The sequence below is a fragment of the Camelus bactrianus genome, chromosome 3, assembly GCF_048773025.1.
Source record: "Camelus bactrianus isolate YW-2024 breed Bactrian camel chromosome 3, ASM4877302v1, whole genome shotgun sequence".
In the NCBI taxonomy this organism is placed as follows: Eukaryota; Metazoa; Chordata; class Mammalia; order Artiodactyla; family Camelidae; genus Camelus; species Camelus bactrianus.
The window spans coordinates 22,588,801-22,660,889 of NC_133541.1; the positions used below are offsets into that span (position 1 = coordinate 22,588,801).

General features: G+C 33.9%; 1 pseudogene; it reads right to left on the reverse strand.

Moving 5' to 3' along the window:
* Positions 1–20,843: 20,843 nt before the first annotated feature.
* LOC105069460 (large ribosomal subunit protein eL8 pseudogene) lies at positions 20,844–48,014 on the reverse strand (annotated as a pseudogene).
* Positions 48,015–72,089: the final 24,075 nt, after the last annotated feature.

Genomic DNA, 72,089 nt, shown 5'->3' on the forward strand with positions numbered 1-72,089 from the left:
TATTACCTGTTAACTCTCTGTTACACAAAACATGGATTTATTTTAGTACCCCTCTTCTCACCCCTACCTATCACCCCCTCCCCAGCCCTCAACCTCTGTCCCCATTTTTTCTAGGTTGTCTAATTTGTTAGCATGTACTTTTTCAAATATTCTCTATGATCCTTTATATATATTTCTGCAGTTCAGTTGTAATTTCTCCTCCTTCATTTCTAATTCATTTATTTGGGCTTTTCTCTTTTCTTCTTGATGAGTCTGGCTGAAGAAAGGTTTGTCAATTTTGTTTATCTTTTCAAAGAACCAACTTAGTTTCATTGATATTTTCTTTTGTTTTAATTTTGCTTTTTTATTCTCTATTTCACTTATTTCTGCTCTTTATCTTTATATTTCCTTCCTTTTCCTAATTTTGGGTTTTGATTGTTCTTCCTTTTTCAGCTCCTTTAAATGTGTACTTATTTTTTGAGATTTTTCCTGTTTCTTGAAGTGGGCCTGTATCACTGTGAACTTCCCTCTTAGAACTGCCTTTGTTGCATTCCAGAGATTTCAGACAGTTGTGTTTCTATTTTCATTTGTCTCCAGGTATTTTTTTTTTATTTCCTCTTCTTTACTGACTTGTTGATTGTTCAGTACTATGTTGTATAGTTTCCACACATTTGTATTATTTCCAGTTTTCTTCTTGAAGTTGATTTCTACTTTCATATTGCTGTGGTCAAAAAAGTAGCCTGATATGATTTCAATCTTAAATTTATTGAAACTTGTTTTGTGGTCTAATGTGATCTATCCTGGAGAAAAGGTCCATGTGCACTTGAAAACAATGTGTTTTCTGCTACTTTTGAATAGAATGTTCTGTATATATCTATTAAGTTCATTTGATGTAATGTATCATTTTAGACCAGTGTGTCCTTATTGAATTTCTGTCTGAATTATGTAAACATTGATGTAAGTGAGTATTAAAGTCCCCTATTATTAATGTATTGTTGTCTATTTCTGCCTTTGTTTCTGTTAATGCTTGCTTTATGTATCTAGATTGGGTGTATAAGTGTTTACAAATTTTATATCCTTTTGAAGGATTGAGTCCTTTATCACTATGTAATTCCCTTCTTTGTTGTTTATTACAGTCTTTGTTTTAAAGTCTATTTTATCTGATATGAGTATTTATAACCCAGTTTTCCTTTCTTTTCCATTTTCAAGGAATATCTTTTTCCATCCTTTCACTTTTCACTTTATGTGTGTCTTTATATCTGAGGAGAGTCTCTTGCAGGCAATATATTGATAGGTATTGTATTTTTATACATTCTGCTACCCTATGTCTCTTGACTGAACCACTTTTCCCATTTACATTTACAATAGTTATTGATAGGTATGTATTTATTACCATTTTGTTTATTGTCTTCTTGTTATTAGTTCTTTTTTAAAGTAACAGTTTACAGATTCATTCACTCTCCAAATTGACATATATCATCATATAAGTTAATATTCAAACATGAAACTATTTCAATTGTAGGAGTTATTCACAAATTTTTTGAAGTTTATTAAAATGTTTTATGTTGTCAGAGTATGGAAAAGTTCTTAAAAAAATTCAAGAAAAATAACAGAGTATTGCCAATGACAAAAAATGTAATTAAAATTTGGAGACCCCCATATTTTATTCCTCATGTATAAGACCATACTTGTTTAATATCCTTTCATAAATTTTAATGTTTTAGGAAAATAAATAGAAAAGTATAATTTAGCTCTTTTATAAATATATGTATTAATTATATGTCTTGGTATAAAATAAATATCTTCCAAACTCCTTATTAATGGACTTCTTTTACTAAATCTTAGTAAGTTATTCCAAACTCAGTTTCTTCTAAGATTTTCATCATTCTTAAAATTGATACTTCTGAATTAATCTAATTTTGCTTCAGATCATATGTGCTATAAATGAAGTGTCTGATGTTCAGCAATATCACTTTTATTAGTGCATAAAGTTAATGTTACATCACTAAAAATATAGAATGCCATTTCATTATAGAGTATTTTGAGAATACAGGAAAAATACTCACCCATGGGCCTACAATCTAAAAACAAATACCATTAACATTTTGATATATTGCTTTTCAGACAATTTCCTAAAGATAGCTTTGCAATTATTGTTTGTTGTATAGACAATATTGCACAGGAATTAACAATGTGAGTTCAGAGTAAGCCATAACAAGTTTAAACACATGTTCAACTACTCATTCATTTTAGTCCTCAATTTTTTCATTTCTAAAATTGGTGTCAAAAATGTAGGAAATTTTTAACTCAGAGGACAGTAGTAAAAGTTAAATGTGATAATGCATATAAGTAAAAGTTTTGGCATAGGAACTCTTCTAAATTATTGGGTAACTGTGTATATGTAATATATTTGTGGATTTAATTCTGTAATCTTCTCTTTATACTTATATTGTAAGAATAAGACTTTTCCAAGTGTTACAGAAGTTCTCAGTCAATGTCAATATTATGATACTCTTTGAAGTTGATATAACCATTAAAATATTTCCAATGTTTAAATTTTTAAAAATATGTATTAGTAAAAGCAACTGTGATAAAAGATCCAAATAATAAAAAAAAACTTTTGTGAACTGTGCACCCCAAGTCAGCATTTTAATAATTTTTCATAATTATTTAGATATTTGTTTAAAATAAATAAAAAATTATAGAAACATTAAAGTTTCTTATTTTGTTCTTTTTCTTCTCTCACTAGAGGTGATCATCATAAATTTTATGTGCATATTTTACACATTTATATATGTATACACACTACACATATATGTACTTATAAATATTATAGTATTATTTTTCAAATTTATACAAATATTATCATACCTTGACTAGCGTTATTGGTTCATTTGTACAAAAATTATATGTCTCCAGCTGATAAGATTCGTGTATTTTTTGGTCTGTGTTAATCTGAATAATAGCCCTCCAATATTGCCTAATCCCTAATCCCTAGAACCACTAAATACTATCATAAATAGCCAAAGAGACTTTGCAGATGTGGTTGTCTGTTCTTGATCAGGAGATTATCCTGAATTATGCAAGCATAAGAATCCTTGTAAGAGAAATGCAGGAGTCAGATTAGAGGAAAAGGCCAAGTGATGATGCAAGCAGAGATTGGAGTGATGTGCTTTGAAGATGGTGAAAGGGCCACAAGCCAAGGAATACAGGTGGCCATTAGAAGCTGAAAAGGGTAAGGAAACAGATTCTTCCTTCAGAGTCTCCAGAAAGAACCAGCCTCTCCTGAGTTATTTTAGATTTCTGTCCTCCAGAACTGTATATTGATATGTTTGTGTTGTTTTATGACACTAAATGTATTGTAATTTGTTACAACAGCATACTTTTGGAAACTAATATACCATCCTATAGTAATATTCTTATTTTTTAAGTTAATATTTTGTTTGACTTAGCTGTTCATAGTTTTAGGTACAATATTTAGTATTGATTTATTTTACAGGTAAATTCAGTAAACAGCATAAATTGGGTTTAAAAATACCAATCTGAGATGAATGCAATCTTTTTAATATACCATAATTACTGATATAATTTATTTCTTTGATCTTTGTTCCTTAGCTTGATGTAGAATTCCACCTTGACAGTCATCTCACTATTATTGTTGCCGAAATGAAGACAATTCACTGATGAATGTTATTCTTTGATATGTAATTGGCATCTTTTCTATAGGGTTTCTTTTTTTTTTTTTTTTTTTAGATTTTATTTTCTTATTTAATATTCAGCTTTTTCCTTAGAAAATGACTATTTATTTTCATTTATCTTAATAGGCCCTCATTGAATTTTCAGCTGATTTTTCTTCAATTCTAGAAAAAAACTCATTATTATGCCTTCAAATATTGTAATTCTAATATGCCATCTCATCTTGACTTTTAGAATTATTTTTGGATGCTTTAAACATACCATTTATTAACTCTTTAGCTCTCTGTGTAGATTTCTAGGTAAACTAACCAACACTATCTTTCATATTTCTAATGCTTTCCTTAAGTGAGTAATTTCTAGAATTCATCCCAATTACTGTGATACTATTTTTTAATATTAAGTGATTATTTTTAATTATTTCTTTTTGTGAATATCTGTTTTTGATTGGTATCTGCTATTTCCTTCACAGTTTATCATTTTTGTGCGTACTATATTTTCCATTACCACTCTGAGGAAATTAAACTTATTTTAAATTACTTTTAGAGAAAATAAGTACTTATGCTTATTTTGAAAACTGGTAACAATCGAATCTTAGTGGGTAGTTTTCTTCAAGCTCTTTGAAGAGCTTCTTTGCTGTATAATCACCTAGACTGTGAGTTCTCCCTCTCTCTTTCTTTGTGTGTGTGTGTGTGTGTGTGTGTGTGTGTATCTGGTTATGTCTCCACTGTGGCTCAACTGCTATTTCACCCCTAGTCCCATGCCTTCCCTAATTAGAGTGAGGTTTTCTGCTCTCAGATCACATAATTAATGTCATAGATCTTTTCACCGAACCAGTGAACACCTTGGCATAAGTCCCATTTTTTGGCTTCCTCCTCTTTCTTTCTTAATTATTATTGAAATAGTTTTATAAAAGTGGCAATGCCAGAGAGTTGCCAGAGTTTGTCCCCACATTTTAAAGGAGTACAGGAAACTACTCCATATCTTGATATAAAATGATGGGCCTCACTGAGTCTTCAGCGACATACTGGGAAATGTAGTTCTAATCACCATTCTGGAATTAAACTTCAAGGCTCTTGCTAAAAATTGTGAGCCTCATGGGATTAACTTCCATGTAACAGAATAACAGTTTTCTACCTTTAGAATGAATTTTATTATACTTTACTATTTGCTCATTATTGCTATAGGTTATCTGGAGCACCAAAGAATTCAAGTATGTGCTAAACATATTATCACTTTTGGAATGCCATAGATATCTCTGTATGTACATAATCTCCACGTACATATCACCAAAAGAGATAATATATATATATATATATATATATATATATATTCATTTTGTGCTATTTTAGGCCACATTTCCAGAAATGGAATTGTTATTTAATTATGAGAGTATATACTTTCTTAATTCTCTTGATATTATTGCCAAATTTCTATTGTAAATGATAAAGTTTTCATTTTGTATTGTTGTTTTCAAAGGCACATTTTATTTTAAACTAAAAGTGCTGTAAGAAGCTGGCAAATATTTTAAAACCATTTTCACCTGACACAGTCATAAAACCTGCTCTAATTCCTGAGGATTTAAAACATCTCGAGTGTAATATATTTACGTGTTTTATCCCAGTTTCCACAACTGTTATGCTTATGAAACTCAAGAAATAATTTGTTTTCCTCTGTCAGATCAACAGTGTAAACTGAATTATCTTTTAGTCAGAAAGTCTGCAATATAAAGAATAATTCCCAAAGATCAGAGCTGGGTGAGTCATAGATAAATTGTAAAGACATACATAGATATAGGTAAATTGAACCTCCTTGAAGGTTTTTGTAGAAACACACTGATGAATGGAGAAATACATAATTCTCACAGTGTTGTCAGTACAGGAATTGGGACACAAACACAATTAAATATATGCTCTTAGTAAAATGGACAGAAAATTAAGGGAAACTGTAAAAAGCAATACACATTTTTCATACTATAAAAGTAGCTGACTCAAAATATATGAAAAATTATCAGTTTATAGCAAAGTGAGAGGGCCAAACACATAGTATTAGAAACTGGTTTGCTTTTGGACAAGAGTTACTTCTCATCCGATTACTTATTCTGTTAAGAAATAAAAATAAATTGTGTTAGCCAGTTTTACTCGATAAATATCACAATCTGACTGGCTTTTATCCACTATATTTACTAAATTCTTTTGGCAACATGCTAACATAGCAGAAGCCTTCCTAAAAGTTTTCCAAGATGTGTAGTGATAAGTAGCATGGGTGAAATAGAATCAAATAAATTCCACACTCTCTTAGCATGTATTGCAGGATAGTTCCTGAAAATGTGAATGAAATAATTAGACTGACCTTGTAGAAGCGTGAAAGTGTTAATATGTTCTTATTTCAAAGTAAAGGAGTCTGCTAGGAATATGAGAGGAGGAGAGGAACAAAAGGCAAGAGTCTCCTAGTTGACCTTGGATAGGCTGGTTCCACTGGTTTAGGAAATTTGGAAGCTGAGATACTACTTAGCAGCAAGAACATCATTATAAGGGCATGCATGCATTTGGGTCTTAGGACACAGATATTCCTTGACTAAATCCACTTAGAATTACAGAGTCCAAACAACCAATTTTGGTGGCTTTATATTTTTCCTTCTCTATCATTGAAGATGTTGGTTTTGCAGGAACAATCATGATAATGCAATTGACAGAAAGATACCAGCAGACAATAGATCAAGGTATGAGTTCCTTTAATGCAGTTAAAAGCAAAGTAATTTTTGTATTTATGTAAAAGAAAAACAGAGTTGACCCTTGAACAACACAGGGTTTAGGGGTGCCAACACTTGCACAGTGGGAAATCCAACTACTGCTATTTCTGCCTCAAAAGCAAAGGAACTGATAAATGACTTATCCAAGAGTAGGAAGCTGAAACATTTTGGATACAATCAGGACTTAAACCACAGTTCTTTTGATTCCACATATTTTGATCTCTAATTGGACACACATTTTCCTCACATTTAGTTAAACATCTGTAAAATGAAAATCAAAGTACTATATTTATGGGAAAAACATCACATATAAGTGGATCCATGCAATTCAACACCATGTTGTTCAAGGGTCACCTATATTTTCTGAAGACAGAGAGATCCTACTATCTGGGGACTAGCTTTAATAGTACTGGAATCCCAAGAAGGCACCATTTATGAAGGATAATTCAAGGGATAAACTTTGCCACTTTCACTTTATGGCAGGGTGTTTAAGCCAGTTTGCTTTAACACCTCTGGGGACCCTCTCTGGCTACCTGCTTGCTTGTCTACCGTTTGCAAATCATTTCAAAACATCTTGAAGGATTACTATAAATTTGAGTGAATGGTTTGCCAATTTTTCAGGTACACAAGTCCTTTTAAAGGCTTTGGATTCTAAACAGCCTGAATTCTATTTCTGCAGGCAGTTTTTCCATCAGTGAGAAGCTACTGGGTTTTTCAAATCAGATAGGTCCAATTTTATACCAAAGAGTACACAAAAAGGTCATCAGTCTTGGCAGCTAATCTTCTGAGAAAGAAGAAAAAAATTAAATATCACTAAGCAGAGATAGGTTATTTTTTCTGTTTTTGGAGCTCTTGGATCTCTTTTCTTTTTCCAAATTTGTGGTGTGTGTGTGTGTGTGTTTTAAGATAAATTGAGAAGGTAGGTTCCTTTACTTCTGGAATTGGCCTTACCATTTGAGGTACTCTGTGGAAGGAAAACGTGAAAGAGTCTGATCAGGCTCTCTTCTTATTTAAGTTATATGGTAAAGGCCCAAAACGGTCTCCAAGCTTTGTAGGAGAGCAGATAAGAGTTTGGGAAAATTGCCTAGATATCAATAGATGATACACATTTAATGCTATTAATTCCACAACATGTATGATAATAAGTGGCTGGTTTAAGATTCAGAGTCAAGACCTCCTTTTTTTACCCCCCCCATTCCCAAATTTCCATGCAATGAAGAGTACTATAAGAACTTGAAAGAGTCCGTGTACTTTGCAAGTGCATATCTTAATCTTGCCTATATACTTTCACACAGATATCTTCTGGGTTTTAATATTAATATAACCAAGAGACGTGTACATAAATAAACAGCATTAAAGTCTTTGGAATATAGTTAGGATAATAACTTTGCTTCTTTTATATTATCAATTCAGTTTATTAAATAAATATTTACAGAGTTGTCTATTACATGCATGCCAATAGATATTTCACTTGTAAGGCTTACTCTGTGTCAGATAGTCATCTGTGAAACCTAAAAGTTAATGTTATAACAAATCATAAGACAGATAAGACAGATTCTATTACTCCCATTTTACAGATGTTAAAAGTGAGATATGGAAATATTCATGTTTGACTCTCCCAAGGTAACAGAATTAATAAAATGAGAAATTGGGATCTGAACTCTGGAAATCTGGTTCTAGAATACTTGTTTTGACCACTATATAATATTACATAGTTCTGTTTTGTTCCACCCCCCAGGAAAATGACAATCTATTGATGGCAAAATTTAGGTACGAGATGGTCTTTCTAATGACAGATGTCTTGGTTTATCACTATACTTGCTGCATCACTATTCATCATCTGTCTGTCCATCCAAGAATCACAGACTATTCTGGACTAGATGTTATCCCAGACAGATATGACCAATCCTCGTTTTTCAACAGAAGAGTTTGGGAAGTGAATTTTCTTACTATTCCATATTTCTTCTCACTCGTCTTACTAAGTAATCCCATGTTTATTATTTGCATTCTTTTTTATGAACATACATTCCTCAGGATGCAGATCAGTCTCCCATTTGCTCCCAAGTGTTCTAGTGTATAAGCATTACAATAAATATTATTAAACATTGCTACTCATTTTGGTTTTCTTTCAAATGTATTTCCACATTTCTTATTGGGTAACTACATATTTATTCAATTCTATGTATCTCATGAATCTTTTCTTAAATGAACTGTGGAGTTCAGAATTGGACATGATTCTTTAGTCCAGTTTTACTTGGTCCATGGTAAAAGCGAGAGATTTCCTCTGGTTTTCCAAATGCCATGTACATATTTATTGATCCCAATATTTGATTACTTTCCTAGGAGGAAAACTGTTTGCCAAAATTGTTTTTACTGTGGTAACTAGGTATGTTTGCTTAATCTTATGATTAACAGAAATTATTCTTGATTTCATGTTTATACAATTTCAGAGGTTGTTCCTCCAAAGTTATACATTTATCTCTAGGTCTGCTCAATTGCATCTTTTAAGATTTTTAACAAGTTGAATTCTTTACCAATGGCATTTTTAATAAGTTATATTCCAAACAATGAACAGTGAAAGTTTCTACAAATGCATTATCATAGCCTGAAAAACTGCTTTATTGGCAACCTAAGTCAGTATACTGTAGTACAAAGATTTACTAATATTTTGGAAATCATGATGGGATTAGCTGTGTAGCTTTATAAAACTTGTCTTACCATGTTGAGTAAATTAAGATACTGGACTAGATAACTCTAAGATAATTTTATGAACTCTGTCTAGCCACATAAGGTCTATGTACGTGTATAAAACGCCATTTCCTAAAACTTTATTCTATTTAAACTCTTCTTAATAATGCCAGCCTGTACATAAACTACGTAGTTTATGTGAATTATAAATCATCTTAAGTTTTGTGCAGTAATTCAAGCCACCATGGAACCACTCAGAAATTTCACAGTATTACCTCACCACATCTGATGCCAGAAAATAGAAATGGACTAAACCAAAATAATGGTATTAAGCACTGTCTCTGAATTTACCTTACTTCAATATCTGTCATTTGACACTTGGTATTTTTCATTAGCCTTCTTCTGATTGTGATAAAATCTTCTAGACAAGATGCCCTCCTGCCATTGATTCACACACTCTTGTTTCCTATCCTTGATACTGCATTTGAAACGAAATATATGATTTGTGAAAAATTTCCCACTTTCTCTTGTTTCAGCACTTCTATTGCACTGTGTCTTGGCACATTCTGTTTTCTTTAAGTAAAAGACTTCCATCCCCTCACCCTGGAATTGTGTCTTCCCATACTGAGAAGCACTATATTTACAGTTGTCATGATTATTATATGAGTTTACGTATATATGTGTGTGTGTGTGTTTATATGTGTGTATATATATATATACATGTAAAGTAATCGGAACAGTGCCTGACATATATGTGATATGTAACTGTTAAGAGAAAAAGGGGGAAAAAGCTGTTTAAATAATGTGGCATACCCCTTTCTTAGATGGAGTTTGGTGAACACTATTAGAGATCTTGTCATCATACAATACTTGATGGGTTTCTTTTCTATCTTCTCTGCTGGGCAGTGAGCTGGTCAAGAGCTGGCACTATGCCTCATTCATTTTCATGTCATTAATGCTTAACATCATGGACTAATGGTGTTCAGTGGTTTCAGTAACAGATAAAACCCAGTTGATACATCTTAAATTTTATTCAGCCAAATTGCTCACCAATAATTTTTTGTGAAAAAACCACTTTGGCTGAGAGAAGAATGACTACTGCTTCCAAAAAGTTTTTTAGAGCTTAATTCAATTTCATAACAAATTGGTTTTTTTCTCTAAGTAATATACACTGGGATACTTGAGATATACTGACTTATATTTAACTTATACAATATTTCTGAATGAACTAAATCAGAGGTCAACAAACAGCTTTTCTGTAAAAAGCCCAACAGTAAATATTAGAGTCTTTATGGGCCACATGATCTCTTGTCACAACTACTCAGCTCTGTTGTTGCAGTGAGAAATGAGCCACAGACAATATGTAAATGAATGACTGCAACTGTTCAATCACACTTTATTTATAAATATGAGCAGTGGGCCAGAATTAGCCCATGAATCATAATTTGCTGAGCCCTGGGTTAAATCAAAATTGTCCATACTAGAAGTTGAGAATTCACTCCATGGAGTATAAGGTTAATTGACTTATCTGGCTCTCATTAAGGTATATAAATGCTTGTTCCTCATTTGTTATAATTACTTATAAAATCAGGAGTTTTACTTTAAAATTAAGTCAATTTCCTCAAAAGGCTATTTCAAGATACACTGATAAGGGCTATGTGATTAATGTGTTTGGAATGAAGGCATTTAAATAGTTTTCTTTACTACATGTTACAGTATCTATTAATATGCTAATTTATAATTGTCTAAGTGGAGATACAGTAGTCAATGTCTCCCAAACCTATCTGACCAGAAAACAAACTGTCCAATAACCATCTCATTGGACTACTATCCAAGGGAACATATCTTGGAGAACACTGGAAAATATGAACATTACTATCCCTTTAAGTTTTGACTATCTACTTAATATGAAATTCAAATAGTTCTTTTTTTTTCAGAATATATTTCCTCAATTATAAGAAATAATGATGGGAAGTTGGGACCTTTTAACATTCCTAGAATCTTTCCATAGGGAGCTTCCTGCAATCAATAGGGGTTGTCTCATTTTCTTTCTTCAGAATCTGACCTTATTTCAACCCTTTCTTGGGGAAAAAAATTTCCTGGCTATTCATTAAAATTTATTGTAATCTGTTCTCCTTGTTATCTCTTCTGGAAAAGACTGTAATTATCTTCAAATATTCATTTTTCTCTTCCTTTTTAAAGTCTTTGAACTCCTAAATTTTAGTGGAGGAAATGAGCCCCTAGTTGGAGATTATGTTCACAGACTCCATTACAGCCAGCCTGGAACATGTGCTTATGTTCTCGGAAATACAATACTGGCTTCTTCCAGGTCACCCTCGTTGACTGAAAACTGCTTGTCCTCCATTGTGTCCTCTCCCTTTTGTGGGCTGACATGGTTGTGGTGAACTATCTCTGGTCATGTTATGAGGTGACAGGCAGTATGTACTGGAACAACAAAATACACGAAGACCAGATGTCTACCAGACCTTAAGGAACAAAGAAACCTTTCCATGTTATGCTTAAAGCAAAAGAGAAATACACTTCATCTTATTTACACCACTGACCATTGATAGAAGTTTGTGTGTGTGTGTGTGTGTGTGTAGTTAAACAAATATCCTTAATAATGTACTTTATTTGAAAAATGTCAGAATTTGAGTTATTTCTGTTTCTGCTTTATATATAGTCCACCATGTTGACTCTTGTCTACTAGTCAGACCTAGCAGTCAAACTGGTATATAACCTTAACCCACACTTTTTCCTGTAGACTGGTAGCAACCTGGTATTACAACTGGACCACCTCAGACAGAATCAACCTAGAGGAATGTTTTAATTACCCACATGGAAACATAAATTCATAGATTAGGTTCTAGAGGTAGAAACAGAGACACTCTTTTCTTGCTGTGTTTAGTCAGATGGTGGCACATATATTTTATTATCTGCATGTACTTTGGCAAAAATCACTTCTCTTTCATCAACCATTTTGGATCATTTGCTTACATGACTGACGAAGGGGGGATATATTTAAAAAAACATGTGTAAACATGTCTCTGTGTACATACATTTGACTGCACAGCAATTTTCTGAATTACTCACTATTTTCAATTATCCATGCTTCTATAGTCTTCCATCAGCATGGATAATCAAGTGTGGTGTTCAGTTAACAAACATGAATGTCTGGAAGGCATTAATGAAGCTTGCAAAATGCCTTACTAAGTATTATTCTTATGTTGAATGGAATAAAATAGAAGGATTAGTGTACATGTTAAAGAAATATGGAGACATTTCATTACGGCTCCCTGTGGATATAACTTTTTATATGAACAATAACAAATAAAATCTTAGGTGAAACATGATTATAATTTTTTATTGCAGCAAATAGTCTAACTGAACGCTGTTACTTGAATTAATAAAATTCAAAAGCTATATTTTATTATAATGAAGATTCATTCATATAATTACTTACCTGCATAAACTTTAGATTCAGCATAGGAAACAGGCAATTCAAGTGCTATCACAAATAAGAATAAAAGTTTTAAAAATTAAAACTCTGATTCTAGCTTGATTTTATCCCTTTGCATCCAATTTTATAAACTAATATGCACATTTTGGAAATTTTATAGCTTTTTATTTTTAAAAATAACCTAAATGACACATTAACAATTAAAAAAAACTAACTCAATTATAGATGCATAAGTTCATTTTGGGATACACACACACACACACACACACACACACACACACACATATATATATATATATATATATATATATATATATATATATATATATTATGGGTTGGGAAATGTCATCACATCCTTCATCTTCACATTTTTTATGGCTTACTGTGGTGAACACCTGTGGCTTGCTGGCAATAAGTTTGCTTCTCAGGACTATTAAGTACTCTGTATTTTTAGAGTGGATCAACTGAGAGTTATCTAACACAGGTGTTTCTATAATTATGATACATTGGGAAATATATAGTGCTCAATAGCTTTCAGGTTCCCACTTCTACCTGGGTGATAAAATCATCCATCCCTTATGCAACACAGTTTTATTGAAGTATTAATAGCATGGTTAAACATAAGTTTGCTTAATTGACTTTTAATAAACTAAGCAGATACTTCCTTTCAAACATTTGACATTTAGAATATATAGAATAGTTTTTGCAAGTGGATTATTTTCATAAGGCAAACCAAGTTATCTCAAAAATCTTAAATATCAGATATTATATTTAAAGACTATGCCAATTGTATTTTTACATTTGTAGAATTTTTGGAGCCAATTTATTTTATGCACTGTTGCATACACTCAGTCTTTGAATAATTTATATACTTGGCATACCCACTTAATTTTTAAGTTCTAAAATATAAAAGAGATATTTTAATATTATGTGTTATAGAAAAGACAGTATGCACATGTGTGGGTTTAATTTTAAGGCAATGGATCTATAGAGACCAGTTATCTTCACACAAATATAATTATCAACCATAGCAGATCTCCTTAATCTAATTCTAGATATTTCAAAACTTTGCTTTAAAGCTATTAGAACTCCTCCATGGTCTACACTGATTTTTAGATTCTCACCAATAGAAACACTTGAGTATGACACCACCAAAGGGAAATCTCTCTCTCAAAGAAACATAAACTTATAAGGAACTCATTTGGTTTAATAGTACCCTAATCTCATCTTCACTTTCATAACCAGTACTCCCTCATCCCATTTACTCTGAAGTGGATGTGAAGGGCTTTGTTCAGATGAGTTACCAACTCTAATAACAAGGGAGAGGAGCGGAGAACAGTGGCCCTAGCACCCTCAGTGTATGCATGAATTTACTCCGGTGTGGGGGTTTTGGACTCTGTTTCATTCAGGTTCGTAGCCCACTTGCCTAAATAAGTCACATGACACATAATGAGCACCTAATAAATACTGCCAAGTACACGTCTGGGTAAACGGCAACTGAAGGGAGTCCTCAACCCTCCTGAGGCTTTCAGATACTTTCGTCTATAAAAAGGTTTTCAAAACGTCCTGGTGATTCCTGCTGCTCTTGTGGCTGGTGACACCTGTATCAGCACTCACAGATGAGAACATTACTCAGAGTAAAAACAGCAACAAGTTACAGCACATTGGACAATATGTGCTTATGCAAGTGAACAGGAAAACCGGTAACTTCTTAAACATTTGATGGACACGTAATATAAAATGGAGGAGCTAACAACTATGAAAAATAATACTCTAGTCCTCACACTCCTCTCGTCCTCCTCCACAGAATACCCAGTTTGATGAATAGTTAGTGTTTTTATGGTTCTAATGATGCAATAGCAGGCTTTGATTTTTCCTGCATTCATAGTTATGTAACATGAGTCTGCAAAGGCAACATCGTTTATTTTGACACATTTTTGGTGTGTCCTTCCACCATGACTTTGGATAAAATTTAACTTTATAAATAATGTTTAGCTTAATTTTTCTAGAAAAATTGTTTGTGTGAATGAACTCAAATAAAGAAATAAAAAGCCAGATTCTTTCCTCAGCTTTATTGTGGAACACAATAAGCTCCAGAGACCAAACGGAAGAAGAGAGACTTATTTTCCTTACTCACAGCATTTGTTTCATTCTCTTGCTGGAAACGTCCTCATCTCTAGCATCTTTAATGTGCCTTCGCCTATTAAAATGTAAAAGGTAAAGACATATCTATCAGCTCTTTATACTTCCAAGTGATTGAAGGCAGTAAATATGCCTCCCAGGGAACTGCATGCTGACTTACCTTTAAAAACAAATAAGTTGTCTTCTATTGAGCAACCCTGGGGGAGAGGCAGTTATTAAAGTGCTTTAAGGGATGCCTTTTCATCAGGAAATGGGAAATATTGCCCTGGAAAGTTTTAAGAATTTTGGCAATACTGTACTAAGGTCTCTCTGTCAGAAATGTGAAGGTCAGGTTCATTTATGTTTTCCTTCTCTTTCTTCCTCTGGCCATTCCACTCCATTGAGTGTACCTTCTATTCATTTCAGACCATTATAATCCCCCAAGGGGTCACTGCAGACGTCCATTTTTTTTTCTGTTTTGTCTGCTTATACCACGTCTTCTGGAGGATCCCAAGGAACTACTGTGCATCTTCAAAGTTCAATTTAAATGTTTCTTTCCTTCACTTCATTCCTTCATTAATTCCTATTTCTCATCAAATTCTTCACTGATGAATATTATTCTTTCAGCACCATATAAAAACCTGCAGTTTAATACTCATCAGTGTTTTTGTAACTGTTTGTTTGCTTTCCAACCCACTGGAAGCAACTTGAAGCCAGGAGCCATATGTTCTTTGCCTTTGTTTCTCAAGGACCATAAAAATAGTATTACTAAGATTTTTGAAGATATTATAAATATTTTACAATGTCTGTTGGGTTTTTTTTTTCCAGTTTTTAAACTTTAATAAAGTATCTTGATTTTAGTTTTTTCCTACCTCTCTCTTTTATAGGGAAAAACTTTAATGTGTATTTGTTAATGTTGAGATTTAGAATAAGATTTTGTTTTACCTACCACAAAAATGTCTGTAATTTATTTCCTTATTCTACCTTCTGTAGTAATTTTAGTGTGTTCTACCAAAGATGTCTATTAAAACTGAACTGTAAGATGGAAGCAGTTATTTGGGTTATTTACTCAAATATCCTAATTGGGTAAATTTGTTTAAATGGCTTGAGTGAAAGCAGAGGTCTTTTGTTTCCTAAAAAATCCCCATACTTTCTTAACGTGCTCTGCTTTTAATTGTAATGTTTTCTTATCTCCTCATTTCTATTCTAGGACTTTTCTGAATAAATTGTTACCAAGTTAACAATAGCCACTATTTTTTGTCTTTAAATATTAGTAAACTCATAAAAGGGCATGAACTGAAGCCATATATGCAAGTTTATTTAAGAATCTATGTGCTGTCCAGCAAAGGAAACTATAAGCAAAACAAAAAGACAACTGACAGAATGGGAGAAAATTTTTGCAAATAATGATACTGACAAAGGTTGAATTTCCAGAATATATAAATAGCTCATACAACTTAATAAGAAAAAAAAACAAACAACCCAATCCAAAAATGGGCAGAATTCTCCAATGAAGACATATAGCCAACAGGCACATGAAAAAATGCTCAGTATCACTAATTATCAGAGAAATGCAAATCAAAACTACAGTGAGGTATCACCTCACACCAGTCAGCATGGCCATCATTAAAAAGTACACAAATGATAAATGCTGAAGAGGGTGTGGAGAAAAACGTATCTTCCTACACTGTTGGTGAGAATGTATTTTGGTGTAGCCATTATGGAAAATAGTATGAGGATTCCTCAAAAGACTAAAAATAGACTTACCACATGATCTAGCAATCCCACTCCTGGGCATATATCCAGAGGGAACTTTAATTCAAAAAGACACATGAACCCCAACATTCATAGAAGCACTATTTACAATAGCCAAGACATGGAAACAACCTAAATGTCCATTGACAGGTGACTGGATAAAGAAGTAGTGTGTATCTATACAATGGAATACTATGCAGCCATAAAAAGAATAAAATACTGCCATTTGCAGCAACATGGATAAACCTGGAGAATGTCATATTAACTGAAGTAAGCCAGAAAGAGAAAAAGAAATACCATATGTGGCATCTAAAAAAAAAAAAGACAAACTTAATTTCAAAACAGAAACAGACTCACAATCATAGAAAACAAACTTATGGTTACCAAGGGGGAAAGAGGTGGGAAGGGATAAACTGGGGTTTTAAGATTTGCAGATACTAACTACTGTATATAAAACAGAAAGAACCCAAAGTTCAGATGTGAACATTTCCACTCTAAAAGAGAGAAACTTTAAGTATCACAGCTCATTACCCAATAGGAAAAATAAATCTCTTCAACACAATGTAGCAAATACTTACATATCCTCATTCAACCTGTGTCAAAATTTTGTTCCTCTTTCTTAAATTGAAACATAAATATCTAGTACACCTAATCCTATAAATTATAGCAATAATACCACTTTATCTATGGGTTACTGTTCTCCAAATATTTTAAGTATTCTCAGTGCATGGGTTATCTTATTCCTACAACAAACATGTAGTTAGAAATCCCTTTACAGATAGGGAAATTGAGATTTAAAAAGAAAAATGACTTACGTGAGGTTAGTGGTAGAGCTACCATTTAAACCCAGATAGCCAAACTCCAAAGTCCCTGCTTTTAAATGAAACACCACACACTCCCCAACACTGTACATGCAATTGTTGTTTGATCCCGGACCCACATTTTTATCAATCTTTGTACTATATGTTAATATTTGGAAATTAACATCAAATCAAATGCTTTCATATACAGCATTAATGTTGTATATGTATTGATGGTGAATTTAGCAGGTTATTCATACATAAGATTTGACTATTAAAATTCCTAAATTGGTGTGTCCTTCTTGACTGATTTAACTTCTGAAACAATTAATGCAGCTTTTCTTTTCCTCTCTTACAGATATTCTTAAGTGATTTATTGTTAAGCACAGGTCTTAAGTGTGAAAAGTTTTCTAATATATTTGATGAATTGGGCCTGGGAAGAAACATCTCCCTTAAACAACCATTTTCTGAATCAACCGAGTATGATATAAGGCTCAGAGAGAAGTACTGTCTCCACTGGGACCACATATCTCTTTGATTTGAGTAGTCCTCCTGGCTACCCTGGTCAGTTTACTCTCAGGATGAATTATGAGGGTGGAAAAGCTTGTATCAGGGGATCTAAGCAGTCATGGAGAGAAGGATAAACAGAAAGTCATTTTTAAGCCAAAATAATCTCCATTATTTTGGTTCATTGCTGGATTATGTATTTTCTTGCAATGAGAAAGGAAATTATGTTATCCCCCAAATGTAGTGTTAATTATAATGTGAGCTCATTCAGAGGTAGATCACAATTTTAGATTTTTATTTATGAGTGTGGAGAAGCTGCTGCCCACTTTCACACAGTAGATAATAATACAGACACTATTAGAACTCGAGAATATTATTCCAAACCTGCAGTGTTGTTTTCACAATTGTCTACATCCTTGAACTTTGTCAATTGAAGTTCCCTACAATAATGTTTAAACTTGAACATCGGGGCATTATGAACAGAACAGCTGATAAAATGTTTTTGTTTTAAATGAATTCAATATTTTCCCTAAAATAACTTATTCTGAAACATTGAGGGTAAAAGAAAAAAGGAAAACAAAACAAACTAACAAAAAGTATATAAATAAAATTATTCAATTTGATTGTGATTTTTTAAATTCCCAGGACCTAAAGCTTAACATTTAATCAACAGAATAATTATTTTAAAATATAAATCTGACCATGTCACTTTCCTTCAAAAACTACAACAGTTTCCCATTACACTTAGAACAGAATAAAACTAAGATCTTTACCCAGATGCAAGGGGGAATTTTGGAAATTATTCAAAGTGCTTTGTGATTTATCCCACCAGCTGTGACAGAACTGTGTTTAGTAAGGCCAAAGAGTAGAATATTCTGAAATTCAAAGACAGTGTCACACAACAAAGAATTGCCCTGCATGTTTCAGTATTTTTTATTGTCTGGCTTAGACCCAACATCACTTTAAATGTAAATTACTTTCCCATTTCAGGGAAGACAAAAATTATGCAAATCAGGCAAAGTTAGGACTGTGTTTTCATCAAAACCTTGCTAAGCATTGTTCACTTTTTGAGTAATCATATAGCCATAGCTAAAAGTGTCTGTAGTGTTGTCTTGCCAATTCAGACTACAGGTATAGCTGCAAGGGTCATAGAAATTCTACATACAAGGGCAAGCGTCTAGCAGCTTTGTTGTGTCATAAAGTGTAGTTGTGCTTTTGTACTGAAATGCATACCTTCATAAGTTATTTTATTTTTATTTTTCCTTCATATTACTGTTAGGACATTTATATTACATTTAAAAACACTATGCATACCTCAATTAAATAACCTATGATTTTCATATGAAGGTGGCAAAATTAAAAATACATTGTAGAGAAGGAAAAAAAAAAAACTCTTTCCTCTACTCTCTTAGTTTCTCTGTCTTAGGCCATGTGAATTAAACTGACAAAAGACAGATTAACAAGAGAAAAAAAATGTAGTTTATTACCATGTGTAGTGTGCCTACATGCAGGAGAAACTGAGTGATGAGTAACTCTAAGGAGTGGTTAGAAATGTGGCTTATCTAGAATCTTAACAAAGAACAACATATGTGTAGAAAAATGACAAAGCAAGAGAAAAGATTTTAGGCTTCCAGGGTGGCAAACTGTGAGAAGGCAAATATATGGAGGAAACTGTGAGAGTAATGTTTGCGCTTGCCCATCTTGATGCCAACTTCTCCTCTTCATCATGGCCATAAAACTTCTCAGGAGAGAGAATTTATGGCAGTCCTCATACCTCAAAAGTTTTGTCAGTTAAGGAAGCTCTGGAAAGGTTTCTTTCCCATCTATTAAATTTCAAATGCCTTCAGCTCAGAATAAGGGGTACATTTTGGGGTGTCACATTTTGTCCCCTATTATATATACGTATATACACACACATACATATATTTGTTAAAAGCGAAGGTGCTCAATTCAATACAATCTGGAAGCACTGCCCTACCCTGGCTCCACCTGGCTAACATTGAAACAAGCTCCTACCACTCTTATGAGTTACTCAGCTTCCGCCAGATTATCCTCCTTGTATTGTTTGAATACTCTTGTAAACATGCTCTTACCTCAGGGCTTTGTGCTTGCTGTTCCCTCTACCTGGAATGCTGGCCCCTCAAACATTCACAAAACTATTCCCTCCCTCTCATCAAGGTCTTGTGTAAAAGTCACTTCATCTGAGAGGACTACTTCGTCAGTTCTAGGGAAAAACAGCAACTCTCTGTCACTACGTACTATCTTCTCTGCTTCCCGTATCCCACGGCACCTACCACCTCTCTACAGCACGGCATATATTGGTATGAACCTGCTGGATTTTTTTGAGGTCTATTTCTTATCACTAAATATAAATTTCTTAAAAACCTGGATATCTAATTTATCTACATTCAACTTTTCTCTTTTCTAGAGGCACAGGGTAATGGGAGTGTGAAAGAGAACAGTGACAAGGAGATTTTGGGGATTAATGTTTCCCATGTTTCACTTTTAGGGGCAAAATACACCTCGCATAAAGGACAGTCAAAGATCTACTATAAATGGGACTCAAAATATCATCTGAGTAAATGCACAATCAGCAGAGTGCCTGAAGCACAAATTACAAGGACAGGGAAGCACCTTTGGTAAAGATGCTGATAGAGACCTTTTAATGGTTCTACAGAAAAACAAGGTGACATTGGTTTTATTGAAAGGAAATATATTAGCCTCTAGTATTTTTAAAATTACAGGATTAGAGGCAAGAGTCTATTACATCTCTTCATATTGAATGACTGTTGAGAAATAAGTACTTTCTTGAAATGGTATTGAAAAGCACAGTGCTAGCTTTTGTAAAGAATATATGAGAAAGATAATAGTGAGAAGGGTACAATTCTCGATCTAAAATAAAGAACCAGGGAGGTGAATATCCAAGATAGCATATACACAAAAGTTAGAAATCAGTGGATTATTTTAACATCTATAAACCAAACCTGTTAATGGAAATACTCTACATTAGCTTTTTTTTTTCCCCCTCAGTCAACAATGGCTGAAGGATAATTTTTATTTACTGTACAGAAAACTCAATAGTATACCCTTAGCCCAGTTTGGTGGCCAGTTCTTTGGCCTTTGCCTTTTCCAACTTGGCAATGAGAGCCCCTGATGCTGGCCCCAGGACATTGCCCCCCAAGTAAGGGTGGATCTCATCATATCTGTTGTAATTGGTCCTGAGAGCTTCCACCAGATTAGCCAGAGCTCCTTTGTCTTTTAGGTTAACTAGTGTGAAGGCGAGGGTGGTACAGATCTTCCTGTGGACTAGACGCCCCCACCTGGCTTTCCACTTGATGATGCAGGCAGGCAGGAAGACAACCAGCTTAATAGGATCCACATTATGTGCAATAACAACCAGTTGTGCCTTCTTGTTCCCCACCAAGGTGGTGGCACTATTAGCCCCTGCTGGGGAGACAGCTGGCCTCTTGGTGGGAACATCCCCTTGGCTGGCAGCCTTCTTCTCAGGCTACGCCAACAATCTCTGCTTCTCCTCTTGCTTTGTCTCTGGTCTGCACTTGTGGGCCAGCTTAAGCAGCTGTGTAGCTGTTTGGAGTCCAAGGTCTGGTTAACCAGGTGAACTGCTTAATTGCAAAAGGCACTTTTAACTGCTCATAGAGGATAGCCCTTTGCAGCTGCAGGCAAAGTAGCTGGGCCATTTGACAAAGTGGGTGAAGTACCTTTTGGGCTGTATGTCCTGCCAATGACAAAATTCCTGGGCCTTTTCTCAAATAGGGGATTTACCACCTTCTTGGCTTCCTGCTTCTTCATGACAGCAGGGACTAAGGCTACAATAACAACAACTCTATCAAGTAAATGCCATTATTTTCCACTGTTAACGGAAGGAAAATAATATAAAATCACATAACTGATATTTAATCAGACCAGGATTTGGACACAAAATGACAGCCACCAGAGATTTTCATTTCAGTTGTGATATAAAGAGTCATGTAAATTATACACAGGAAACTATAAACCATTGATGAAGGAAATTAAAGAAGACTTTAAAAAATGGAAAGATATCCTATGCTTTTGGATTGGAAGAATCAATATTGTTAAAATGGTCACACAGCCCAAGGCAATCTACAGATTTAATGCAATCCCTATCAAATTACCTAGGACATATTTCACAGAACTAGAACAAATCATAATAAAATTTATATGGAACCATCAAAGACCTAGAACTGCCAAAGCATTACTGAAGAGAAAGAAAGAGGAATAACTCTCCTAGACTTTAGACAATACTATAGAGCTACAGTCATCAAGACAGCATGGTATTGGTACCAAAACAGACATATAGACCAATGGAACAGAATAGAGAGTCCAGAAATGAACCCACAAACTTTTGGTCAACTAATCTTTGACAAAGGAGGCAAGAATATACAATGGAATAAAGACAGTCTCTTCAGCAAATGGTGTTGGGAAAACTGGACAGCAGCATGTAAATCAGTGAAGCTAGAACATGCCCTTACACCATACACAAAAATCAACTCAAAATGGATCAAAGACCTAAATATAAGACAAGATACAATAAACCTCCTTGAAGAAAATATAGGCAGAACATTATCTGACATACATCTCAAAAATGTTCTAGAACAGTCTACTCAAGCAATAGAAATAAAAGCAAGAATAAACAAATGGGACCTAATGAAACTTACAAGCTTCTGCACAGCAAGGAAACCATAAGTAAAACAAAAAGACAACCTACGGAATGGGAAAAAATTTTTGCAAATGAAACCGACAAAGGCTTGATCTCCAGAATACATAAGCTCATACGACTTAATAAGAAACAACCAAAAACCCAATTCAAAAATGGGCAAAAGACCTAAACAAGCAATTCTCCAAGGAAGAAATACAAATGATCAATAGGCACATGAAAAAATGCTCAATATCACTAAGTATCAGAGAAATGCAAATCAAAACTACAATGAGGTATCACCTCACACCAGTCAGAATGGACATCATTCAAAAATCCACAAACAACAAATGCTGGAGAGGCTGTGGAGAAAGGGGAACCCTCCTACACTGCTGGTGGGAATGCAGTTTGGTGCAGCCACTGTGGAAAACAGTATGGAGATTCCTCAAAAGACTAGGAATAGACTTACCATATGACCCAGTAATCCCGCCCCTGGGCATATATCCAGAAGGAACCCTACTTCAAAATGACACCTGCACCCCAATGTTCATAGCAGCACTATTTACAATAGCCAAGACATGGAGACAGCCTAAATGTCCATCAATGGATGACTGGATAAAGAAGAGGTATATTTATACAATGGAATACTACTCAGCCATAAAAACTGACAACATAACGCCATTTGCAGCAACATGGTTGCTCCTGGAGAATGTCATTCTAAGTGAAGTAAGCCAGAAAGAGAAAGAAAAATACCATATGAGATTGCTCATATGTGGAATCTAAAAAAAAAAACAAAAACAAAAAACAAACAAACAAAGCATAAACACAAAACAAAAACAGACTCATAGACATAGAATACAAACTTGTGGTCGCCAAGGGGGCGGAGGGTGGGAAGGGATAGACGGGATTTCAAAATGTAGAATAGATAAACAAGATTATACTGTATAGCAAAGGGAAATATACATAAGATCTTACGGTAGCTCACAGAGAAAAAAATGTGACAATGAATATATATATGTTCATGTATAATTGAAAAATTGTACTCTACACTGGAATTTGATACAACATTGTAAAATGATAATAAATCAATAAAAAATGTTAAAAAAAGAATCCTGTATAGTAAATTTTAAAAAATAGATTCTCTTATAGTCAATGAAAAGGAATGAGAATACTCAATGTTCTTTTTGAGACACTGTGCCTGATATTCATAATACACGCCCATATCATTAAGGGATAATCTCTAGTTATTCATGGATATCTAGAAACTTTGGAAAACCCAGACCAATGGTACAGCTTATAAAAAGAAAGAAGGGAAAAAAGAGGGAGAAAAAGAGGAAGGGTAGAGGCCAAACCATTTAAAATGCTCTATAGCTTTTAGTCTGGAGAATTCTTACTCATTCTCTTTGACCAAATTAAAACATCTCCTACCTCAAAAGTTTTTCATCACCAATGCATTCTTTCTTCTTCATTCCCATGAGCTACTACAATATTTTGTTCAAATTACTGTAGTAGTACATACATTCTTGTACAATGTTAGTTATATAATAAACTGTGCTATTTAAAATTATTACACATCAGATATTATGAAATGTAGAGTAAGACTTTTTTATGACCCGACAGTGTCATGGATTTATGACTAACTTAAGTAAGTTTCTGTTTACTTGCTTGATGATAGATTTCGAGATGTTATTCAACTAACAACAGGGCAGTATGATTAAAAAGAATATTTATAGGATGGAAAATCAGTTTACCGTCTGACAATGAGATAAATATGATTAAGACAAATCCAAGCATCAAAAGCATATGATATATTATTTTGTTTACATGCTGCACTTAAGCATTCATAAAACAATTTTACCATAACAAAATAAAAAATAAAAATACCAGTTGTAAGCCAACAGGAAACCCAACCTATCTTCCTCATTTTTTAGCCCTAAGTAAACATGGGCTAAAGCATGGAAAAAAAAATTGTATCTTGTCATATTTACACAAAGTGTTCAAATAAAATGTAACAGCTGTTACTACAGTGTGAAAAGGCTGCTGGAGCAACAGAAATCTTAGATACGTTACTTTGCAAATAGTGATACTAAAACAGCAGAGCTCATTAACAACTGATGCCCACTTATATAAGAAGTTGTTCAATTGCTCATAGCTGCTGATGAAATATGAGACTGCTGTATCTTCAAAATCTGTGCATTTCTTCCATGAGACCTATTGTAAAGATGTCTTCTACATTTTTTGCAGTAAAGATGCTAAAATTAGTGGGTGTACAATGAAAGTAGAAATACAGTTGAAAATCCAAAAGTTTTGTTTTCTTGAAAAACAATTAAATGGCACCACTGTCAAATTTATACACCTAAGGCTAAGTACTCAGGTGATTTTGTAAAGCAGCAAGTAGAGAAAATAAAAAAATAAAACAAAATACAGATGAAAACAACAGCCTTAAATCTGTTTGGGAACGTATTTAGAAGGCCTCTTTTCCAAGTGTATATAAAGCTTCAACTTGTCATATTGCTTAAATGAAACTGCATCTCACCATGTCCAAATCCCTAAGTTAAAGAGAAGATAAAACTTAACCTTAGACTCTCACCATTAAAGAGGAAAGAAAAAAAAACTTGCTTCTCCCTTGACCTTAGCTGAAAATGAAAATCTAAATAATATTTCAAGAGTGCATTACAGTGTCTACAACAGGAATCTGACAGATGACAGTGAGGAAACTGCTGTTCTTTGTTATAACACTAAGCGTTCAATATTTAACTATTAAAATGTTTAAAAGTTAAGCTGTAATAACAAAAGTTTGTTAAAATTTCATATCTATTCTTAGAAACAGAATTTTTATGAGAGTGATGATTGCCCTCACTCTCAGATTTTGTCAAGACACAGGATTTGGATAATAAATGCAGAAGAAATAGAGGAAACAGAAATAAAGCCAAATGCAACCTTTTCAAAGAACACAAGCCCCCTGTTTTTGACAGTGTAGAGTAGAGAACTGAATTAGCTTTTTAAACAGTGTTTTACATTTTCGTATGTAACCTGGAAGTTGAACAACTCCTTTTGACATATCCAAAATGCAAATTTACTTCTATCACCCACTGCCCCTTTAAAATATACTTAGCAAGGTAATTGTCTGGGCTTTCCTGCTCATTCTTAGATAAAATTTGTTCTAGGTATACTTTAAATTGCTACTCACAAACACAATTCAGTAATTAGAATGTTTGGTCCAAGATATTCATCACTACTCAGAATTTGGACTTATCAGTATATTTTTAAGACTTTTTATTAACACCAGCATGTTTCAGGCTGTATGCTCTGAAGATTGAAGATGGGTATCGCTGGTTTTTCTATGTATTCATCTAAATTTTTCTCATAAACAATTCTTTTCCCTGCCTTCTTTTCTAGATGATGTTTTCAAGGTAAGGACAGTTCTTACTTGAATCATCATTCAGCTCTGGGTGCCTGACATATTTTGCAAGTGTTTCTTTTCTTAGTTTTTCTAAGGTTCCCTGCAGACCACCTTTCCCCTGCCTTACTTTGACTGCTATTCTAAGTAGTCCTTTGCCAGAACTCTGAATATGCACCTGCAGCTTCTTGCTGCTTTGTTCCCTCCGTGACTCCAGGTGGCGCTATTAGACAGAAATCAGGACAGCTTGCTTTCTCCACAGTTTACAACAGCTAGGAAGAGAATCCTACAAGCATTCATCCACTGTTAGGCTATATCCAGTGAGTGTATGTAGATCAACCCCCAAATAGCATCACTCTTCAAGGAGTTATTAATTCTTTTTTCTTTGCAACAGTTCCAAGGTGGGAGTCATATCCTAGTCCACCCTCCCTCCCAAATGAAGGCGTAACGTGTTAAGCATTCCATAGATCCCTGTACGGGTCTGCACCCTACATGAATGTTTAAGCAGAGAGAGGGAGAAGCAGGGGGAAAGAATATCACATCATATTTTTACTCAAAAATATTTTCCTCCTAATATCTTCTCCCCCAAAACCCTTTCTCCTTTCTTTCTCTCATCTCTTACATACTTGAGGTGAGAGGATCCAAAACAGTAAAATCAACTGGTTTTAATTACTTTACATTTTCTTTGTAGATTCTTCAAATGGTGATTCATCTTTGGAATGTCATATCTACTGCGTATTAGACTCAAAGTTAAGCTATTATACTTAAAAAAAACTTTATTATGTAATAGTGAAATGACACTGGCTTCAGAAGGCATCTTGGATCTTAATTATATCCAGATGCATTTATAAGAAGCATCTGAGCAAGAAACCATCAGGAGATTAAAGGAAGCATGAAAGAATCAGGCCATAGACCAGAAGAGACAATCAGTTTCAGTTTAGGATCCTAGAACACATTTTCTGTTGAATGAGGGCAATGCTGAGATATAAAATAGATTCCTGCAGGATTTGTTCTCTTATTTGCTGATTTGTTCATTCATTCATCAATTCATAAAAATAAACATGAATATCTTGTCTGTAACAAGCAAAATGCAGTGAGCTGAAATGGTGGGTAAGAATATCAAATATTAGTCATATTTTACAGAACTAGTCTTTCAATGATGCCAAATTATTTAATCATAAACTTAATTAAATAAACACAAACATGAAACTAGTAATTATTGTATCACTTATACAACTAAAAAAACAAAAATTACTAAAGAAATTTAAATTACATAAAAATATTGAGAAATTAGACAATAAATGAATGTAATGTGGCAGATAATGTTTTACTGAAATTAAATAAACTCTTTAAATATAAGAACAGTGTTGCCACACCAGCATGGATTTTTTGAGTTCAGTATAGTTACTCTAGTTTCAGGTATGTGATGATTCCATTCTGGAATCAATTTTGGTTTAGTTATTCAAACTGCTGTATAATTTGAGCATGCCATGAGGTCCCATGGCCTTGGCTTAGCAAGAATATTTTATTTTTCCTTGACCTCCATTCTTTTCTCATTAATCTGAAATCATTAAAAAGTAAAATGATTTGTTCACTCAACGAATCATAAAGTAAATCCACCTACTGAATTCATTCTATAATGTTGCCATTATAGTTACAATTAACTATGTAGCTCTAAGGTAACCACTGAAATAATGCAAACTATACTACATTGTTTAACTTAATTTAAAATTGAAGTAAATGCAGCCACTTAAAAATTTCTTACAGTAACCACCAAGAAAAAGGAGGAGAGAGAGGAGGAGCAGTGGGAAAAGGAGGAGAAATATGGGGGACCTTCAGGAATATATGGCTCCCAGGGAGACACTGATTTAGATCATGTGTTCCTGTATACCGTAAAGTACAAAGTTTAAAGTTAGTTTATAAAACAGTATTTAATTTTATATTAGCCTATATATATATATATCCCCTTAAAACTTTTTTTATTATTTTTAATTACTTTATATATATATATAAATATTTGTGGCATGCAAGTAAGTTACAAAGTATGAAAGAGTACTTGAGAACCTGAAGACAATTTAAGAACTGCAACCTTACTATAACAAACTCTAACTCTCTCCATCTGATACTTTCCTCATTCAGGATTGCAAATCCCTGCTGGCCTCCTTCCCAGTCAAGAGGTAATAACATCTTGAATTTTAAACAAATCATCCACTTTGCCTTTTTATTTATATTTTATGACATGTTTATCTTTAAACAATATATTGTTTCATTTTACTAATTTTTCATTTTTAAATGGTATTATAATCTATACAAGTATTCTATATTTTATTTTCACTTATTTACTTGTTGCTGGCTCACTTTCATTCTTCTACCTTTTTCTTCTCATGTAGTTTAAAGGTAATCAATTTATATTTATTTCTTGAAATGTCAACATTGATCAGAGTCTAAATCTATTGTTGCTTTTATTGCCCCCAGAGATTCTCATTCAGGGTGACTGTGTGTGTGTCTGTGTGTGAGATATTTGATTGTGAGTCCATTATATAGCACTTCATAATTTGTGGAAACCTGGGGCCTAAGTTAATGATGCTGTCTCTCAGAGAGAACGTTCATTTCCTTCTGCTGCGATCAAGGGTGTGCTACTAATGTGGAACTATCCCATGGCCATTGTCTTCTCTCATGATGGTACTGACACCTATTCATATTCCCACCCTACAGAGAACCCTACCATTTCCATAAGCTTAGTACTATTTTTGGCCACTGAGAGCCTTCTAGAGTGTGCTGCAAGCCCCCAAATCCATAAGATTTATGTTTATGCAGAATTTAGTTATTTCATAGTAAGCTTCAAGAAGTATCTTTGCAGGAAATGTGCTAGAAGCAGGTACCATAACTGGCTGTTCAAATTATACCTGATTTTTTTTTATCATGGATATATAAAATGGAATTTGTTTAAGAAATCAAGAGTTTTCATAAAACAAAGGATAGAGAACAAAGAATCATTGGATTTTAATAAATTGCTTGTTCACAGTTGGTGATATTTATTTCAAAATGCATTACAAAAGTATACATCAATCAAGTAAAATATACATACACACTGTTTTAATATAATCACACAAATATTTCTTCACATTATTGAGTTTCTCTGTGGACAGCCTTTCTCTCTCTGTGTGTGTGTGTGTGCGCGCGCGCGTTGAAACGGAGTGGTAGTCAATGAAAAGCTTCTTATTTTAGTTTTGAAGTTCTTTGGTCTAGTCGTGTAATTTGCATAGCAAGAGATCATCAGCTTCTCACTGGGGGTATCACATGTACTTGAATTAGTTTACATTGGAAGATTCCAGTTACCAAAATTACGGTATTTTCTAGTCAACTATCTCTCCTCTACTTCTTATGTTCAAGGTAATTCAAAGTGAAGTTATTAACAATAGAACTGTTTGACAGAGATGGATACCTATGTTTGACCAATCTAACCTCTTAGCATATTTCTCAGAATGTATAATTAGGACAAGCTTCATACAGACTGGTCATGGAATGAAAAGACCTAGGTCATGAGGGTTAAATGGTGGCTAGCTTCTGTTGACCACGAAGATAAGGGAACAGAAAAGACTAGTCTAGAGAGAGAAAGACTAAAGCAGCAGAAGAGAAAGGTCAGAAGTAAAAGATGGAACTGTGATTCTTAAGTGCTTCTTATTGCATGGTTCCAATCCCTTCTTTAGGACCTTCTATCCTTGTGTTCCATGAGATGCCACTATGCCCTTAAAAAAAAATATATGTATATATACATATGTATATATACATATATATATATATATACACATACATATATACATTTACTGTCTTGCCTTTTCTTTCTTGAATTTATTCTGTTATTTGCAACCAAAGAGCCAAATTAATTTTAACCTAAGCTTTGGATAAAAGCACAGAAAAGAAAAGTTCCCTATTAGCAAGATTATTATGCTTATCAGATCAACTATGCAACTCTGACAAGTTACTTAACCTGTCCTATATAAAATGCAAGCAAGATATTCCTAGCTTTTGTATCAATTAAGTGAAGTAACACATAAAGAATGCTTAGAACAGTGCCTTCACATGGTAAATAGTATGTGTGTTGACTTGTTTGTATTACCACCATTTTGTAAGTTTTAAATGTGTCATTTCCATGTTGTATGCCGCATTTAATGCAACAGGAAGCAATACCACCCATTCTGGAGTGAGTTAACGGTGCTTCTTTAATGAAGGAAAGGAAGATAAAGGAGAAAAATGTAAATAATTACTCATAAATCAGTGTTTTATCTAACAGATGAAAAAAAACTATTTTAAAAAAGTTTAAAAGTAAAACTTAAAAAAAATGTTTGCCACATTTTAGGTTGCTGTTTCTAATATGGACCACATTGTCATTCTGAAAATAAACTAAATAACTCTCAAGAGTTATAATGATGAAAAGTAAAAATCCTTAAATATGTCACAATTTCTCTCCATGGTTTTATGTTCAACAAACCTGCTGCTTTAGCATAAAAAGACATTTGAAATGAGAATAGTTTACTACTAATGAAACATGGAGTCACGGTCACAGTAATGTCTGGCCTGCAGTGAGGTACTTCCTTTAGATTCTTAGGCTTCTCTTGAAGAACGGATGTGTTCAGCTTTAAATAATAAACTAAACTGGTCTCTCTTCTGTCAGAGCATTGGCCAGGTGGCCAGAAAGATAATGTGACAACTGTAAGGAGGAATTTCCTTTTCCTTCATAACTTATGAATTCTTTCATTGCTCTTCAAATGCTGGCAAGCAAAGCAAGAATGTTCTTGTGAGAGGATGGAAGGAAAAGCACATTCCAATTAAGGAGAGCAAATTCATCAGTGAACACAGCTATATATTTCTAAAACTAAACCAAAGTATTGCCTCTTCTCTTCTTTTTTGAAAAGGCTAAATTATATATAACTTAAATCTATCTACCTATCTATCTATCTACCTACCTACCTACCTATCTATCCCCTGAATAAACATTGTGAGCAATGTATCTAGGGACCCTCTAAGCTGTCAAGCAGAAAATGGAAAACTGTATGATGTCTATCACAATTTGAGTAAAATTTAAAATTACTGGGAAAACTATCAAAGTATGTTAAATAGATTCATGTGATATGTTATGCTAACTTATTTTTCCTGCAAAGGAATTTACTTGGGATTTTATAAAATTGGCATCAATCACTATACACAGTGCTGCTGGTAGACTGGTTGTCAAACTAGTAATCTTTCTTTAGTGGAGGCTCGCGAGATATTCCTCCTCTGCCAAATTTACTGGCTGAAAATCAAGTGTTGTATGTGGTCATAGGTGCTCAATTTGCACCCAGTCTGTTTGGACTATGAGACAGTAAGGAGGGTACCCCCCAGAAGATGGGCATCATATTAGTTTGTGTGTGTGTGTGTGTGTGTGTGTGTGTGTGTGTGTGTGGCTGGTATAGCAGATACAACAGAGTGACTTAAAACAAGACACATTTAGTAACTTAGAGCTCACTAGATCAGAAGTCTGACATAGGTTTCCCCTGGCAAAATCAAGAGCTTGGTAGGACTGAGTTCTTTTCTATGAATTCTGGGGGGAAATCTGTTTCCTTGTCTCTTCCAGTTTCTAGAGATTTCCCTTGGATCAAGACCCCCTTTCTCCAAATTCAAAAGGGCAGATTGAATCCCCCTCACACTGCGTCATTAAAATCTCCCCTTCTGCATTTTTAGTCCACTTTTAAGTGGTAACATTGGGCCCATCTTGATAATCTAGAATAATCTCTTTATGTTAAGGTCAGCTGCTTAGCAAATTTATTTCCACTTGCAACTTAATTACCTTTTGCCATGTAACAGAATATATTCACACGTTCCTAGGTTTAGGATGTGGATACCCTGGGGTGAGGAAATGCATTATTCTGCCTCCCACAGGGATGATAGGTACTTTCTCTGTTGAACTGCTCAATGCTAATTTTCATAGTAAAGATTAATAACCTGATGTCTGCATTTGATACAGTTGTATAATCATGGATATGAAATAGAAACTTTATTTGATATTCATGTAAGAGACTGGTTACTGTCAATAGAAAGATAGAATAATTATTGGAAAGGCTACCTGTTTCATTTCAAAGTGAAATGAGTAACAAACTGTGGATTCAATTTACTCTACTTACTGAAAATCAAAATAATGAATGTCATATGGAGTGTTCATTATTCCTTTGATAAACTCAGTTTGGCGATTTTATAAACAACCAAGCAAACTGTGAATATGACAACATGATAAAACTAAATAGGGTTGTTAAAAGACACACAGGCAAAATAACTAGAAGGGAAAATAAGACTATATACAATGCTGAATAAAGCTAACAAAACAAATCAGTTGCTAATTTTAGATTAAAAATCAACATCATCTTCTTTACCTTGACAAATCATATATCTGGCCAAGCAATGCATAAATTAAGCATAGCACACATGAAACATAACACTTCATTTTTAGAATTTACATTTTTTAGAATAATTATTTCAATTTAGGTAGTATTGTGCTAAAAATAACAAAAAAATGAACATTTGTAGTAATCTTTTATAACTGCACTTCTGGTCTTCCTGACATAGAGTAAAGCACAAGCATTTACTATGTGTGAGAAACAAAGATTTTACATATTCTAATTCATGAATCCTGCAAAGAACTAACATGAGGAAATCAGTATTATCCCCACTTCATAGATTTAGAAACTGAAGCCCTGAGAGATTAACTAATTTGCTTAGCGATATCTTGGCAGTTAAGAAGTAGCTGACATTTCTAACGTATACTTCTTGGCTCCACAACCAAAGTGGTGCTCTCCTGCCTTCTGACTTGGGTGACATGCAAGTATCTTTCCTCTTATACGTAAGAAGCCTAACAGTTTGAACTGTTGAATTTTCAACAGTTATCCCATATATTATATATAAAGAGAGAGGGAGGATTCATTTTACATACTATTAGGTGGTTTACATATCTTGTTCCCAGAGAGGACTTATATATAATACATGAATATAATGTATAATATATAATATATGTGTTAGTCATCCAACTACTACATTTCAACCTCAAAATACAGACTTTATGCTGTCCAAATGTACAGCACTGTAAAAAGAAAACCCCAATAATCAGAAACAGCAATTTAATAGAGTCAGTCAGGAGACCAAAAGGAGTAGTTCCCATGTCCTGTGACAACAGCAGGGCCCAAGAAGAAGAAAGTCCTTTCTGGCAAGGACTCAGTCAATAAAAAGCCAGGAACTCTTTGTTTACTCGAGCCCTCCCCAACCCCCAATTTCCTGTTTCTCTCTATGAAAGCATTCTCCTTCCATTGCCATTCGGGGAATCATACATGATTTGCTGTAGTTGCATAGTGAAACTGCAATTCTCTGCTGATCCTGAATAAACTCACCTTTCCTGCAGAAGTATCTGACAGTCTATTCGTCTCAGATCAACATTTCTGTGGTCCATACAGGGCCCAGGGAAGACCCCCAAATGCTCCGGGGCTGGTGAGCAAATAGGTATGATACAATTGAGTCTGCCGCTGCTCACTGCTTTTCTCACTGACCCTGGAGTTTGAAGGAGCAGCTCTTTCTCCTGGATCCAAGCTCACACCCTCTTTGCATTTGAAGCTCTCCAGGCTTTATTAAGAATCTATTTTAAGGTTCTGTCTTTCTGGTTAAGGCCTTCCTTGCTCTGCATGTGAGTACTTGGTTTGGTACTTTGGTCTGACTTTGACATCAGATTGTTTCAATCAAATCTGGCTGAAAATGCCTTTGGCCTATTCCTTTAAGAACAGGGGCTGCTTCACTAAAATTGTTCCAGTTGTCCAGCCTTTGGCCTATTCCTATGGAATAGAGGTTACTGTATAGAAATTGGCTGAAAAGCCTTTGGCATGGCTCTTTTCAGAGCAAGCTGTTTCCTTAGAATTGGCTGGGATTAGCTTGCAAGCTGTTTGAGTTATAAGCTGTTTGAGCTATTTGAAAAGTGTTCTTTAACTCTAGAGAAAAACCTCTCAGAAATGGGATTCCGATTATGTAAATATTTTGAGGGTGCCCTCCACTGCAGGGACTCTGGTTGGTTTTATGTTTAAAAATAGTGCTCCTTCCTCATGTGCCTTTCTAAATAAAATGGGCTAACCTGACCAAAAGCAACTTAGACTATCAATAGTCATTATGGGGAACTTCTGAAATCCCCAAACTTAATATCCCTAAAATTGAATAGGAATGTTTGTTGTAATTGATATTTCGAGACTTCTAAATGTTATCAGAAACCTAAAATCGCCTCCTTACTAAAGAAGATTTTAAGAGTGAGAAATCTTATGTGAGAAAAACAAACGATTATGATTTATGAGAAATCTTATGTGAGAAAAACAAATGATTAAAGAAAGGTAAAAGGGCTCCTGAAGTCTCAGGCTCTTCCCTGGCTTCTTGGTCTTTGGGCTTAGCCTCTGGCATCATCTTGTCTCTCTCGTTTGGGCTCCTTGTGGCCAGTCTCTACCTCTGATGCCATCTTCCTTCCTTCCTTCTTGCCACCTATGCCTCCTCTATACCCTCAAATCCCCCATGCTAATCTCTCACCAAACTTCTATTTTTCTCTAAAACTCTCCCTACTCCCTTTCCCTCTGAACTTGTAGGGAACTTTCCCTTTAAAAGTAAGTCTTCTGAGAATCCAGAGACTAAGCCTAATTTCCTATATTCCCTGCACTGAAGCTGAACCGTGAGCCATAGTCAAAGATTTTCCCAAAGTAACCAAAGAGCCTCACATATTTGCTGACAAATTTAATACAGCCACTCAAACTTAATCTGGTTTCTCTGACTTACATAAGCTAGTTCATATGCTTGTCAGTGAAGGCCAGGCCCAGGACTGGATGAAAATCATTAACTGGGAAAATCTTGAGAAGTCTCTAGAATTATAACTGGGAGACCAGCCCACTGACTTATTATATGATCAGGCTTGGGCAATCTCTAAGTGATTTCATTGAGCAATTCCTAGGGATTTTCTAAAACCTGTTGATTGGAACAAAATTCAGGCTTGCACACAAAAATCTGATGAGCCTGTTCATGATTATTACAATCAACTTCAGATTGCTTTTAAAGGGAAGTCTGGTTTTCCTTCAGGGGTTAATCCTACCCAGGGAGCTTCTAAGTCTATATTTATTAATGGGCTGAACCAGGACCTTTCCTTTATAGTAAAAAGTACCAGGATGGAATGGGAAACTATATCCACTCCAGATTATGGCAAACCAAATCTCTCACACTCTAGATGAATCACCTCAAAAAAGGGCCACCGAAATTCTTAATCTTCAACTCCAGTAAATGAGGCTTCTAAATGGAACCAAAACCCTCCTTGTTTATGCTCTTCTTGCAAAGAGCCAGAACATTAGAAAAGAGACTGTTACACATTTAAGTACTTTAGGTGCCTTCAGCCCTCTAATCAGTCCTTCCAACATCCTCTCAATTCTTAATGAAGGGGTTCCAAGAAACTACAGGGGCTCTTCCCAATCCTTCCTTTTAATTGGCTCAGAGAAACATGTCTCTAGATTGGGACTGAATGTCTTTCACTCCTAACTGACAATGAAGCTACATTCTAGGAGCTCAACCCACTACTAAAAAATAGTCCCTTCCTTGAAGTACTAAAATAGTTCAAATAGTAGGGATCTCTGATGAACCTCAAGAGGTTCCAATCTCTGATTCTATTTCCTTTTGTTTAGGTGCTTTGAGAGATTCACATCCTTCTCCTTAGTTCCTCTGCTTCTAACCATTTGTTAGTCCAAGACTTCTTACAGAAGTGTCATGTGGAATTTTCTTTCTTGTGAAAAGGGGTAAGTAATTCTAGAATTTGACAGTAGCCATCAAAGTAACCAACTGGTGAATTAAATGACCTTACGATGTCTCTTATTTGCTCCATCTCTGATTGCATTAGAGCAGATTCTGGAAACACTCATCATTTGTCCCTACTGAATCAGCTACCATCTTCTTTATGGACAAAGTCTCCAATTGATATTGGTAAAATTCATAGTGCATTTCAACAACCTCTTCTCAGAATTAATCAATACCCTAAAAGAAGCCCTTCAAGGCATAAAGTCCATAATAGAATATTACAAGGCACAAGGCCTCATTATCCCTTGTACTAACCCCTGTAACACTTCCATTTTGCTGGTGAGAAAACCTAAAGGCTGAGGGTAGAGGTTTGCTCAAGGTCTCTGAGCAATGAACAGGACTGTTATTCTTTGACACCTTATCATTCCTAACCCTCATATATTACTAAGATCCGTTCCCACTGGAAGCAAATTCTTCATTGTAATTGATTTATGCAGTGACTTTTTTAGTATTAAAGGTGATGAAGCTAGTCAATATCTATTTGCCATCACTTGGGGAGAAAAACAATTCACCTGGACAGTAATGCCTCAGGATCTTACTGAGTGTCCTTTTTAAAATGTCTTGCAAATCCTGAAGACTGATCTGGATGATATAAAGTTCCCTAGAGGTTCTACTTTGATATTATATGCGGAATTTGCTTCTTTGCTCTCCCTCTTCATAGGAAGACAGTATCCACTTGCTAAAGCTTTTAGTCTTAAAGGGACATAAGGTTGCCAAAGAAAAATTGCAGTTAGTCCAAATCCACATTTGGCATTGAGGGCATCTGATATCAAAACAAGGGCTACACCCAGATCCAGAATGACTTCATGGTGTCTTAAGTTTTCCAAAGCCCCAAACTAAGCTCTAAGTGAGAGATTTTCTTGAGCTAGCTGGCTGTTGCTGAACTTGGATTCCATATTTCTATTATGGACAAACTTCTGTACATTTTACTAAACAATAATAACTCTTACCCTATTTTATGGAAAGAACCAGACAATATGGCTTTCAAGGACTTAAAGGAGAGTTTTATGAACCCACCTGCCCATGAGCATCTCAACGATCAGATTACCTTTTTCCCCTTTTTGTATATGAAAAAGAAGGGAATGCCCTTGGGGTTCTCACTCAAAAACACAAGGACCACCAATAACCCACTGGGTATTATAGCCAGCAGTTGGACCCGGTGTTATGGGGATATCTCTCTTGCTTTAGAGCCATTTTGACCACTGCTCTTTTGGTTAAGACTACCAAGGAAATCATTGTGGGATCCCCTTTAACCACTTTTGTACCGCATGTAGCAGAAGATCTTCTGAATCCTCACCACACTCATGATTTTTCAGTAAGCTGTCTCACCTCCTATGAAGTCCTTTTATTAACCACTCCTCATATAACTTTTTTATGTTGTAGCAACACTAACCCTGCTACTCTTCTCCCCTCCATCACTGACAAAGTCTCTCAGGCTGCTCCAAGCTAATGGGTCACCCCCTGACTCCTTGTGATGGTCTGCAGGAAGCTTCTCTGGGGATTGCTGACTTCTTATGGTTCACTGATGGTTCTTGTCTAAAAGATGAAAATGACAAACACTGTACTGGATGTGCTACTGCAACTCCCTTTGATGTTACTGAGGCAGCATCTTTGCCTATGTCTACCTCAGCCAGACAGGCTAAGTTACATGCTTCTACATGGGCTTGCACTTCATGACCAAGATGAAACAACCAAAGATTATACTGTTAGTAGATAAGCTTTCAGAATAGCTCATGTTTTTAGAATGTTGAAGTAATGTGGCTTCCTTACTTCTGACAGAAATAAAATTAAAAGTGGTGCCTATGTTTCAGAATTACTAGATGCAATGCTTTTACCTGCCACTTCAGCTATTATCAAGATTCCAGGGCATTCTAAACTTGACTCTCTGGCAGCTACGGGGAATCACCTTGCTGATATTTCCACAAGGGATGTTATCCTTAAAGGAACCAACAACAACCAAACCTCTGTCATGATCCAAAGAGATGTTTCCCCAAATGATAACTTAGAAAAACTGGCTAGAGAAGCTCAAAATTGGCCTCAGAAAAAACAAGGTTGGAAATTCAACAATTGTTGGTTTGATAAAAAGATTAAGCTCTGGTTTGGACCAAAAAAACAACTCAGTCCTCCCAGAGACTCTAAAATCCCCACTCCTCACCACTGTGCACGCATTAAACTACTGGTTTACTGACAAAATAATGGCATGAGTAAAAGGATATTGGTGTGGAAACATTAACAAGGCCACAGAAAAGTGTCTATCTCACTTGTCCCACTAGTCTGGAGTATAACTCAAGGAAGTCTGTGTATACTGTTCCTAACATTTTAAATTGCTTAATGGGCTATTTGAGGTCTGGCAAATGGATTTCATACAACTCCCTCCATCTCATAAATATAAATATGTTTTAGTCATGGTCTGTTTTCATATTGGACTGAAGCCTTCCCTTGTATACAGATTATTGCCTCTTCTGTGGATGAAGTTCTATTAGAACTTCCCTACATGGGAACTCCTCTTGAACTTCATAGTGATCAAGGAACCCATTTTACTGACCAGGTACTTTAACAAGTGTACTGGAAAAGACATCTCCAGAAGAACTCTCTTCAACCCCACTGGAGAGTCCCCTATCAGCTACTGCTAACCAATCTTTGTGTCACAAAACTTCAAGCAGTAGACTCTTGGATTCAAGCAACACACTCAAAGAAAGCACCAGACCCTGCCTAGACCTGAAAATCATGTAGTGACCTGAAAGTAAGGATTTCCCAGAACTGAAGCAGATGTTACTTGATAAAACAGCTTTCTCAAGATATCTGGCCCAGGCCTATTGGAAGCTTATTGTCAAACCTTTGATAATGACACTACATTTCAGATAATCTCCAATGTCTATGATCTCCATAACACATGGGCTTTAGACAAAAAGTGACTGAACATTCATCCTCCTACCCTTCCTTTGTTAATCAGTATGTGACCTCAGTAGGATTCCAATCTGTGCATCTTCCCTCTGACATCAGACACTATGCCCAAAAAAGATTCAGGAAGGCACTGAGGGACTAAAAGCTGCCAAGACTAAAACCTGACTCTTGATCAGCAATGCATTCAGAGAAAGATCTTGATCAAAAGGGGGAAAGATAAGAAAAAAATTAATAAACAGAAACCATAATTAAATACAGTTGGGAGAGCAGAAGAGGGGGCTCTTGAGTCCTGCGAAGACAGCAGAGGCCACCAAGAAGGACTTTTCTTCTCTCCTAGCAAGGACTCAGCCAATGAAAAGCTATACACTTTCTGTTTACTACAGCCCTCCCAAATTCATTTCCTCTTCTATAAAAATTTTCTACTTTTATTGCCATGTAAGCAAACCCGTTTGTTACTGGAAAAATTCATTTCCTTATAATTTTCTAGGGTGGAGGTTTCAGCTGTAAGAGGCCATCCATTGTTTTCTGGCCTATGGCCTCCATAGCACGGAAGTTGGCTTCCTCAAGGTCAACATAAGGGCATCTTTCTAATGTTTCACTTTCCTTTAAATAGCCCATTTCACTAAGCCAGGTCCATCCATGAAAAGCTTCCTCTTGATTAAATCAAAATTAACTGATTGGTGATCGAACCACAGGGATGGCATTTCATCATATACAAAGGTTCACTTTTCAAGAGTAGGAGCTTACATAGGGTACACATACTGGGGGGGGGGCAGAAAACTTGAGATGTCTTAGAATTCTGTACACCACAAATCATTTTCCCAAATTTGATACAAACATTATAAGCTTCCTTTTCTCTAGGTGATCAGATTAGGAATTGCTTTAACTCCTAAGGATAAGCAATATAGTGGATGTTATTTTAATACCCAGGTACATGGTTTTTATACACATTTCAAATGTAACATGCTAAAGTGTACTTAATCTATTTGAATATAGTCTCTTTTAACTATGCTGATGTTTTTCACACTTGAATTTCTGCATTCCTAATCTACACCAAACTGTTGTTTGAAAACTTGAATATGAAAAATAAATACTTACATTTACTTAAAAATTATTTGTGGTAAATATATTAATGCTGCACTTTTTATACTATCTTAATATATTCTAATATACTTAGTTTAATAAAAGATTGAGACTTTATTCTGTTTAAAAGCAAATAAACTGATTTATATTAATGAAAAATAGACACAACAGCTTAAGTAAAATATAAAACTTCTAAGAATTTAAGGAATTGAAAGATTCTTACTGAATCGAGGATGTTCATGCTATACAGAAGGTAGCTAAACTAGCTTGGGTGCCCTAAAATAGCATAAAAATCTAATCACTCTTTCGGGAGTCTCTGAAAGTGAGAAACTTAGGGTCAGTCTAGCATGAAAAATAATACAAGGAAAATACTGTCATCTTGATACTTTTGTTTTCTAGTCCACAAAAATATTTCCCCATGGTGAATAAATTCTTTCTCTGAGTTTTAATCTTATACTCACTTTCTAGATGCCAGTGGGAGATTCTATACTGCAAGAAATATTTTCCAGCTTCATGGCAGGAACCAAAACAATATTAGCTGAAATGTGGAATTATCTCCCCCATTGGGACTGGGAGGCCAAGCAGGGGAAAGCCTTATTTATTACAGTATCTCCTGTGATAGTGGTTAGAATTTGGTGTGTCTCATAACAAATTTCACCTGGTGGCAATCTACTGTGATAACATATGGCCACAGCAGATGCTCAGCTACAACCTGACCTGGAACTGATAGTTCACTGTGAAGACTAGCAACGTTAGCACTCCTCTATATAGAAGGTAATTTGACTAAAAATATATCTAATTATTATTCATAGAGGATAATCATGAGCTTTTTGAATATACATGTTGTATTGAAAAACAAAGTTTAAATGATTTACACTGTTCACATAAGGTAATTGATTTCTATGAAACACAATTAATTCTCACGTTTAATTATGTTTATAACCTAGTTCTCTAATATTCAGAATATTATTTCTCAAGAAACAATGTAATAAATAGTGTTTATAATCTCAAGCTAGTCTGCTCTTCTCAGTCAATGGATAATTTAAAACAACACAAGTTAATGACAAACAATATAAATACATAATAATGGTTATTCTAGCATAGTTTATTGCTATAAAATAAAACAAATTACTAGTAACTTACTAGGTATAGTCAAGTTAATGAGATTATTATAAGAACTTTTGGTTACTCTTTTGGCTTCTAAATATAAATGATACTAAGTTTTATTAAATATTATTTCACTTCAGGTCATACATTTTGCATTCCTTATAAGGTATATCCAGCACTGTTCATAATGCACAGAAGCTTCAACTTTGATTAGGATACAATTCTATCTCCCAAGTAAAATACAAAGACGTTCTGATTTATTGCATCTAGCATAGTCCTGTTACATAATATGCATTCCTTCAGATTATCTATTGTCATAGGTTCTTGAGATCATTAATCATCTGTGCTGTCTGAATGCCCTTATTATGGGTTATTTCCTGCCATGTTTAAAATTTTGTGTGTGAGCTCTTTGCAACTGTTTTTGTTGTTGCTGCTGTTGTTTTTCTCTTGTTTTCTCCTTGTATTAGGATTCTTCCATTTCAGTTACCTGTTGTTGAGTAACCAGTTATGTTCCTCATGAATTATTGGTCTAAAAGAACAAATTATTTTTTGTTCTGGTCTTGTGGGTTGGCAACTTTCAAACAGATGGTTCTTGCCTGACATTACTTATGTCATGTTGTTGTGGTCCGATGGTAATGGATATTCAGACTTCACAGTTCCAAGAGACATGGTTTTCAAATTTTCCAAGTTCCAGGAAACATTTTTTGTTCTGGCTACAAATTGACACTCACAGTCCTTCTTTGAAACTGTGAGGTAGGTTTATTTTTCCCCACATGGATAATTACTTCCTCCAAAATGGTTTAGTGAAAATATCTTTTCTCTCACTGAACTGTTGTTATATTTTTTTTTCAGAAATTGAATATACGAGTATGAAGGGGTCATCTATTTCTTAATTCACTATTCAGTTGCATTAATCTATATGTCTATTCTCATCAGGTATACCGTATTATCAGTTGTAGCTTACATCAGGTGATTGAATCAGGCAGTGTGAGCCCTGAAAACTGTTTTTTTTCCCCCAAACAGAATTTTACTCTTCTAGATCCATTACATTTCCATAGAAATTTTAGAATCAGTTTGTCAATTTTTATAAAAAAGGACATTGTATTTGATTGGGATTATTTCAAACTATACAACACTATGTGATATCTTAGTAATACAGAGTCATCAAATGTGTGAATATTGTATGTCTCTTCATTAATTAAGGTTTTCTTTATTTTAGCTATTTAAAAATTGTGTTTGATTTTTTATTGAAACTAGAAATAAATTGATTGCTTAAGAATTTTACATTCTTAATGCTATTGTAAAAAATATATTTTTTAAGTTATATTTTCCATTTGTTTTTAATAGAATGTAATTAAATTTTATATACTAGCCTTGTACCTACAACCTTGTTAAATTTATTTATTATATCTATAGGCATTTTTTAGATTAATCATTCTCTATGTCACCTACAAAAAATGTATTATTCATTAGTTTCTAATCCGCGTACCTTCATTTTCTATTTCTGGCCTTCTTGCATTGTCTGGGGCCTCTAATATAATACTATTTAGAAAACATGAAAGAGAACATTCTTACCTTGTTTCAGTTTTAAGTGTTCAGTCCAATATTCAGTTCTAGTTATTAGAATAATAGTTGTAGTTTTTTCTTAGACATTATTTATTATATCCAGGAAATTCTTTTAATTCTTTTGCAGAAATTTGTTCTCACAGATTGGTACTAAGTTTCGTCAAAGGATTTCAAATTCTATTAGATAATCATTTTTTTTTTTGTTTATTTTAATTTGTAAATGTGGTAAATTGCATTGATTGTTCTTCAAATGTAAAACCAAGTTGCATTTCTAGGATAAGACAAATATGGTATATACTGCATTTTATACACTGCACTGTTACTTATTTGCTATGTGGGAATATTTTAAGAATATATATTAATCCTGAAATAATAATAATAATTTATCATTTATTATTAATTACTCATAAATTAAATTAATATATAAGGATAATGTATTAATCATTGCTATATAAGGATATATATTTTCCTCACTAACTGTTCAGTCTAAATAGGGATTTTAAATTTTAATTGATGTGTCTGAAGATCTGATTTTTAATTGATATTCTCTATTGTTTGTATATTTTATTGACATCTGCTTTTATCTTGTCCATATCATTTATTATAATCTTCCTTTATTCTAATACATTGATTTTTTGGTATATATAGTTTTCTCTCAGACTGTGCATCCCAAAATTGAGGTAAGTTATATTTTCATTATCATTCTACTTCTCTTGTTATTTTATATTAGAATGGTTTCTTAGTTGTGTACATTAGAATAGTTTCTTAGTTTCCAAACATTTGAATTTTTTAAAGATAGCTTTGTTTTTTTTATTGCTAATGTAATTTATCTGAGGCCAGAGAATGCATTTGTATGGGTCTATAATTTTAAATTAATTGAGGTAAGTCTAGCATATGGTTTATCATGGTGACTGTTTCATGTGTACTTAAAAAATATGTATACTGCACATTTTAGATGTAGTGTTGTATCAAGGAAATTAGGTTAAGTTGGTTGATAATATATGTACAAATCTTCTGTATTCTTTTTGATATTTTCAAAAAAATTCTTAAAACTAGAATAGTTTTAGATTTATAGAAAAATTTTAAAGAAAATACAAAAAGTTTCTTTGTACCCAGCACTGAGTTTCTCCTGTTATTATTAACACCTTCCATTACTATGGTCCATTTATTGCAATTAATGAACCAATAGTGACATACTGCTATTCATTAAAATACATAGCTTATTACAAATTCCTTAGTTTTTACCTAGTGACTTTTTTTCTTTTCCAGGATCCCATCCAAGATACCACATTACATTTAATTGTGATTTTTCCTTAGGCTCCTTTCACTTGTGACAATTTTGCAGATTGTCCTTGTTTTTGTTGATCTGGACAGTTTTTAGGAGGACTGTTCAGATACAGTTGTGTCATTTCTTTGACAGTTTTTTCATGATAGACTAGGGTTATGTGTTTAGGGAGGAAGACCACAAAGGTAAAGTACTATTTTCATCACATCATGATAAGTGCACATACTATCAACATGGATTATCTCTATTTGTGTTGACCTTGATAACATGGCTGAGGTAGAGTTTGCCAAATTTCTCCACTCTGACATTTCTCTTTCTTCCTCACTTCCTGTACTGTCCTCTTCAAAAGGAGGTTACTATGCCAGTCCACACTTAAGAAGTGGGGAGATTTATGTACAATCTCCTTGAAGGCAGAATATATATATATACATAAGTTATTTGAACTTTTCACACATGAGATTATTTTATTCTCACACATTTATTTATATATTTAAATCATTTATCCATATCAGTATGGACTCATAAATATTTTTATTTGAGGTCATTATGCAATTTTGCTTTATTTTATGCTCAAGATGTTGGGAGTTCTTTCAGCTGCATCAACTGTGAATCTTTGCCATATTCCCATAAATGTGTGTGGGTGGGTGAGTCAATTTTTTAAAATAATATATTCCATTTTCATCTTTTATATTTTGTATATTATGGGTACTAATACTAAATCAGCCATTTCTCCAAGGAGTCTTGGCTCCTTTTATTGGAGAATGGTATTAGGAATCAAGATTTGGGTGTTGGGAATACTTGTTGCTACTGCAGTCTTTGCTTCTTGAATGATGAAAAAGTGTGGAAATATATGCTTGTATACTACTCTGTATTTTCACTTATCTACATATACTTCTGTATGTAACCATCTGTATCTACATTAAGCTAAGCATAAATTCATTCTGATGTTTCCAACTAGAATTCATTACTCCACCGCTCATATTAGCCTCTTGCTCCTGCTTATCTGTAAATTTCCATTCTAAGAGAGAAAATCTTAGCTCCCAGCATATGCCATTAATTTACACAATATTTTCAGTCTGGTGTACATGAATGGAGTATCAATATTGTTAACCTGCACCCTCAAGGAAAGCAACTTCATCAGTTAGTATACATTGCTTATGTGCAGTTTACTTGCCTTTGGACTTACAGACTCCAATTCTTTTCAAAGTTACTTAGGTCAGCACTATTTTCCTCACCCTATTCAAGACAGTTGTTACATATATTTGTAATGCAGTTAGATTAATTTGTCACTTTTTACATTTCTGGTGTCCCCAACTTCTAAGATTTTTTAAAAATTTACATACATTAAGGTTTATCCATGGTGTTATAAAGTTCTTTAGTTCTGCCAAATGCATAATGTTATGGATCCACAATTGTAGTACCATACAAACTAGATTCACTGCTCTGAAAATCCCAGGTATTTCATCTATTCATCTTTCTCTATCTCCCCACCAAACCCAGGTCACCAAAATCTTTTTACCTTCATTGTAGTTTTGCCTTTCCTAGAATCTAAAATTGGAATCTAGGTCCATTCTCCTACTGAATGACATCTTGGTTTCCTGCAATTTTGGAGATTATGAATAAAGGTGCTCTAAATGCTCAAAAGTTTTTCTTCTGTATATATATCAAATTAGTTGGATAAATATCTATGAGCATGATTGCTAGATCACACATAAGCCTATGTTTAGCTTTGTAAGAAACTGTCAAACTGTCTTCCAAATTAACATCATTTTGCATTCCCATCAGCGATGAATGATGATCTCATTGCTCTGCATTCTCAATGGCAATTGGTAGTGTCAGCTTTTTGGACTTTAGGTATTGTAATAGGTAAGTGTCTTGTTAGGTTTTCAGTCTACTAATTCTATCTATTAGTGAAAGAGGACTGCTTACATTTTAAATATAATTATAGGTTGAGATATGTCTAATTGACAGTTTTGCTTCCAATATAATTTGAACTCCATTATTAGGTATATACATATTTGGGATTGTTATTTATTTTTGAAAAATTGACTCTTTCATTATAATAAGATATCCCTCTTTATAACTAGATATATTTGTCCAAAGTCTATTTTCTGGCATTAATTTACCTATAATTCATAATAGCATGTTATTTTTCTTCATTTTAAACTGTATTATTAAAACATGCATTTTGTTATCAGCATGCATTTGACTCTTGCTTTTCTCATTATGGCGATCTCTATTTTTTCGGTGATTAGTCGATTTATAATAACTGGAATTGACGATATAACTTTATTCTACTTGCTTCTTATTTTTTTGTCTCAGTTTTCTCTTTTCCTCCTTACCTGTTTTTATTGGATTAAGTAATTTTATCTTTCTACTTTATTGATTTTTTAGCATTATTTTAAAAAGTTGCTGTGGGGATTACAATATGCTTCTTATTCGTTTCACAATCTAGCATCAGTAAATATTATTATACTTCAGGTATTATGTAAATCTTATAACATCATCTCCTTTTACCTCTCTCCTACACCTTTTTAATTTATCATACATGTTGGTCCTACTTCTGTTATACATCTTAAAATTCATTGTTACTATTTTTCCTTTAAGCAGTCATCCTTTTCAACAAAAATATAAAGAGAAAAATTTTTTATGTTTACTTACATAGTCACCATTTCTACTCTTTGTTAATCTATGTGGCAGTGTGTTTCAGTTTGTCACAGCTGAAAGAAATTTATGACTTTGCTTATCATAACTTCTTTTAAGTGTATCTAGTGATACAGGTCTCCTGGTAGTGAATTTCTCAGCACTGGTTTATCTCAACTATTTATTTTCCTCCATTTTTGAGAGATATTTTCAATGATTATAGAATTCCAGGTTGAATTTTTAAACATCTCTTTTAGTATTTTAATACCCCATTTAATTGTCTGCAGAATGGATTGTTTCAGAAGAGAAATAAATGGTATTTCTTATGCTCTCCCTTACTCACCTGTGTTTAACATGCATTTTTTCTTTGATGATTTTAATCTCTTTTAATATACTTTTGATATTCATCAATTTGACTATGATGTCCCCAGGTATGGGTTCCTTTGATTTGTACCCTGGTAGGCACTTGGCAAGCTTCTTGAATCCACTGATATTTTCATATTCATATTTTCAGCTCTTATTTCCTCAAATATTTATTTTTGCTCTAGATTTCAAAGATTGCAACTACAGAAATGCAAGTTTCCTTGATACCAATGATACTTTTCTGGTTGCGTCTTTTTTAGCTTTTTTGCCTCTGTTTTCTTTAATTTGGATAGTTTTTTTGATCTGCCTTCAAGTCTACTGATCTTTAGTGTCTAGCCTACAATTAAGCCCATTCAGTCAATTTTTCATTTCAGATATTGACTTTTCTAATCAAATTTGTATTTAATTTGTTTTTATGGTTTTAATTTCTCTGCTAAAATTCCCTGTATCTCCTCTCATTATGTTCATTTTTTTCTTACTCTCTTTAACATGCTTATAAAATGTTTAAAATCCTTTGACACTAATTTCAACAACTTTGCATCTCTACTTGTTTTCCTGTTGACTATTTTTTTCCGTAATATGGGTCATTATTCTGCTTCTTTGCAATTCTAGTAATTTTTTTGTTGTATGCTGGACATTGTAAATGCTGTAATGTTGAGAAAGAATTTTATTGTCTTTTAAGGTTTTTTTGAGAGGGTCAGGTAGCTGATTTAATTTAATTGCTTTATCTTTTGGATATTTGTTCTTAGCCTAGTTAGGGTAGGACTATAAGACCTCTCATTAGAGTTACCTTAATCCTTAGGCATGGCCTTTCAGGAGGTTAACCAAATGTCTGTGGTGTTCAAATATGCTTCCTGACTGCCTGTTTGGAATTTTTACATATCCCAGTACACTGTGCAGTTTTCACTGTTTCAAGGTAATTTTTCTGTCAATCTCATGGAGACTCACACTGAATATTCACCGTATATTACATGATCAAAATTTAGAGACTCCTATACAAATTTGGGGATCTTCTTCTCTATTCAACACCCCACCACACAAATTTCAGCAAACTTTGCTAAGTGCCTCCAGGCAAAGTGTAAGATCTCAGTAGTTACTTCCCTTTTCATCTTTATAGAATAATGCTGCTTATGTCCAATATCTGTAAAATATACAAATATATATACCAAAGAACTATATATATCAAACAGAAATCTCATGGTGACAATTTGAGACAAATTTTGTGATTTTGTGATTTCTATTTGGGAAAACTGAGTTTTAGAAAATTTAAGTATCTTACCCAAGGCTGTAAAATCATCACTGGAGGAGAGTTAAGCGCCCCAGTGGGTCTATTGCCCAAGCTAGCCATTACAAGTATTTGCTCCTGCTTCAACTAAATGTGCTTATATCAGCTTCTTAGAATCTTGTAAGTAGTGGGGATAAAAGTTATGCTGTTTAAAACACTGTATTATACCCAGTGAATTTGATATGAAGAACCAGTTAGATATGGTACTATCATGCCATAACATATTGTTTGAGGTTTAGTAGGCCTATAAAATTTTAGTATGTGTTACAATGAAAATAAACATTTAGAGTAAGTGTATACTTAATTCAGTCATTCTTAATTTCAGTATTGTATCTACATGCATAATGTTTCAAGCACAATTAAATAATCAGAAGAAAGGAAAAATACACACTACTATAGTCTCAAGTTTATCAGATTAAGCCTGTTGGAGTACAAATTTCATCCATTGCTATTACTTTAGAAATCATTAAATCTTTTAGATGGGGAAGGAATTGAAAAAATGAAATAGGACATAGCAAGCATTCTGAGGCTGAACAATGATATATGAAGACCCAGTAGATGCATATTAAAGTAGATTGCTAGACAGATAAAATGACAAATAACAATCAGACAGATAAATGGAATATGTCTAACAGGCATGTCAACTCCAATTCTAGATGGAAAGACAAATGAGGTAGAACAAGCATGTGAATACAGATACTCACTTAAGATCCAGTCCTAAAGACACAGACCTTATCCTGCCATGCTACATGAAATATTCTGAGAGAAGCTAAAATCTTTAAAGAAAGTCAGTTTATTCAGTTTATTTACCATTGTATGTCTACTTGACCAGGATGAGGTATAAAGGAAATAGGACAGGCTTCAGGCATGAGGAAGCTGTAGGTAAGTGGGTGAGAGCAAAATTTCTTCCTCACTTTGAATCCTGGGTCTACATCTTTCTCACTGTGGAAATCCCAACTAGCCACTGAATACCTCAAAGTCTTTAAAAATAGGAGTTTAACAGGTGCTATAAAATAAAATCTATTTTACATAATACTGAAATTATATAATACATCACATATGAAACACAGTACAGGAAACATAGTAACCATTTATTAAATGCGTATCTTAGCATTTCTTATGATCACATCCTCTATGAACGAATTATTTTTTTCAAACTTGATTTCAGTATATATCAGAATTGCCATGTTAAACCCCTATACTCCAGGGGATGACTACCCCCCAAATTACATACATTTCTGAACTTAGCTATATGAGGCAATATTTATTTATAGCGGTCTTAGTTTTAATGATGATATACACAATCTACCCTCAGGATAGCTACAGAGTGTCTTTTAATATTATCAATCAGAGCAGGCTATTTGAAAATATTTTAAAAGCAACTTACTTATAATTTTGATACCAGTTATCCATCTTTTTAAGAAGGAAAAGAATCCAACTTTCCTAAGATTTAATTAAAAAGACACGGACAGTCAGTCTCAAAAATGTTACTTATACTGCAAATACCTTCTATTAATTCCACAATCTCTAAACCTAGTTGAGATTCTGGGAGGAGAATGAAGGAGGATATTCCCCATGCTTCCAAGTTCAAAAGGAAGGATAACATCTATTTCTAGAAACATACCTCCCATGAATGGATTTGTAAAGGCCCCTTGTGTTTAAAATTGTAGTGACCTGAAATGATTGATCAAGTGGAGTATACAGCTCTGGGAGGTGAGAGACAACCACATTTCTAAAGCAAATATCTGTGTGATAGAAAAGAAGCAAAATGCCTGATGTGATCAAAATACCAGTGTTAAAGTTTCAAGAGGAGAATCTTATTTCCATCAAAATAAAAAGCATAACTACAGCATAAGTGCAGAAATTAAATTTTTTAAAAGTCCAGCCTAGTCCAGGACCCACATGCTATAAGTATTCAATAAAATTGCATTCATTTTGACTGACTTGGGCTTGAAAAATAAATATACAGTACTATATAAAATAAAAATATTTAGGGGGTAAAATTGAAATGATCCTCCTATACAAAGAAAAGTGAACAAATAATCCTTTTGGGCTAATTTTTTATTTCTTTTATCTAACATTCAGATGTTTATGTTTTTCAAAATGCTTTACTTCACACACACACACACACGCACACACTTTAAAAACATTGAGTACTTAGAAAATTCCTGTGAAATACAAAGAAAAACAGGGACTCTTTTAATTTCTACTTTATAGAATATGAAACTGAAATCCAAAGAGTTTCAGTTTGGCCAATTTTCATAAAACAGTAATCAATAAAGCATGAGCAAAAACCATCTCCCAAAAATCTGAGGTTTTGTTTCATTTTGTATTTGCATTATCACAGAATAGGGAGATGTTTATAAAGAATTCACTACCAAGTATATGAAAACAGACTCTTTTTTACCCCATTATTTTATGATCACAATACTATGTGGCTATCAGAGAAGATAAATTTCTCTAATGAGACACCTCATGTAAGTTGTTGGAATTTCCACAGTAACTACCAAGTCAGGTCAATAATGTCCACTGGTGAATTTCATACAAGGAATCAGTCTTCCCAATGGTCTTAGGAGTTTTTTATGAAATAAGATCCTTAGGGAGGCAACACCTTGCTTTTGCTTAGAGCCCTTAACTCCACACTCGGTTTTAATTTACCCTCCTAACTCAAGTACCCTGAACTAAAACAGATTCTTACATCATGAACTTGACTTTGTGGTTCTTATGTTTTAGCCCACTCTTAGTTTTATATTTTGTAGTAATTTTAAAGAACCTCATAAAAGGTTATAAAATGAAGAAAACAATACGGGTATAATTGTTTTTCTTTATTTTTCCCCCCTTGGTGTAAAGATCTCTCACCATCTACTGTGTATCTTCTCAGGTTATGTAGTGTACATATTAGAGGGAGTGGCTAATGAAGAGAAACTTTGCAAGTGACAAAACTAGTTATTTTCAGGATTGATAAACTTTTAGTCCATTTAAAAGTATAATTTTAGTAAAAATTCACACCACATAAATAAACATATAGGTCAATTTAGATCTATTCCATAAGTTATTTTCACGAAGGTAATTACTTTTTAGCAGAATGCTGGCTTTTTTACATTCTTTGCACTCAACTTGGAGCAGAAAGCAGAAGGAACCAAGAGAAGGACCTGGAACATTTTTCACCAAGCCTGAACATACAGTTCTGAGAATCTCTGGTGTTTTCTTGACTTTTAGAATGACTTCACTTAAAAGTCAGTAAATACACGTTCAAGTTGCTAATACCGATTCAGCATATGTCTTTTTCTACCCCGAAGTTGAATTATTCGGGGGGCTGAATAAAGCATGCTATTTCCATATGCACATGCAGGAGAAGGCAGGGGAGTGTTTAACATACACACAACCATAGTTGCAAAATCTCAAAACTTGCCTATGCAAGTTGGAATGACAACATGTTCCCTTTCTCTGTAGATTTTGGCAGGCAGATAAAATAAACTACCACTAAATCACTATGCATAAAGGAGATAGGTATTTCAGAGAAGAAAGGCATATTTAGAATGGAGAACAAGTTAGAAAACACAGATGTAGTGGAGAACAGAACTAACTGCAGTCAGCTGTACTTCCATGGAAACTTTATTTCTTTAATTTGGCTAAGTTCCACAAAGCGTAAGCACTTTTTACAGTCTTTCTAAGGCACAGGGTAAACAGTCAGATACCATTTACCTAAGCACACTGAGTAGATGAAAAAAAAAAAGCCCACAGGCTTATAAGACCAAAGCAGTCTGCTCAAATATAAAGCCTCTGGTGATGGCCAGTGTGTTTGTTTTCTGAGAATTTCAGGTTAAATGAATCAGACAGCTAATGGAATCTAATTTCTCCAGAGGCAGATACTTTCAGAGAGAACCTCAACCAAAGATGAAAAAAAATTCCATCTCCAGAATCCATTAAAATAGCTTAATCTAAATTATAATCCTTCAAACTTTGTAAAAGTCATTTTGTACAAAATAAGAAAATATTAAGCCATTCACTAATTCAGGTTGCATCCTTGAGAAAAAGTTTCTTTACCTGACTAATGTCAGGATTTGACACTGATTGCACAATGAGCTGGGGAAATCAATATCACATTAACTACACTTATAAATAAGTGATAGTTTATTTACAAAGCATATGTATAGCCTGTGTAATTAATCCTTACTCTCCTAATGGTGCAGCAGTATCAATTATAGTATAACAGTGAATAAAGATAATAAGGTCTCATATAATGCCACAGCTATAGCACTGGCATTAGCAGCCTAGAATTCTCCAGTCAGCATACTGAAATCTTATTTCACCTTTCTGTCTAGTGTAGGTTAAGAATTTAATGACCTCTTTGGAAGCTTTTCCAATATTGTAATCTCTCTAAAAAAGTATTCTCAAAGAAGATTGTTCACATAGATTATCAAGATTACTCAGGTTGCTTAAGATTTGCCAATGCCTTAGTAAAAGATCTACTTCCCACATATTTAAAGAGATTATTTCAGAAGTAGAAAATATTTTTAGAAGCTGTTACTTAAAAGATAACAATATAAAACAACTATTTGATTGAATGTCTAAACATTCAGTTTCACAACCAATAGTAGGTAAGCTTCATGCTGGCCTTGCCAGACTGGATCGGCTTTAAGTTCTTTGTTGACCGCATGCAATTATAAAATCTGAAGTGGAGCTGAAGAGGTGAATGTGTAACTGAGTTTAGAAATACCTTACTACCTAATCAGTTCCAAGATACTTTTTCAAGTATGTGATTTGTGTGAAAAGATAACCCAATGATTTTCAGCATCCCTAACCCCAATCTAAACCTGGAAATAAAAACCTCTCATTTCTATTTTTCTGTTACAAAGCTTTGAAGGGACAGTTAAGTATTAATTAGCTGACTTCTCACATTAGACTTAGATAAGATTTGATTAAACAATTACAAAAATAAGTCAAGGACTTACAAAGAAAGATATCCGCCTCCATGTATGCTGGTTCATGGGAACCTCCTCAGGAGCTTCCCTACGTGTACTCTGAAAGTGGTCCCCTACATGGAGGGCAGAGAGACACGGGAGGGAGAGGCAGAACACTCCAGATTAGCAGATGGTAATTCTAATAAGCAAGGGAATTTACTGATGAGGCTTGTATTGAGCAGCTGCAAGATGAGCAGATTTCCAGAGCTGCCCATCAGAATCTTAAAAATTACGATTAATTGGGTTCAGTCACATACACAGACCTTAACCAGGTTCAACCACATACCTAGTCCAGAGAGCCTCATACCACATTTCTATCTTAAGGTTGTATCCTTGGAACAGCTTCTGAGATCAGGGAAGGCAAGGAGAGAACACATTCCTGGGACAGGGGAGGGACTGGGGAGCCTCCAATTGCCCGAGCCAGCTGCAGGTCAACCGGCAGTCACATCTCTTTGATGACCTCTTCTAAGGAGGTATTAACTCTCACAGTCTGCAGTCAATGCCTATAGTCCCTGAATACTAAGCTGAGGTCAAATGTAACAACTCTGGGAGCTAAAATGAAATAAAAAGACAGATGTAAATACAATCCAAGGTATTACACTGTCCCAATAATTTTAGTATCAAAATACCTTACTGTGCAGTGATATGAAAAGAAACAAGGGAAAATCATATTTAGGAACTGCATTGGTCTGCCCAGGCTGAGACAACAAAATGTTACAGACTAGACAGCTTAAACAGGAATTTATTTCCTCATAGTTCTGGAAGCTGGAAGTCCAAGATCAAGGTGCCAGCATGGCCAATTTCTGGTGAGAATATTCCTTCTGTCTTGGGGGTAGCTACTCTCTCTCACTGTTTTCTCACACAATTTCTATTTTAGGCACTCAGGGAAAAAGTGAAAGAGAGAGAGAGACAGAGAGGAGTGGGGAGCCCTCTGGTATTTTTTCTTTAAAGGACACTAATTTTATCAGGTCAGGGACCCACCCTCGTGATCTCATTTAAGCTTACTTCCTTAAAGGCCCCAACTCCAAATATAGCCAAACCAGGGGTTAGAGCTTCAACATATAAATTTGAGAGGGACACAAACATTCAGTCCATAATAAGAACTATATGATGTAGAGGGAGCATATATACCCACTGGGGAGAAAGGAAAAGAAGATGATTGTATTGAACTATTGAGCTTGTCTCTTTGAACAGCCTGAAATACCTAAGTATCTATGTTGCATCTAAAAGAATCACTCTAATCCAAATAAATAATATTCTTTATATATCAAATTCTCTTTTCAGACTACACTGAGGATAAAGTAAGTGCAACTCACTTTAACTATAAAACTTAGGAAATTTCCAATAACCTCCCATTTTAATCTAATCTGACTTTTACAGTCAGCTCATTATCAATATATACTTTTATATGACTTTTGGACCACTAATTTTTTTTCTAACATTGTGAAATGAATAATTGAGTCACTGAGCTAAGCCAAAATATCTTAAAATGTGAATGTAAAATTTTCTAAGAAGGAAAATGACTGAAAGTGTAAATTACTGGAAATTGCACGGTGATCTTTGTTTCTTACTTTGCATAAGGAAATTAAGTCAGCTGTATTACTTTATATTAAATGGAACACTCTCACCTATAACCTTTAAAGACAGTTTATGAGAATCATCTTAAGAGTAATCACTTTAGGATAGTATACACAGATGCCTTCTATTGGTGATATAAAAATGGAGATCTCAAAATGAAATTCAGTAACTCAGTTTTTGAGATGTTCAAGTTAACTGTAAATTCTTTAGAATAAACATATGAAATATGTATAAATACATAAGTATACAAATATACATCATATATTAATGAGTATTAATAAATGTGCATGTATCTCTATAAATGGGATGAGCTAGGATTTTATGTATAATGTGCATGGTTTGAATATAGGTACTTTATCTCTCTATATATGAGTTTTCTTATCTAAAAAAGAGGATAACCATAGTAGCTACTTCATAGAACTATTGTGATAAATAATACATTTAAAGTGGTAAGAACAATGCTTAGCATATAGGAGGTCCTAGACCAATGTTATATAACATGATCATTTCCATGATAATGTTACTAATGATCATCATTCCCACCACCACATTCATCATCATCATCATCATCTTCACCAAGTACAATAGGTGGTTTCAGTCTCCGTATTTGCCTTTGGATACCAAGTAGCTCCACTGGATGTATCACAACTTGATAGGAAAAGAACAGAGGGAAACTTAATAGACAAATAATCCTTTCCTGTCATGTGGAGGCCAAATGGTATCATGTTTCATTGCACCAATTTAATAGTAATTCAAAGAGAAGACTGTTAGGAGAGTGTTGAGTCATTTCTTGGCATATGGCAGTATTGAAGAGTCATTCCCATTCTCCCATTATTTGATTAGAAATATTGAGTAGGAATTTATGCCTAGCCTTTGGTCTGTGTGTATTTGTGTATAATTAACATTAAAATAGTGGCATTTAACCCTGAAATTCAATGAACTATTTACCGTATAACTTTGAGAAATATTTCAATAATAAAGGAAGCTCACTTGTCTGTCTGTCCTCATAATTGACAGGTTGATAACAGCACTGGATTGTCAATAGCTCTTAAGTTCTTTAAGCCATACATTTTCTTTTGGCAAAGTGAATGAGTGTACCTTAGAAATCTCATAAGGCTCCAACAGTTGGTGATTCAATATATTACAGAAAAATTACAGTATCTTAACATGAGCCATAAATATATGTATTGCTTTTTGATCATTCTGGATATCAACACTGTTTAAGCACAATAAACATCAAAATAAAAATTAGAAAAAAACAAAACTACGCAAGCAGTAAGGGCTATTTCAAAGATGTATCTGTCTATAGTTTAAGGTGCTTACTCTTATGGACTTAGGGAAACTGAGTGTTTTCTCTAATTCCATAATAATAAACAAAAGATGACAGACCTGAGCTACTGTGATTCTGAATCCTATCTATAGCCAGAAAAGCAATATATAAGCTTGTGTACCATATATCTATCTCCCTTCAGAGACTACAGATACTAGGTTAATTAAAGTAAATATTATTCTATTCTTTATAAATGCTTAGTGTCCTGTTGAATCTTAATAAATATTAAATAATATTAGGAACCAATGGAGTGACAAAGTCATTTTCCTTTTATAGATACAGCTTTTTAGCTGAAGTAAAGAAACTTTATCTATAAAGGCCAAATGTTCTATAACTAGAGTATTCAGAACCCATAATCTTTAAGAGACCTCCATAGCAGTATCTACATTAGCATTTAAATGGAGCAGTAATTTTTTGAAACCAGTACCTCTGTTGAAAAAATATGGTAGATTACCACAAAACAATCTGTTGAGCTATGATGTGACATTTTTCAATAAAATACATAAACTGCTTCTAAAAATTGCCCAGAATAGATTTAATCCATTTCTTTTATTTAATTTTAATTCCAACTAAACTTTCTATTTCTCACTCCAGGAAAATTCCTTCAAAGCTCTTCTTGATTAGAACTAATAAAACTGACATGTATATGTGCTTCTATGTAAGACTGCGTATATATAGCTATAAATAAACCTATGCAGTCTTTAACTACAGTTTGTATTATGAGGAAGAAGAGTAGAAGATTAAAATTAGATTTGCTTTTGACAATGAGCATCAAGCTTTCTATGGAAAAATAAAGTGACTTTGTTTTTGTTCTTTTTAATTTTTTTTGTACAAATGTTATTCAAAACCCACTTCTTGTTAAATCCCCCTTCTAGCTGTTCTAGTTAGCTAGAATTGCATAAATAGAATTTGAGGTATAAGCCACGGTTTGGGTCACTTTTTGTGTACCATGTGTACTGTGAAGTAGAAAAAGTTCCTTTATGAGCAAAGAGAGGAGAAGAAAAAAGGAACCTGCGTGTGCAAAAGAAAATGTGCCACCTTCCTTGGTCTTGCAACTTTGAATTTTCCTGACAGACTCTCTTCCTGTGCCTAATGTAGTTTCTATTTCTTGAAATTCATGGATTTTGAATGCCAAATTTTCTAATACTATAATTTCTAGAGACTAAATAAATATGTAGGAAAATTAATAAGGCTAATTATTGACTTGATTTCTTTCAAATAAAATCGTAAACTCTCCTAAGTAAAAAGCATATAAATATCTTAGGAGATCTATTTTTGAAGGCATATAGTAATTTCAAAGCCATACTATCCAAATGGTGGGTTAAGACAATAGATTTGTCTCATGCTATTACCAGAGTTTATATTTGTTCAGAATGAGACTTATTCAGAATTGGTTGAGGTTGTCTGTTGGACATCAGATGAGAATTTTAAACTATGCTCAGATGACTTGAACACAAATAAAGAAGTAGGTTTAATTTTCATATTATCTTTGATATCATTTAGCTATCTAAATATCATTTAGAAGTTTATTTTTAATTAAGTGTTTTTGGAAAATACAAAGTGTTTCAATTCAAAGCACCATGGAGAATTTCAGCATAGGATTAAGATCTGTTGTGATTCTATGTTCAGAATATCAGAACAGAGCTTAATTTCACCATTGCATTCTCCAAGATTATAACCTCAAATTAGGTATAAAAATGACTTGTTATTATTGTTGTGTTTAAAACACCTAATAATCCTTATGCTTACTTCCTACTTCAAAGATGGGACTCCTGCTCATGTCAGAAGAGTCTGTGCTAGGCAATCCATATAATTGAATGTCATCAAGTAATGATCTCTGGTCTGTTGCTTGGGAAGAAATTATTGCTGGTTCAGTAGATTACAGATACTCATTTTTTACTTTTCAACAAAGAAGAACATATATTTTATAGGGTATCACGGTTATCTAAATGACTTAGATACAATACAAAAACATGTGATCAATGCAAGTAAACTTAAAAATATTAAGAGTTCATCTAGTTTTTGTTATTGTTAATATTGTGCCTAGATCCTTGCACATGTTAAAGCAATTAAACAAGAGGCCATTAGACTGAGGTGGCTCTGAGGCCTTGGCAGCCTACTTAATTATGCAAACCAAAACATAAGCCAGAGTCAATTCTGTAAATGCGTTCATATCCCAGAAAACAAAATTTAAGAACAACCAATCACAAACAGCAGGCTGCACTTTCCCAAGCAAGGCAATCACTTAAGCTGCAGGTAATCAAACAGTGTCCTCCCTTTGCTTCCGGGTCTACAGGATGAAAGCGTTTCCCATAACTCCTGTTAGCATGGTGCTGCTAATCCCTTTGGATTTGTCACTGCAGGATTAGAGTTTATTTAATTAAGTAAACTCTTAAAGATTCTAATATGGCTCAGTTTATCTTTTAACACAAATAAATATTACAAGGGAGGAATTGGTTTGCGCCAAATTTTTCATAACCAATGCATTCAACACTGGGTGAAAAATATGCATATGGAGTAGGAAGAGCATATTTATCTCACCCAAAAGGCCAAACTAATGTTTTATTCAAATATAACTCTAGATAATTTGAACTCTGGCTAATAGCACTCAGGTAAGAAATGTGTGTCTAACCAGTTCTGCTGTTTTCCAAATAAGGGCAGATAAATTCCAAGCTATAAAATCCCCTTTGCCACTGGAGTCAGAGAAGATACTGATGATGTTACACAAAAAGCATGATTTTTTTTTTGTCACTGTTTAAGGCAGGATTAATTGCAGTTTAGATTCAATCATGAAGTTATTACTCCAGCAATAAAGATTTATATTAAAGATACCATTTTCATTTTGATGAAGGAGGCAGAGCATAGATGGAAAAATATGTTGATTTCAGATTTTAAAAGAGCAGAATTGCAGAGTCCTGGGAGAAGAAACATAAGCCATTCTGGTGTGGCAGATATACTTTTATTTTCCTCAAGCCAATTCATTTTTCCACCAGTCTTACAAGAGGAATATATTACCAGTTACCGCTTGCTGCTAAGTGTGACTTTGTTTTGGCCACAGGAATACAATATTTTAAACTTGTTTTTGAAATGTCCTCTCTTGTCTTGCATAGTCTATTGGCCTCAGTCCTCTGGGATGAATTCAAAGAAGTGTGATATGACAAAAACCATACAATGGAAGAAGCCTGGCTGCTTGTATCATTATATAGATTCTGTGGATTTCAACAACCAAGTGAACCATACACTTTGCATGCCTTTCATTCTTTCCCTTTCCAAGTAGGAGTTTATTCCAATTATTTTTCCCCCTGTTACATTCTTGTATATTTAGCGTGTGCGTGTATGTGTGTTGTGTGTGCATGAATATCTGCATGCACATGCACATACGTGCAATAATTTACCTATAATTATTCATAGGTCACTTTTCTGGAAAGAACTATCTGGACTTAATGGGAAAAATGGTAGATAAACTGGAGATTCTGGATTTGATCTCTGGAGATTGGATGATGAAATTTTGTGTTGCCACTCTTGGGGCAAAAGTGAGAGCATTCTGTGTACAAGAAGAGAGATGAAATGTAATATCTGCAAAAAGGAATGGAGGACATGCCCAAGAGAGTCATTTGACCTTCATTAAACTATGAAATCAAATAGACATTGTTTAAAGGCACTGAGCTTTGGGGGGCTTTATTAGAGAAATTATCATGAATTGTCACTCTTAGCACACAAAAACATACTGATGGCAGTATTTTAAAAATGGTGTTTAGAGCAAAATAACCGTTTTTGGAAAACGTACAACTGCAAGATATGCAATTATTGTAAACTTTGAATATTTAGAGACTTAGAATTTGCTGTACATAGTAATATGGATACTAATTAAAGGGTATGGTCAGCCAAGAACATGATGATGTGGATGAATAGTGTGAATTAGGCACAAGAGGATCAGTAACAGAAGAGAAATTCAAAACAAAAGAGAACAGAAAGAGTGAAGAGTTTTAAAATGTCATAGTTAAGAGGAAATTTTAAAAAATAGTATTTGAAACCCCATAGCCTATCATTCAGATTTTTGTGCATATGTGATTGATCTATTCTTAGGATATTCATCTCAGTCTTACCACTGCCCTAGGTTAAATTTATTTTGCCTTAATTTATAGAATATATGTATATACTGTATTTCACACAGTATATATATAGTATTCCACAGTACGATTCCCATTATTTTCTAGCTTAACATTTTCACTAACTTCATCATTAAGAAGCATTTCTAATATTATTGATTGTTATTTGGTAGACCACACTTGACATCTGCAGTAGGGATAATACTGCCAAATTGGACAAACCAGTTGAAAACATTTTGTGCATCATCTAGCCTAAGAAAGATAACTGTTCACTGTGCATTATACTCTAGGAAGTTTAAAAATTATTAAGAGAAATAATATAATGTCACTGGTGTAGCATCATGCTGATCACCACAATTCCATCTGTTATCATTATTTTAAAAAGTGTTATGGGAATAACACTTGATCTGGTACTCTTTAGAATTAAGTATAGTCACAGATATAAATCATTTTCTTAAAGGTACATTTATGAATTTTTTGCTTTGCATTGTTCATTTCAGTAAAACACCAAGAATGTCCAAGCAATCCTAAAATAAATAGTTTGTTTCTGTATAATATGCTCATCCACAGGAAATAAAACACAGACACAAACAAAATTGTATACTCCTTCTGCTCTTTTTTCTAGCAGCATCAGTTGTTCTGATAATGATCAGCTCTATTTTTCTCCATGATAATAACATCCTTTGACGGTGTCTCATCCACAAACTCATGTTATTATCCAGGCTGCATGCTGTAAATATGTTTCTTTGGAGCATTCGGAATACCCTGGTTTTATTTTCTAAGAAAAGACACAATAGCAGAACATATGAAGCCACACACAATATGGGAACTGAGGTCAGTATCTTTGGGCTGAGATGTCAGTGGAAAGCAGGAAGATATTTCAGGTTTCTGTTCCTTCCATCTCTATAAGCAAGCCATTTCTTAGAGTCATGAATTTTTGCTTTGTTTCTACATGTTTGGGGTGGGAATAGAGTAGGGTTAGTTCATTGTAATTATCTTTAGAGGACAAGTAAAACGGAAAATTAAGTTAAATATTAAAGTAATTAATGACAAAATCAATGCTTTCAATTCTGAGATCATTCTTTCAATGCAATTTAAACAGTTGATAGACAAAATTGCCTAACTAAAATGCAGGTTTGGATATTTTGGTTCCTCACTTGACTCACAGTGACCAAATCTGCATTATGTGGAGCCAGGGAATTTGTGCCCACCACCATAATCTGTGAAGTATAAAATTGAGACATGCTTTTAATTTGTATGTTACTCCTCATTCCTTATCATTTTGTCTTTTATGCATGGGAGTCAAACGCTCAATGGGGGAAAAACTTCAATGATGTCAAAGTTTTTATCAATTATTCAAATATTATATTGGTTTTAAGAGTGGTTTTACTAGAAGACAATCCTGAACTTCTTCAAGAAACAGAGGTTTTCAAAATTTAAAACTTGGAATATAATAGCATAATTTTATTGTAAGATTTGTTTTTTCAACTAGCCTAAGGGTTAGAAGAAAATGGATAAACATATTTCTGACTGTTGGTGATTTAATGTACCATCTGATTGAAGGAAAAAAATATTCACAGCATTTTAAAGCCCATTAAACACAAGAGTTTCTTTTTTTGAAAATTCTGTTTAATAGTTGCTATACAAATATCTGTCAACATAATTCACATAAAGTAAGTTCCATGAGGGTAGGGGCAGGATCCTTTGTGGCTCACTGTCAATTTCCAACGAAGAAATTAATGGTATAAGTAGACACCCAATAAGTAAATGCTACTTAAATTTTAACTGGTTGGATGGATAATATGAAAGAGCAATGGGCCCAGATTTTTATAAATTCAGAATTGTATGCTGTCTCTTCACAAACTTGTCATATAAAACACACCTTCTCTGGCCATCAGTCTTTTTACTTATGAATGAGGGATTCTACTGTTCAACTTCTATGGTAGTTTTTGCTCCAAAGAAGTTCTGGCTAGAAAGATTTCTAATTTCAACAATATGTGGTTGACAAAGATAGGAGCCCCTGGGCTTGAATCAGAGCCACCAGCTCCCACGTTGTTGAGACAGTCTTCCTCTCCTTCTCTTGCTCTAATCCCTGTCAGTGAACGTGTGTGTGTGGAATCAGCAGACTTTAACAGGCTCATCTCCTCCACAGACGCCATAGAGGAAGTTGGACTGATGATTTTCTCTCTCCCGGAATCTTGAGGGGAGTTATTAAAATAGCACTTGTGTTAAAGAGGGAAACTTTTTTCAACTTAGGCAAACTAAGCAAATGGAACAGAAGTGAAAAAGGGTACTTTAGGGATATGAGCCAAAAACAAATATTATGTAGGCTTCTTGAACATAAAGTGCATTTTTTGCCTTAGGATAAGAAGCACATTCTTTTAAATAAGATGAAGTTTACTGATCCATAGTTCAGACCCATGTTAAATTTTTTTTTGATGAAGAAAGTTTATATAACCTACTCTTATTACAACCTAAATTCATGTTCCTTATGCCATTGCACTTAAATGAAATGATATTTAGTTATTAAGATGTAACTCATGCTAGCGTGATTAGTTTTACTGCATTGTACATGCTGGAAGCCTGGAAGTTACATTTAAAAAGAATACTATTTTAAAGTTTATTCTCTTCATTTGGTTGATGTTTACACACAGGATGATATTCCAAAAACGTAAGAGTGCACACACTTTGAAACTAAATGCTTACGATAATTAAACATTTGTTTTTTCTTTATATGCATTACAATAGCTGATTTCTAAAATCTGACAAATAAAATGAAAATTTACTATGAATGAACCCCTGTCCCAGTCTCCCTTTGCTGATGCTTCCTTTATTTAATCTCTTGATGACTTGAATATTTTCATCACAAAACATAATAGGTTCATTTAGGGAAAACAGATTTATAGGGTCAAGATAATGTGCATTTCATCCAAGCTGAAAACTGAACAATGCATCTTTCTCTGATTTTCATTTAATAATCATCAAAATGATTAAACAAGTAAACAACAAAAACACCATTTTAAAGTCTATTTTATTTAAAAATTCTAATATTAAATTTATCTCTTAAAGATTTTTTAAAATTTCTTGGACCCTCCCACATTCTATTTGGCTTATTAGGAATATTTTGGCTTTATCCCTTTAGACTTTTTTTGTCAAGTAAGGTTGCAATTCTGCATTAGGAGACTAAAATCATAAATTATAATCCCAGTTCTACCAAGCGATATTTGTCTTACTATTTGCTTTCATCTTTTTATTATAAAATTATGGGTTGCAACTACTTCTCTAAGGCTCTTTTTGATCTCTAATTAACAAAAAGAAAGCAAATTACATTTTGTGGATTTGCTGTGCTTCAGATCCTTTGCTAAGACAGGAGAGACGTAGGACAAAGAGGAAACAATCTTTTCTCCGAAATGGTCTACTGGAATCAGTTTGGAAGGATATACATTGACTGTGGATTGAACATGGGGATAGGAGAATCGTCACCCATCTCCAGATGTCAACTGATTTTGGAGAGCTACCTTGAGGAAGAAATACCTTTCCTAGGAGTCTTTTTATACCCTCCTATTCTTTAATTGCTTCTCTTTTTACTACAGTTACTCTCTTCCTCATCTATTGTGATCTAGCAAACTCCTTCCCACTCCTCCCCACCACAATTACCTGAACCCACCAAGCTTATTCGTGCTTTTGGACCTTTTTATTTGCTCTCCTATGTAAGTGGCTTGCTCTTCTGCTGACTCTTTTTAAAATGACATATTTACTTTTTAAAATCAAAGTAATATATGAACCTAATTTATAAATGTAAATGTATTAAGATGATTAAAATAAAGAAAACAAAGGCTTGTTTTCAGAAGTAACCTAGTTCAACTTTATGCTTCTTTTGGATTAAATCTATGCATAATACCATAAAGAACTGAGTTAAAGAAATATTCCACTTTATAAAGTCAACAGGCAGAGAAAGAATGAGAAAAATAGAATTTCCAGTAAGAGACTTAGCTCTTATAAAGCCTTCCTCTTCTTTCTGAGTTGATGAATTCTGGGGATTTTTAGTGCTGGCAGGGATTAGGGTTTCACTTAACTCTCTTTGGTGAAAGCCATGGTCTTGAAACTGAGTCGTTTTTCTTCATTTAGTCAGAAAAATATGTAATTACCAATACTGGATTGAGGACTCTTAGAGAGGCAACCTGGAACCTAAGAATCTTGGTTCACCTGGGTGATTTTAGTTAGCAATAAAACCACACAAAGAACTTATTTTTTACTTAGAAAATTAACTCAATCATTCTTTAATCAAGTAATGAGTTATATTCATTTAGCTATCATACCCTAAATTGACTCAAGAATGTATTTCAATAACTGTTTTCTAAACACTGGGAATCTGATTCTTCCAGGTAACTTCAAATTATTAACCTAAGTATAAATTATACCTACTAAATATAATTTATAGAAAAATTCACAAAGATCTCTCTCCCTTTTTATTTTTTGGGAGGAGACGTAACTGTATTTATTTATCTATTTATTTTTAATGGAGGTACTGGGGATTGAACCCAGGGCCTCCTGCATGCTAAGCATGCACTCTACGACTGAGCTATACCCTCCCTCACATCTCTCCCTTTTTAAAGCAACAGTACTGTTTTTTTTTTTAGTACTGTTTTGTATTATTTATTTTCCCATATTGTTGCATTGTTTATCGTTATTTCATTAATATATAGTACATTTTACTAGTCTATCACTTTCCATAATAACAATCTTTGTCTAGCCAAGTAGATTATAAATTTCTTGAGATTACTGAAAAGTTCAATTTTCTTTCCCCATAGAGTAATTTACTGAGAGTTTATATCACAATAGATGGTTTTATATATAGAATAAAAAGAGTTCATAAAGGAAAATACACTTGGTTATTTTGAGTAGTTTACTCAAACTCGTTCTTCATAATTACTGAAATATATTAAAATATTAATAATTTGCACCACTAATCATTTCATGCATATTAACAGCAAAAGTATTCATTTTCCCCTAGAGTAGAGCCCTTCCTTCTTCAATAGGTGAGGTGTGGTAAGTGAACTCCAGCTGGAATCATACTTGAAAAAGCCACACCACCCCACTATCAGAAAAAAAAAATCTGCGTAGTTCTGACACCAAGACCTTTCTAGTAATCTAAAATATGATGTCTCATGCAAGTTACTGTTTAACAATCACAGAGAAGGTTAAGTAGCAAAAAGAAGATGAGTGTTTTTGGACACCAGCAGTATATCATCAGCAATATTTCTGACAAATAAAAGTCATTAGTTTGCCAAAAAATTTAATGAAATCATGATTAATAAATGCATCTCAAAGGTCTACATCAAAGTCAAGGCATTTGGGTGATAAATGTAAACATGCAAACCCTGCTTTGCCAAAAGCTGTGTGTTTCACTTACACAGCTCCACTGATTGATCTATCCATTATTCTAATACATAATTTATCACATCAAGGGGGACAATTCATTATGTGCATAGTATAACCAGGGAGTTCTAAACACCGAAACCTTTACGAGACTTAACAGGTTGCCTAGGTACTGAAATTCTTTTTTTTCATTATAAAGTGGAGACGTGAAAACATTAACAAAGATAGCATTTACCAAAACAAAACAAAATCTCACATCTTATAATTTTAATTTCCTTGAGAGCATTTTGACACATTCTTTCCTCAGGTAACATTTCTATCACCCTCACTGTTTTCATTCCTTATGAGGGGTCCATCTGTTGTTAAACTTAGATCAGTAAGAAATGGGATGGTGTCCCAATCTCTGTCAAATAAGAATTCTGTGCCTGTATTGCTTAAACCATAAACAGCAGTATGTACCATTACTTCAAAGCTCATTGAATTAAATTATAGATTATGGCATTCCTCTCTCTATTTAAAACATGAGACACTGAATAGTATAGTATATTTGGTGTCAAATCATTCATTCTCTGATGCAGTCATCTGCAAGACTCAAATCCACTGCTATATTTTGATGTAATCTAGAACTCAGTAAGTGAATTGAACAGATCCCATGAATACCTTATTAGGAAAAATACATGCTTTTGTAGAAGATAAAAACTGTGGTGATGGATGGGATGTTCCTCCGAGTTTTTGAAGTGTACTTGATTTTTAGAAAACTAAGAATTTGAATATAACCTTCAGATAAACAGAGAAGGCAACACTACAGAAACATCTTTACATTTTTAGACATAAAGTGAGAACAGATGACTGAGCTTACTGATTAGTTGATAGTACCAAATTTTATGCCTCCACAGCTCACAGTCACTTAACTGCACTTTATTCCTTCTCATCAGCAGAATAATATAAAAGCTAACATTTAAAATTGTGTGTGTGTGTTTTTTAATTAGTGGAAATGCACTTAGGATTTTCCAGTTCTGAATTGCAAATGTAAAGCTGTTATATTTTAAAGTTAAATGAAACTTTCAGTTTGATCTACAGAAATGAAGTACCCATTTAAAGGATTCAAGTGTATGACAGTGTTTTCTTAAGGGTATTATAAATATTAAGTAATTTGAAATGGAATATATTTATTTGAGGACAATGTCTAACTTAGGTAAGTAAGGAAAGCTGTCAGAAATTACACCAGGAGACATAACTTTGCAAAAACAAAATTGTGTTTTTTTATCTTTGAGTGGCACTATAATCAAAAGACCATAATCAAGAAATAGTCACAATATTAAGTTAAATACATTCATTTTCTTCTCCTAAAATAGTTTCATATCCTGCTCCCGAAATTGAACATTGATTCTGCTTTCAGTAAATTGTGGTTATTTTGACACAGAACAAAATATAGAATCAAACATTTTAGATGCTTCTAAAACTGATTTACAAACCCTACCTTAACCCCCAAAATTGGAATTTAGTTTGGTTAAGTAATTGCGATTATAACTGCATTACTTTACATTTCAAATAGATCATTTAACTCATTATTTGGCTAAGTATCATCAATATGGTGAAATAAAATTCAAAATATTTCAAAAAATTTAATTTAGTCTACTTTATTTGCATGTATGGGTGGTATTTATTTAGCTTTTCAGTTCAAATAATGAGCGTCTTTCCTGCTTTCTTGGCTCAGCCGCCTGGGCCTTCTTTCTGGCCCGTAGCACCAGAGCACCTGTGCTTCTCAGAGGAGCTTACCTGATCCCTCACATAGGTATTTGCTGGCTGTGCCTCTAAACGATTATGTAAACAATTTCAAGACATGAGAGAAAAGGACTTGTCCCTCCTGCAGCTTTGTTCATAATATTATGGACTGATTATGTCTCCCTCAAAATTTATATGTTGAAACTCTAAACCCAATGTGACAGTATTTGGAGGTGGGGGCCTTTAGAAGATAATTAGACCATGAGGGTGGAACCCTCATGAGTGGAATTATAATGAGAGGCCAAAGAGCTAGCTATGCTTTCTGCTGTGTGAAGACACAGCAGTAAGATGGTTATCTGCAACCAGGAAGAGAGTTCTCACCAGACACAGAATCTGCCTGCACTTTGACCCTGGAATCCCTGGCCCCCAGAACTGTAAGAAACAAATTTCTGTTGTTGGTAAGTTCATGATATTTTATTATAGCAGCACAAGCTAAGTCAATATTTGTTGAATTGTAAATAAGAACACAGTCAATTTGCTATCACCAGAATTTGTTTTTAGGAGTATCCTAATTAAAAAAATATACATTTGCCTGTTTTTAATCAACAAATGCTTTCAATTTCATGCAATCACATTATTTATATGATGAAACATTTGCAAATGGATTAAAGACATTTATGTCATCAAAGGTGGTGTGGTAGAGTGGGAAAGGTGCACCTAGGAGTCAAGAACCAAAGTTAAAGTCTTGTCTTGCTCTCTGAACAGCCTTGAGCAATGACCTACTCTCTCTAAACTACAATGTCCAATAAAGTGAGAGGTTAATTTAACCATCTCATCTCTAAGATAACTTATAAAATGGCTGATGTATAGGAAAAAGATGGCTAACTTAACTTCAAGTGACACAAAGTAATGGATCTGTATCCAAAATTTGCAGAATATTCATCTTTACTTTCTAAAAGAACTAAAATAACTATTATGAAAATAAACAGAACAAACTAAAGACTAGAAATAGTTCCTTCTCTATACTTACTGTACTAGCAATAACCAGAAAGCAAAGAGGACAGTTGATAAGAGAATCTTATTGATTTTTCCCTCAATTACGTTAGGCAGATTCTGTTCATCCACTCTCTTAAATGGATATGAATACGAATTCCCAGAGGTATTTTTAACAAGATTTCAGGGAAAAGTTTCCATATCACTGCACTAACAGGATTTGCATGTAGTTGACAGTTGCAGCACATAAATTAAATAAAATTTTATTGATGTGTTAAAAACATACCATTTACACAAAATATAGCAAAGTTAATGTTTATTTTAGATGAAACAGAAAACAGAAAATAAGAAACATTTGCCCTGAACCAAATGTTAGTATTTGCTAGCAAAACACTGTGTGTTTATTTGATTTTGTTTTATTTTTGTATGTGTGCTTTGCAACAGTAACAAATTAATTAAATATGAAACTTCAGTCATTATGAAATAGTGTTCCTATATGTCCCTAAAATAAATTACCTGTATGGGTAAAGTTAAAGCAGGGAACTAAACAGACTATGACAAGACCTGAGTACTAGCTCCTAGTTCGTTATTAATTAATAGTATTTCTTACGTGAATTGCATACTCTCTTTCTTCACTACTGGGTTCCTTACTGTTAAAGATGAGGTTTTCAAAGGCCTCTGTCAACTATAAAATTCTATAGTACAATCATAATTTAAAACTGAACAGAATCATACTGCCAAGGAAGAATAATTTACATAGGAAATAGCTTAGCACAGGGAGCATCTTGTTCACAAAATGTTCATGCATTTGTTGCCATCTCCCATTTGCTTTTCAGCAATTTAGTCAAATATGATTCATGCACTTATCTAAAATGTTATGATCAGCACATTTTATAAGCAAAACAAAACAACAGTAACACCCAGAAACATTCTTCAATGAATTGCTCATAAAAGCAAATCATAAGTCCACATTTCTGATAGACCAATGGTATCATATACTTCATAACACTGAAGGAAGCACTTTCATAAAATCAGCTCAATAAGCTTTCAGATTGGCAAGGAAATTTCTTCAGTTAATCCCAGGAAGAGCATATGGCTACAGGCCAACAGAAAATACATTTCCAAAAAATAGGGGGGATAAAAGTCTGTCTTGGTATTGGCAATTGTTATGCTATAAAATCAAAGGATAGCTTTCAACACATCAAGAACTGAGGATGAGATGGTAAAAGTTAAGCTTTGCCATGAAGTAGCACTCACAGGAATCAGTGATAGAAGCTGAGGGTATGTTGTTAATAGCTTTTATCACGCTTTTAGACTGCTCTGCAAAATATGCAGCTAATGCAGTTGAGAGAGAGTGATAACACAGAGAGTCAACAGTTCCAGCCAGAATGCCAAGGACCAGATATAGGTAGAGATGGGTTGGTAAGAAACGTGGCTCATGTGAATTTTCAATTGCACATGACACATCTCTTTCCTGTCAAAGCAATGACATGGACAACTGTATATCCATATATTTTACATTCAAATAAAACCAATTTTGTCATCTGCATTGGTGGTTTCCTAAACATAGTAGTACATCCTCTAACTTGAAGTTTAGAAAGATAATACAATGACCACTATACTTACTTGAACATACATCAGAAGGCATTTATAATCTTTTCTTGTTAAGTCTATACATAATAGATATATTATTGAAATTTTTGCATTACCTCAGTGGAAAGTCTTTGATTTTTGCTTAAAAATTACGGATGATTTGCTCAATGTACAAAGGAACAGGAAAGGTTATAGTGTTGATTTTATCTGTAGTGAAAATTTGTTTATCAATTATCTTAAGGCTAAATTAGGGAAGGAAATGGAAATGCTAAAAAGTAAAACAATGGATTAATTACAATATAAAACAATATATCCACTCCTTAAAAGCAACACCACTGAAAAGTTCATTAAAAAGATAAATATCCCTTTTCAATTTTCTCCATTGTGCACTACTTGTCAATCATTGACAAAAAGGAGTATATATATGTGATAATCGTTACTACATTGACATTTTCTGAGTCACATTTAGAATTTGCCCTACATAATCACAGTAAGTTTAAGAATAACTACCAAGTTCACTTTTTATATGATTATCTGCCCATTACTTCCATGTACTATACTTAAGTTGTGGAACTTTCATACTTGCAAGACAAATCTTTTCTGCTTTGAAAAAAAAAGCACAAGGAAAAGGTTTCAAAAGTGTAGCCACAACAGGGGCTATTGCAATACTTATGCTGACAATGTACAGAGGAATGCCTAACAGAGCTTAAATTCACCTTGTTTCAGCATTGATCATTTTTGACAGTGTTTTGAATGTTGTATCTTGTTGCTTTAGAATTACATAATTGGGAGCCACACTGATAGTTTATGATAAAGGGATCTAGAAGCATGTAAGAACAATAACTTATTTGCAAGTATGTAGTGATTGGTAAAATGTTCTTACATACATTATTTCCTTTATTTACTACCAAAATAATGTAAGGTAATAAGATAAGTTTTGATCATTTCCATTTCACAGATTAGGATTTTCTTGCTTTGCAGGATTGTAATCCCCAAATCTAAAGTCTGTTAATTAGGAAAGACAATCATTTATTCCTGTCGTTCTCTCCATTCCTTCACCACTCCCCACACCCATTAGCACAAAAAGATCATCCGGAATGTTCTTCGTATAGAAAAAGCTCAGGGCCTATCCTAGACTAATTAAATCAGGATCTCTAGGGACTATGACTTACTTAAAGCTGTAAAGGTGATTCTTACATTAATAACAAGGTCAAGAACCACTGCTTCATATCAAGTATTCTGACTCTAAATGTACTTTTCTTTCTATTCTCCACACAAGGGCTTTGACAAACAACATCTGAATGTAAAATAGCCTAATTAGAACAAATAACCAAACTTCAACATAGGATAACATAATGGTTAACATCAGAAATTTTAGAGCTAGGCAGTCTGGATATGAACCTACAGAATGGGAGAAAATATTTGTAAACCATATATTGGACAAAGGGTTAATGTCTAAAATAAATAAAGAACTCATAAAGATCTATAACAAGAAAACAATTTTAAAAATGGGCTGAGGAACTAAAAAAGACACCCAAATGGCCAAGAGGTAAATGAAAAGATGTCTAACATCACTAATCATAAGGGCATTGTAAATCAAAACCATAATGAGACATCACCTCACACATGTCAGAATGGCTATCTCAAAATGACGAGGGATAACAAGCGTTGGCAAGAAAGTAGAGAGAAGGAAACCCTCCTACACTGTTGGTGAGAACATACATTGGTTCAGCCACTATGGAAAACAATATGAGGTTTCTCAAAAAATTAAAAAGGGAACTACTATATAACCCAGCAACCCCACTTTAGGTACATGCCCAAAAGAAATGAAATTAGGATATTGAAGAGATAAATGTACTCCTGTGTTTACTACAGCATTATTCACAATAGCCAAGACATGGAAATAACCTAAATGTCCATCAATAGATGAATGGATAAAGAAGATGTACATTATGTATATTGGAATATTATTCAGTCATCAGAAAGAAGGAAATCCTGCCATTTGGGACAACATGGACATTATGCTAAGTGAATAAGCCAAACAGATAAAGACAAATACTGAATGATACCACTTATATGAGGAAATTAAAAAAAAAAAAAGGCATGAAACTCACAGAAAAAGAGATTAGAAAAGTATCTGGTGGCTGTCAGGGACTGAGGGGTAGAGGAAACATGGAGAGGCTGGTAAAAAGATATAAATTTGTAGCTATAAAATAAATAAGTTCTGAAGGTCTAATGTATAACATGGCGACTAGTTGTAAAGACTGTATTGTGTAATTGAAATTTGCTGAAAGTAGAACTTAAATATTCTCACCAAATGTGTGTGTGTGTGTGTGTGTGTGTGTGTGTGTGTGTTTGGTTATAGATGTGTCAATTAACTAAATAGAAGGAATCCTTTCACAATGTCTATGTATATCAAATTATCATCATGTATACTTTATAAATATCTTACAACTCCATTTCTTCA